Here is a 72,089-nt window from a genome sequence, read left to right as displayed (position 1 = left end):
ATAACGGAACACCTTGTTGTTCATGTTTTTCCCCTAATGTTAAATGTACATTATATAAACTAGTCTAAATAATTTAAAGACTCCAAATTTTAAATTTTGTTTAAAAAATGAATCCCGTCAAGTTTAGCTGAATCCCATCAAATTTAGTTACAGAGCACTGAGCCAAGCTCTTTCTTCAAAAAGTTTTCATAATTTGTGTCTGGGAATGGGATGGTAAGAAACGTTTCTTCCTTTGGAGTTATGAGACATTTGAATCAGAAAGATAATGACGATGATTCTGGACAAAACATATAGAATTCAGTTTCCACAAATACACTTACCTTAAGACTAAATATAAACATCTTGCAAATTCTAGAGTGTAATGAAATATAACCCACAATCATTTGAGTCTGCCAGGGTCTTGGGGCGTTTCTTTGCTTTTGGTTGAGTACATAAATGTTCAATCAAAGTTGACAATTTCTTTAAAAAAACAGCATTTTTACCGAGGTGAATGCCATTCTAGAGTTTTCGTTGGGACCATGATGACCCCTTTGATATAAAACATCTACCCTGATGCTTCCTTTATGTGTAACTGGTATTGGATTTGTAATTGCCAATTAATCACAAATGCCTTCTAGATGATTTACATTCTTTCATCAATACTGCAAATAGCATATTTAGGAAGAAAAAAGTTAATATTTTATCCATGATGGAATACGATAAAATTAGTAGGTACGAAAGAAATAGGTTTATACTTGCATACACATAAAAAAATGTTAGTAGATGTATCAAACGCAGCCTGAAGGTTAAACTGATCGAAGATTTATAAACCGACAGATTCCAGTCTGTGACCTAAAGTGAAATAAATGCAATCTATTTTGTATGGATAATAATGTCTTCCATAGAATTACATTGAGTAAAATTTGCCGATAATGTAATATACATGACCTAGCTTTATAAACATCTGACACTTTGTACCTATACAAAATGATCAGTTACATTTTATTATCTACCACGAATATCGTATACGAATGAAAATGTACCAAGCGCCTAAGGCAATAAAAAGGAAATTTGACACGTCTCCCACATCAAATATTAGCATTTCCGTGAGCAACGCACGAAAATTATGATTTGCATTAAAATTACCTGCGTAAAATGATATTGGATTACTTTGCTAGTGAACACCCGTTAAATATCCAATAATTATGTATCTATACTCAAAACATGACCTACAAAACCTTGCACTGTAATATAGATATATAATTTATCTCAAATACCGGACAAATACAATTTTTGTTAATGTCTAATTTACAACAGTGTATTGCTGTACATTATAAAACGTATAATAGTCACAAAAATGCATTCATATTTAAGTTGATGTTTTTCATTTTCCTCTAACCGTTCTCTGAGCTAATCGCAGTGATAATTTTAAAAGCATTGTTAACAACCTACATTGTTTTAAATCTGGAATCATAATCCTATAATACAACTTCAAATTGTTTTAAAAATATATCTGTCACAAGTGATCGTGTAGCTTAGCGACTCTCTCTCTTTCTCTCTCTTCGATGACAAAAGGCAACTCATCAGTCTTGAAATGAAAGTTAATTTCGGCGTATGTCACTAGAGAGAAAGGAAACGTAGGTGTTTAATAAGTATTCATCCTCGCTGCATGAGCTAACTCCGCACACGTCGTGTAGGGTGTATACCTGGCCCCGTTTGCACGAGTTACTAATCATTAGCAGGCATGATAAGGCTGTACATATGTAGCGTCTAAATGAATATGAACAATTTCAGGAAATGATTTGCTTCTGAATTGTGCTGAACGTTACCGAATACTCTACTCTGCCCCTAATCTTCATGCCGTTTTACACCATGCTGATCCCTCCACGTCATCAAAACCTGTGTTCCTAGTATAAAACGTACTCTCTGAAACTACGGTCTGACTCATTCTTAGACACTTATGAACATTCTCGAACAATAAATATATTTTCGCCTCCCATTAACAAAACGACACGTACATGTACCTAAACATTATAAGCATCTTAAGCAAAATTAACAGAAAAATTTACGTAGGCAAAATATCACAACGCATACAGAGGACTACTTTCCTTGATCTAAATAGTCGTCTACCATTCAAGATAATTAAAGAAAAAGAATAGAGTGTGATTAACAAAGTCGTTTTTCCTAATCTGAAAAACTAACATCTTAAGTTACGTAGCCAACCGCTCCGGTGGCCTAGTGGTTAGAGCGTCCGCCTCGGATGCGGGAGGTCGTGGATTCGTTCTCCTGCCGAGTCATACCAAAGACTTATAAAAATGGTACTAACAGCTGCCTCGCTTGGCGCTCAGCATATATATATATATATATATATATATATATATATATATATATATATATATATATATATATATATATATATATATATATATATCAGAAACATCTGATTATCAACCAAACAGATTTATGAAAACTTGAAACGGTATATTCATGTTTGGTACATACAATAATATCATTACTTTTTACAGTAAATTTAACATGCAAACCGAACGGTAGAGAGGGTGCTGGTATATTTCAGCTAGCAATGGTACGTATGTCGATAGATATTCGGCACCTTTTCTAATATTTTTCTGCTTTCTGCTACCTAATATCTAAAATGTTTTCATAAACATTTACGAAGCCAAACTACATATTTATTAAGTTAATGGGAAAACACTTTTGTAGGTGGACAACAATTGTCAGTCTAATGTATTTTTCAGCGGCACAAGGCTTGGCATTTGAATTACCTCTCATATTATTGTAGTGATAATATATCCACCATAAAAGACCTTATCCATTAATGTTCTCTCTGGCATTGTTCTCTTTTGTCCAGTTTAATTAGAAACTGCATTTAATGATAAATGCTCTAATTACCCCCACCCCCACCCCGCCTTTATGAGGATAATTTAGATAGATTACATTCCCAAGTTTAACTCAGTGGATGTATGGTCAAAAGAACAAATAATGCGTGACAAAGATGGACAATTCATAATACTGGCAAGTCATATAGGGAACATCTGAAAATGCATTGTTAAGAAATATTAGGTACAAAAATCACCTGACAGTTACGATTATCGTAAGACTGCTTCACGTAATTAGAAGAATATTTGGAAATTAAATCAGCTGAAAAAAGGAATGTAAGCCGGCTAGAAATAAATGTACTGCACAAAAAAAATCACTCAAGACCAAACACACCCCAAAGTAAGAATGACATGCTTTAGGCCAGTACAAATTACAAGAAAACAATCAGAAAATTCTTAAACCTCCATAGGAAGAAAACTCAAGATAAACTAAGAAACATGCAAACATCAAAAGCAAAATAATACTAGTCAATAATAAACAATTGACTAAAGCAGGTGATGACATGCCGATCAAAATGAACACATTGTATGATTATATTAGGAACATACACTCATCCGATGAAAATAATAACGAGACATATACGAATGAGGAAATATGAAAAAAAGAACACTATATGATAGTAAATGAAACTGTCTCTTCGGGAGAAATACTCCAAGTACTAAGAAATTTGAAATCTAACATGTCGCCTGGTGAGGATTCCATCTTGAATGAATACTTGAAATGTACAGGAGAAGTTTTTCTTCCAGTTTTTGTATATATAAAAATTAAAAACTGATTTTAAATACAGGCGTTGTTCCATAAACCTATCAGATCCTACCAATTACAGGACAATTACTCTACCGAATGGCTTGGTAAGCTATTTACCGCTGTTCTTAAAAATATAATTTCTTTTTTTTCAAAACGAAAACAATTTACTATTTAGGCCCATGCAGGTTCTTGAAAAGGATACTCCAAAACCGATAAAAAAAATTATCTTGTATTCCTTAATAGAGCTTTTAAACATAACAGAAGACACAAACCATTGTTTTGCACTTTTTTGGATTTTTCAACAGGGTGTGGACAGCTGGGTTATGCAGAAAACTGATTAACTCTGGTATACATGGGAAAATACTCAAGGTGATATTGAATATGTATATTGATGTAATGTCTTGTATATTCCACAATGGAAGGGAATCAGTGCTATTTACTTGTAGTCAAGGAGTTAAACAAGGCGAGAGCATTTCTCTTGTATTATTTGCCTTGTATCTAAATGGCATTGAGAATCACTTTTTGAGCTCGAATTTTAAAGACATTACAGTTGACTTACTGGATCGATATACAGTGAGATTTTGGAACTCTGTGCAGACGATACTGTTGTGTTTTCAGATAATCCAGGAGATATGCAAATTAACCTTGACGTATTATTAAATTAATGCCAGAATTATAAAGTTACCATTAACACAAGCAAAACGAAGATTACGACTTTTTGGAAATATATAAATAGGAAAAGTGTGAAGTTCTAATTAAAGATTCGGAACTTGAAATTGCAAGAAATTATAGATATTTAGGGCTGACCCTAACGAAGAATGGAAGATATTTATTGGGAATTAATTAGTCAAGCCAGGAAAGTTATATACCTTAAGAATAGTAAATCTGAACTTGCCTGTTGACTGTCAGGTTAAACTTTTTGATATGACAATAGTCCCGATTCTCACATACGCGGCAGAGATCTCGGATTTTGAAAGATTACATGTGTTTTAAAGAATTCATTTCTATGTTATATGCTAAAAATTAAACTTTTTACACCCATGTATCTTCTTTATGGTGAGCTTTGTAAAACCTCGCTACCAGTGCCAAATTTAGGCATAGCGAGGCCCTAAGCTATGGGAAGCTGTAAAGGCCATATTTGATATAAAATAAATTTGAGAGGACCCTTCAGTCTGTGATTTCAGACTGTGAGGCCCTAAGCTGTAGCTTGTTTAGGTTATGCCTTAATCCAGCACCGCTCGCTACACTTGGAAATAAAATGGAGAATGATTGGCTATTGGATAAATCTCATTAATGGTAAACAAGCGAAACTATCTTACATCATGCATCTGAGGCTTTTGCAGGATCATAATGATGCTCTAGGCAGAAGCAAATGGGTTGAGAGCATTCAAAACATCCTATCGGTAACTGGGTTTCAATTTATTTATCTTAATCAAAACATTCGCAACAAATGCTGGCTAGATATAATATCTGAGAAAAGACTATCATTATGATCAGCTTAAGCAAACATGGGAATCGTCCATTACTAACTCGACACACGCTGATACATCTTTAACTTTCAATAAATATGTTTAAATTACATCATTATTTGTCCAAAGACCTATAACAATATAAGGCAAATATGATACCATTTCGAACAGGTACTCACTGTTTACCTACAGAGAATGGAATACGGGAAAATTCGTCTAGATATGAACTATTGTGTACTGGGATGCAAACCATTCAGTGTCAACTGTATCTACTGGGATGCAAGATATTCAGTGTCAATTGTATGTACTGGGATGCAAGATATTCAGTGTCAACTGTATCTACTGGGATGCAAGATATTCAGTGTCAACTGTATCTACTGGGATGCAAGCAATTCAGAGACATACCCAATAATGCCAGTATGCACTGGGATACAAGCCATTCAGTGTCATACCCAATAATGTCTGCATGTACTAGGTAGAAAGCCATTCAGTGTCATCTGTATGTACTGGGATACCAGCCATTCAGTGTCATACCCAATTATATATGTATGTACTGGGATGCAAGCCATTCAGTGTCATGCCCAATTATGTATGTATGTACTGTGATGCAAGCCATTCAGTGTCATCTGTATGTACTGGGATGCAAGCCATTCAGTGTCATCTGTACGTACTGTGATGCAAGCCATTCAGTGTCATCTGTATGTACTGGGATATAAGTCATTCAGTGTCATCTGTATGTACTGGGATGCAAGCCATTCAGTGTCATACCCAATGATGACTGTACGTACTGGGATGGAAGCCATTCAGTGGCATCTGTACGTACTGGGATGCAAGCCATTCAGTGTCATCTGTATGTACTGGGATATAAGTCATTCACTGTCATACCCAATGATGTCTGTACGTACTGGAATGGAAGCCAGTTAGTGTCATACCCACTAATATCAGTATGTACCGGGATGCAAGCCATTAAGTGTCATACCCAATGATGACTGTACGTACTGGGATGGAAGCCATTCAGTGTCATCTGTATGTACTGGGATATAAGTCATTCAGTGTCATCTGTATGTACTGGGATGCAAGCCATTCAGTGTCATACCCAATGATGACTGTACGTACTGGGATGCAAGCCATTCAGTGTCATCTGTATGTACTGGGATATAAGTCATTCATTGTCATACCCAATAATGTCTGTACGTACTGGAATGGAAGCCAGTTAGTGTCATACCCACTAATATCAGTATGTACCGGGATGCAAGCCATTAAGTGTCATACCCAATGATGACTGTACGTACTGGGATGGAAGCCATTCAGTGTCATCTGTACGTACTGGGACGCAAGCCATTCAGTGTCATCTGTACGTACTGGGATGCAAGCCATTCAGTGTCATCTGTATGTACTGGAATATAAGTCATTCAGTGTCATCTGTATGTACTGGGATGCAAGCCATTCAGTGTCATACCCAATGATGACTGTACGTACTGGGATGCAAGCCATTCAGTGTCATCTGTATGTACTGGGATATAAGTCATTCACTGTCATACCCAATAATGTCTGTACGTACTGGAATGGAAGCCAGTTAGTGTCATACCCACTAATATCAGCATGTACCGGGATGCAAGCCATTAAGTGTCATACCCAGTGATGACTGTACGTACTGGGATGGAAGCCATTCAGTGTCATCTGTATGTACTGGGATGCACGCCATTCAGTGTCATACCCATTAATGTATGTAAGTACCGGAATGGAAGCCATTCAGTGTCATACCCAATAATGTCAGTATGCACTGGGATGCAAGCCATTCAATGTCATCTGTAAGTACTGGGATGCAAACCATTCAGTGTCATCTTTACGTACTTTTCTTACCTTGATCCCAAAAATCTGTTTTGTATAATCACAGTCTTAGTCCTAATTACGTATTCAAAGGTAAATCACTAAATACCCTTCTATCACATGTATGAATAGTTTCTACGGCTAAGAGATTGCTAATTTTGAATAATATTTCTCACCTGTCAGCCTTTCTTATTCAGTACAACATTTCAGTAATATATGCAATCGTAGAATAAAATAGAATATGATAACATTTTTAAAAAATATATAAATATATATCATCTAATGCCAATAGAAGAAGAAAGGTGTTTTAAAATCTTCAACATTTAGAACATACAGGTGTTACACAAAGACTAATCTCTCTTGCCAGTTGAACAGCTCTAAATTACAGCGTATAAAGCTTATGCGATGAGTAGTATGTTTCATCATTATTTCTTGCACTTCCTCCACCCCCACCCCTACCCCACCAACCCACTGACTTCCAATATTGTATTATTATTATCTACCAGCGCTGCATCAAGATGATCTTATATTGCAATACGAGAGTTTGGCTCATCTGGCTATGAGCATCCAAGGTGGCTCAGTGGTTAGCTTACATATCATTACTTGGTGGCTCATTAGTTAACTTACATATCACTACTTGGGTGGCTCAGTGGTTAGCTTACATATCCCTACTTGGGTTGCTCAGTGGTTAACTTACATATCACTACTTGGGTGGCTCAGTGGTCAGCTTACATATCCCTACTTGGGTGGCTCAGAGGTTAGATTACATATCACTATTTGGGTGGCTCAGTGGTTAGCTTACATATCCCTACTTGGGTTGCTCAGTGGTTAACTTACATATCACTACTTGGGTGGCTCAGTGGTTAGCTTACATATCACTACTTGGGTGACGATGTAATACATATCACTCTTGGAATAGTGTACGGACACTATGGTTCAGTGTACGGATGCTACGGAATAGTGGACGGACGCTAAGGCTTAGTGTACGGATGCTACGGAATTGTGTACGGACACTATGGCTTAGTGTACGGATGCTACGGAACAGTGTACGGACACTATGGCTTAGTGTACAATTGCTACGGAATAGTTCAAGGACACTATGGTTTAGTGTACGGATGCTACGTAATAGTTGACGGACACTAAGGCTTAGTGTACAGATGCTACGGAACAGTGTACAAACACTATGGCTTAGTGTACAGATGCCATGGAATAGTGTACGGACACTAAGGCTTAGTGTACAGATGCTACGGAACAGTATATGGACTTTATGGATTAGTGTACAGATGCTACGGAATAGTGTACGGACACTAAGGCTTAGTGTACGGATACAACCGCTTAGTGTACCGATACTATGGATTAGTGTACTGATATTATGGCTTAATATATGGATACGATGGATTAGTGTATTGATACTGCTGCTTAGTGCAAGGATAAAACGGCTTAGTATCATATACTGCTGCTTAGTGTACGTTTACTACGGATTAGCGTACAAATACTACGGATTAGTGTACAGATACTATGGATTAGTGTACGGATACTACGGATTAGTGTACGGATACTATGGATTACAGTACATATACTACAGATCAGTGTACGGATATTACGGCTTAATATACCGATACTACGGATGAGTATACGGATATTATGGGTCATTATGCAGATATTTACTTACTTCCTTCAATAATTTTGGTCACTAAGTTGTATTTAGTGAGCTTTGGTAGCAATAAATAAGACCAAGGTATTATCAACCTTCATTTATACGTTTGACCTTTATACCAGCGCAACATCTTTATTAGTTAAGGTATTATTTACCTAAGAATCATTCTTTATTCGTTCTTTCAATCAAATTCCTTTCTTAGATAATATCCTTATAATATATTTTATTATAAATATCCTGACATACGAAAGAAAACTTACCAAGACACTTATATTTTGACAAAGCGACTCTGCTTTGATCTTATGATTCTAAAATATATTTTGTTTCTACCAGTCTTCATAAGATTCCCATTTTAGAGTCTCAAATATGAATATTCTCAAAAGTGTGCTTTTTTAAAAATCATTTAAATTATTTGCAATGACCAATGCAAAAATTTAATAATTATTGTATGTGCAGTTGGTCATCTTTGTAATCATCTGTTTGAAAAACGCATGGTCAAAAATACGACATGAAAGACAATGAAAAATCCCAAATTAAGCATAATCTTTTTAAGTTTGGTAGAACAGAATGTGAACTTTAGCATACAAAGTTATCTTCGGTGAACTGTGTGTGAACCTTATTACAGCAAGATATCTTTTGTGGAACTGGGTATGAACCTTATTACATACAAGATATCTTTTGTTGAACTGGGTGTGAACCTTATTACAGCAAGATATCTTTTGTGGAACTGGGTGTGAACCTTATTACATACAAGATATCTTTTGTGGAACTGGGTGTGAACTCTAGATATATCAATATATCATTGGCAGAACTGGGCTGTGAGTTTAGGTAAATCAATGTATCCTTGACGAAACTAGGTTTAATTTTAGGTCTACAAATGTATTTTCGGTGGAACTCGTGTGTGGAATTTAGGTACATCAAAATTATCCTTGATGGAAGTTGAGTGTGCACGTTAAGTATAACAGGGTATCTTTGGAATTTTCATAACAATACCAACAGTTAGCAAAGCACACTAACTTTGATATTTAAACATCAATAATTTACAATTTCACAAATACAGCGATCTCTTTTATTTTATAAATGTCTTACAGTGCGGAATAATAACACACGTAAACAATGTGACTGTAATCATCTAAGTGTCTGCTTAACGATGTCGATAAATACTGTCCTTCGAAACTGCATGATTACCTCGATAATGCAATTATACTTCTTTGCACATTTCGGACGGGGCCCCGAGTGGCCGAGTGGTGTAAAGCGCTCTCCGTTACGGATCGCTGCCATCTCACCTCTGTCTGCGTGGGTTCGAGTCTCGTATTCGGCTAATGTGGGTATGTGAGAAAGCTTGCCAATAGCTTCTGGTGGGTCGGTGGTTCTTTCTGGGGTTTTCCCGGGTTCTTCCTCCACCATTAATACTGGCCGCCATGTATCGTGTGCTGAAAAATGGCGTTAAACCCTACAACAACAACAACAACATTTCCGGACGGTTTTACACCATTGAACAATAAAACAGACTCTGCCTATTACTCAGTCATGTGATTGCAAAAGATCACATTAATTGTATTTACTGAATCCAACCCATTCGGAATACAAATATGGTCTAAATCGATATCAATAAATACATGGTACCTCATAGGCTATTAAAACATCAATACTTCGTGAAAGAATTGGCTAGAAATGTTTTTGTAAGGTGTCCGCAGAATTATCTCTGACAGAAAGATAGTATGTTTAAAACAGATATGCTATTTAATCCAATTCATCTCTGCTCGTTTTTTCGTCGAATGGCCACTAGCTTAACGCTTCTCTGCTGGGTGTGCACAAAAATGGTTTGGAAACTCCGCACATTAAACATTTGTTGAGGTAGACGGCTGTACTACTAATAACATAAGCGTGACTTTTGAGACCTTTTAACAGTTTAACGTGGGTTTAAATTAGATAGTGTCAATATTTGTTAATTTCATTCTCGTACAAAGAATTGATATTTGGACATTCATGAAACAGTAAATGATGGAATAAAATAGGTATAATTTTGATAAATTATGTAATCATACCCAACCCCAAAATGCGCAAAATATTCATATTAAATGCCTATCCCCGAAATGGACGAAAACTCCTAAATCCGCATGTGCTGTCAACCTGAGTCCACCCTGCAATCCTTTCAACCTTTTGGTTCTCATCGAATTAAACCAAAGCAAGATGGAGACCTGATATGGTCAAGTTTTAAACTAAAGTCATGTGCACTTTGCTTATGCTAAATAAAAAGCTTTAGTCTAAAGACACCCCTTATAAAAACACCACCTCATAAATATTCCTGTCGAAACTATGTACCATCTTGTAAAAAGTACAAATCTATAGAGACATTTAATTCGTGTGAGTTCATCATCTTCATTTCCTTCCGTGTAAGATTACCTAGCATGATAATTAAATATAATAAATCCCTTGAGTACAATAAATAAACGCTAGTATATATAGAAATACGAAGGCAAACTTTGCAGCCTGGCCTAAGCCTTAGAAGCGACAGAAATAATTTCGTGCATAGGAATAAGGTACAGATAGTACTACCAACATAACAAAGTCCTATTATGCACAACAAATAATTTTAAACTCATAATGATTATACTACAAACATTATTAAATGGAAGTTGAAAGTTACAAAATCTATATTGGTAGAACTTAAATGTACACTTCCTGACAAAGAATGCTGCATATAGGACAAATATACACTGCCTGGCAAAGTATGCTGCATACAGGACAAATATACACTGCCTGACAAAGTATGCTGCACACATGACACATATAGACTGCCTGGCAAAGTATGCGGCATATAGGACAAATATACACTGCCTGGCAAAGTATGCTGCATATAGGACAAATATACACTGCCTGGCAAAGTATGTTGCATACAGGACAAATATACACTGCCTGACAACGTATGATGCACACAGGACAATTGTTGTTGTTGTTGTTGTTTTATAGTAGTATTTTATTTCTAAGTGGCATATGTGGCCCTGAAGAAAAAAAACATAGTAGTAGTAGTATTTTTTCTAAGTGGCGTGGGTGACCCTGAAAACAACAACAACAACTATAACAACAGTAACAATAACAACAACATTTGCAACAATAACAATAACAACAATAACAAAAACAATAACAAGAACAACAATGATAACAATAACAACAACAAAAACAACAATAACAATAACAACAATAACAATAACAATAATAACAACACTAACAATAACAACAATAATAATAGTATAATAATAATAGTATAATAATAATAATAATAATAATAATAATAATAATAATAATTTGATTTGAGCTCTAATATTCATCTGGTTTATTCTCGTGAGTTTCGCGCAGGTATAGCTAAATGATGTAAAGCAAAGATTATAACAGGAAACTAAGTTACATACATACATACATACATACATACATACATACATACATACATACATACATAAGTTCACGTAGGTACATATATAACCGTAAATTAAAACATAATGCATTGTTCAATATTAAATTACATGTTTCATAAAAATTATTTTTGCCAAAAATATCAGGGTACCTTACAATCTCCCTAATCTAAGCTTGTTTGTTGAAAATTGCATCTAGTCGTTCCCATGCTTCACAGTTTCACCGTACAATATTTTTTGACAACAAAAGAAAAGTCTTTTACAATTTAAGGGGAAAGATATATGTAGTCATGCTTCACATGGGACTGTCTTCTATTTTCATAGCGGAAGCTTTTCCCAAATCTAAAACAGAATGACAGAGATAATGTATGGCTTTGTGATTAATGCTAGTATCTTCAGTGGAAACACTTTTCTTAGGTCCTTGATTTTCAAAAACTAATCCCAGATTCTCTTCTATGGTGTCTCTTGGTTTGATCTGCAGAATAGTTGCTTCGTCTACTTTCACGTCGGGGTTTATTACAGGTTTAGCAGACCTAGAGGGGATAAGATAGCCTTCAATGATGTCACCTATCCCAAACACTTTTGCAGTATTATGACTTATATTGCCGTAAATACTGTTAGCAGGAACAGACGACTTCTGGACTGTGGCGACGTCCTTTACAATCGCAGAATAAGTAGTTGCGTCCTGTGTCGCAGTACGTACCAATGTGTCATAGCCAGATTGCTCCGGTCTTTGTTCTTGTAAAGTCTGTGTAGCTTTCTGCGTCCTTCGCCTAAATAAATACGAAAGGGGTTTTCGTTATTATATCAAAACCTTTCTTTTGATTGCATGTTCTTCGATGACCTGTATTATGAGTGTTGAATAACTACTCCTTTATCAATTCATACAAAATATAATTAAAGGTTTTATATTCAAACACATAAACTACACAATACGCAACACCTTTTTGATTAAAAAAACAATGATTCAGCGTTACTATAGTAAGCAAGCAAACTATTTTCCCCTTGCTCAGTCAAGTAGGAATCAATTCAATCTGGAAGAGGCATGATTTTATTCTGAAAAAAAACAATACTTATCAACAATACCAAGAGCGAAAAAAAGTCTATGCACAATGGCTAAATAATTTCAAAAGGGTCACTGCAAACAGAAGAAACCGAGTAAAATTGTAATAAATGAGGGAGAAAAGCTGACTATATACTGATGCAGAAGTAACAGAAAGAAAAAACGTAAGAATAGGGACATGGTTCGGTGGAATTACAAACACATTGCATTTAAGGAAGATGAACACAAAATAAAATATAGAACAGCAATTATAAGCATGGAACTGGGAAGTAGACAGGAGATAAGGACAGTTCTTGAGAGAGAGAGAGAGAGAGAGAGAGAGAGAGAGAGAGAGAGAGAGAACAAATACCTGGTGAAAAATACAGTGACCCCAATGACAACGAGAACTGAGCAGCTCACGATAGCTATTATTCCAGCGGCAAGCCCTGAATGTAAAATAAAATCTGAGTATACTCCGAATTTGTGTATAATTCCGGCAATCCCTAACTGTAGAATAAAAATTGAGTATACTCCGAAATTGTGCTTACATTCAGTTGATGTACACGTTTCCTCTGGCCATTTAACAGTTTACGAATCGTCATCTTTATTTTCGGATAGGATGTGAAATATTGGCATTCAGTTTTTCTCTGTCTTTTTTGTGGGAGATAATTTTGAAATAGAGATTCTTGAGAAAATACGGAGGTCGGCAGAGAACAGCAAACGAAGAAATCAAACGTGGCAGAAAAACCACTTTCAGGGGTTGATTAGGATCAAATGGTGATATCATACAGTATCCAAACTGCCATAACCTTTCTAGCTGGTTTTACGACTATAGCTGGAAATATTGGAAATTGAATATCTATTAGATTATTTCATATTTTGTTTACTACTGAACTTTCCGAAATAGAATGACTTATTTACCTGCATTGATAGAGCTTATTTCAGAATCTGAATTCCCATCTGACTGCTTGTCAACGTGTGATGTCACATTCGGAAATGTTGCTCCAGACAAGGGGTCCACCACTCTCACACACTCTAAAACGCCACTGAATCCAACTGCTGGTCTATCTGCGCATTAAAATACTGAGTATATCAATAATAGCATAACGTGTAAAACGATTCCCTCTCATAACAAAGTAACAAAGGCCTACTAATATGTTCAATGCATTTATATCTCCTAGGGAAAAACCCATACAAGAATTGAGCTCAAGGCTGATGGTCAAATAACAAGTAAAGAAACGATGAACAAGAACGAAAGTGTTAGACTAATAAAAAAATAACCTTCGTTATGGAATATCGGCATACTCGTCTAAATTAAAAACTGGAAGCCTAGAAGCAGTCATTCTATACAGGAACGAAATTTCCATATTCATCGCCATCGTTGTTATTGTCGTTTTTTTCTGATCAAACAATGCCTTAACTTTCAGCATCATCATCGTCTTCGTTCACAACTTTTTTAAGACCAAAATTTTGGGAAATAAAATATAAAGTTAAAGACAAGAAACTTACTTGATATATTCAAGCGGACGCACTGGTTTTCTGTGACGAACCCGAATAAACGAAAACTTATGGTTATGATTGCATCTCGTCTACCCATTGCTATATGGAATTGTTGATAAGAACACTTCATGACACTCGTGGATGTTTCGTTTGTAGATCTCACACGAACTTTCATACTCCATAAGCACTCGCTGTAACTGTTGTTAGCAAACGTCACATCATACGTGCTATAAACAATCTCTGTCCACTGTTCCGAGGAAAGGGTGAGATAGCAAAGACAGGACACGTCGTTTACTGTTTGGCTTGAAATGTAGTAAAACAAGTCAACAGTGTCTGGCGTAATCATCTTTTTGAAGCCTGAACAAACATTGTACGCTGCACAAAAGAAAAGAAGAAAATAATTCTTTAAACTAGCTAGTCGCTATTTATTGCATGATTACTTAGTACTCCTAAAATCTTAAGCTAAATGTTCAATGTGTACGACTGTAATATTTATGTCAATATCACCGTGATCCTTAGAAACTATTCTCACATGTTTTGCGCGTGTATGACTATATGTATGTATGGTGAGGTGGAGGAGCGGACTCTATCCATAGGTAAACGATATTAAGAGAGAGAGAGAGAGAGAGAGAGAGAGAGAGAGATTATGACCAACTGAGCAGACTACTTTTATGAATATTCTGGCAATTAAGTTAAACTTTAAATTTCCAGCACAGGATAGAAAAGTGATTCATAGATTCACAGCTAAGAAGCAATATACTACCATGAATTATATTTGTCATGAAGCACGATGATTATAAAGCTCATAATCTTTATGGTCAGCGATATATGCATGTACTGAGTTTTCCAAAGAGAGATCAAATATCAGCATAAAAAAATGATGGTGTATTTTCATAAATATTGGTTGTGAAGTATGCAAAGAATAATGTTACCCTTTTCCCATTAAAGCGTAGAATAATGTTATCGTTTTGAAATAAAAGATAAAAATTTTATCTTTTTCCAGTAAAGCAGCATATGAACTACTTTGTGGGCAATGAGAACAAGTTCAGCTTTCCCCCATCGCTTAAATTTCTTGAAATTTTAATTGTTTATACTTCTTTTTTTTTTAATTTTTGGTAATTCTTTGTTATTTAAGATTTTTTATTGAAAGTAAGTTGTCAGGATTTTAAATGTTCCCTTACATCACCGCCTGACCTTGTGTATGTCTCATTACCTTAAATTATTGTCCATCTTGATATTTACATAGTTCTCTTACTTAGATACAACACACATACACCAGCACACACAGACACATACACTCACAAAAACTTTACACAAAGAACCCCTCGCTTGCAACCCAAAGGTGTTTTTAATTGCTTTTTTGTTTATTTGTTGGTGTGAAAATAAAGAAAATATTTATAAAAATCATATACCAAAACTTGACAATAGGGTCAACTTTCTACTCTCAAGATTGACTGCTCTCCAATGATCCAGTAAGTCAAGTTTATTCTTAATGTCTTGGACATCACTTAAGGTCTTGGATAGATACTTATACAAATTTCGTTCCAAAATTTATTGTTTCTAACGGCGTCTTCTATCCATTTATTGACTGTTTAACGCGTTTCTGATTGATACGGTGAACATCATTGGCCAGAGGTAGGATCATGACTGAATTGTCAGATCCGACTGTCTGCAGAACGTGGCATCTTTAAACTAAAGGTTTTAATGATTGCATGTTACCTGTTTCGATTTTGCATATTTTTTGTTATTTCTGTATTAGAAAGTGAATCATGTGGTCTCTACAAAGCTTGCCCTCAAAGTGGTAATATTAATTGCAACCAAATTTCGATAGTTATTTAATTTCGGTTTGCAAACAACTCACCAATCTTTCATATTTCCATTATTTTCAAACAAAGTTACAAGTAAAATGAGCCTTAAAATCGCAAGATATCCAATATTTTTGGTTGTATGTATTGCAGTGTTCCCTAAAACTTTACCTTTTTGTCGTAGTGTATAGTGTATATGTAACATTGGATATCCAATAAAAATGTAAGTTCAATCAATGATAATTTGCACGATTAATGCGAAATTTTATAATAGAAGAATATACAATTAAATATCTATTCTCTGGATATATCGGCAACCACAGATCTCGACCTTATAATCTGTGTTTGGGATGACCGAACTTTGGTTTTAAAAAATAGTAGAATCAAACATTTTATACATGTATGAGTAATTTAAAAATATGATTATTTGCAGAGATTTTACATGTTTTAGATGTACAAAGTAAGAAACAAAAAAATTTATATTAAGATACTTTATTATATACTTCATATATCGATGAGCTACTCCGACCATTCATACTGGAATGATAACATACTTGAAATAAACTGTTATTTTATGTGTGGTCAGTTGAACACACGTGTCAAATGGCTTTGATAAGGGTGAACTCAGCTGACAAGGATTCCACTAACACGTCTGCCGGCTTTTATCACACATACAGTCATCATTTATCGTTGATCAACGCTTAATTACGAAGACTTAAACTAAAGGATGACTTCAATCGGACCGCCATGAATCTTTATTCAAATTAAATATAGTTTTAGCCGCACTCAGTGATTATCAGGTGCAAAAATAAATTGTATCTCATTGAATTTCTCTCACAGGAATAGCAGTGTGTGTGTGTGTGTGTGTGTGTGTGTGTGTGTGTGTGTGTGAGAGAGAGAGAGAGAGAGAGAGAGAGAGAGAGAGAGGGAGAGAGAGACAGAGACAGACAGAGAGAGAGAGCGAGAGAGTAAATAAACCTGGAACATCTCTATCCAATCCTGCACATGACTGTGTAGATCCAACTGGAAATGGAGAGTTTTTTTTAAACAAAGATGATGATAATGATGAAGATGATGATGATTATGATATAATAATAATAATAATAATAATAATAATAATTCGAATTCGAATTCGATGACACGGGCCCAAAAATATTACAACTTAATATGCGGTACACAATTTCTTAGTATATTTATTACCGGCACACGGTATAACTTTTCTGTTTGCATTCATTTTAGACTTCGTAACTCATGAGCCTTCATGCAAGTTGGTATTTGGGTATGACTCGGCCGGGGTGCGAGCCCGCGATCTACTGCATCTGAGGCGGACGCTATAACCACTTAGGCCACCTGAGCAGTTGAAACTTGGAGTTTTCATCACTGTTGACCGATATTGTGGAAAATGATCAGCATCAAATAATTTATTAAATAACTGAGTAAGTAATGAGGTAACATGTTACAACTATCTATTTCATATTGAAAAGCTCAGAAAAAAGGAATACCGCGAAACAGAGGATTCTAGTATTTTACAGTGGGCGCGGACCGCATGAGTAATCGCCAAATTTGATTTATATCATTGAAATATAATGCATGTATGAATGTAACTTTCAGCTCATTTTCATAGTATTTGTTTGTACTTCTGCAAATCGCTTTATCAGCAGTACGATGAAATTTATATTCTTCAAGTAATTCAGATGCTTCGTTCACTCTGGACCATCACCGCGATTTACCGTCCCGTTTTAAATAGTATCCCTACGCCAACCAACTCGAATGGTACGTCTGCATGTTATGAGTACAAAAGTAGTTCCAAACACTTGGCCCCATTATTTATTTTTGGTTTTCATTTCTTCTTAAGGTTAATATAACAAATATGTTGATTGCAATTTAAACAAATCAAAATGCTTAGTTAAAAACATGTTGACATGTAATGTTTGTAAAATGTAAAACTAGCAATGCTTATTTGAGATCTTCCGTTGTAAAATCTTCAGTTTCGGAGGTGCGAAGTTTTGCAGATTGTCAATTTCGTACGTAGGTAAATCTTGCGTGTAGTTCGTAATACCCTAAATCCTAAATAGAAGAGACTGGCTTTGAAAAACACCGGAAGATAGTAAGTTTGATGTTTTGTTAAACCGGAGCATTCCGATCATCTGATAAACTTACAATTTCTATCAAACCATGGATAGGATTTCGAATTTCTACTGATAGCAATAAGATTCTTTTGTCGTCCTGAAACCGACTTTAATTTCTTTTGCCGCGTCATAATATAGGATCATCTTAAACAATTGATTGCTGTATTTTCTGATATTTTGGTACAAATAAGGTTGTAAATGACCCGACAATTGTGGTCCTTTGGAACTTATGTACTTATCCACAGGAGTAAGATTGGAATTATCTGACATGACCATATGATAATATCCTCAAAGTATTTAATAGTCTAGTATTGGCACTTGTATTGATTCTATCTACCTATCATCAAATGAACTAAGTCATTATAAATTGGTTGATCAACTTAAGCATAACCACTCTTAGTAGCTTAATTACACTGGTCAACAGTGAAATCATTACTGACTTGAAAAGGCCCTAATCTGTAGTATTTTGGTGTGCCGAACACGAATATAACCGTGAAAAATTTGTATTGGCTCTCGTTTTGAAGATATTCATATACCTCATTTTCTATGTTTCACTGTGTAAATTTCTCCAGTAGGACTGCAGCAACATCCGGAATAATGATGTAACATTGCATAATACCATCATGCTCACATCATCCACAGTTGATTGCATCATTTTCTGATGCAATGCAATACTAATGCCATGCGGCAGCTGAAGTAAGTTGACGTCAGCAGTGTACTATACATGTGTAGGCCTATTATACTAATGCCAGGCGGCTGCTGAAGCTGACGGAAGCGGTGTACTATATAAAGCCCAATCAGATAGGTTCAGCATTTAAAATATTTTAGACGTTGTGCGAGACAGTTCAAGCTACTGTTACATAAAACTTATTATTTTATCCATTTACGTACAATAAAGAACAGTAATGCCTCGAAAGTGTGTTAATACCGCGGACAATTTTTGCTATATTTGTGGGGAAGTGACATTTGCCAACCAGAAGAAAAGTATCAATTCTCAAGTGAAGAAGGCATATCATCTTTACTTCGGATGCAAGGTTGGTGACCAAGACAAGCCTTGGGCTCCGCATATATGCTGTGCTACATGTACAACACAGCTTTCACAGTGGTTGAATTGCAAAAGGTCATCAATGCCGTTTGCAGTCCCAATGGTGTGGAGAGAGCCAAGCAACCACCTAAATGACTGTTACTTCTGCTTGGTTCCTCCTCTTTCCGGCGGAATAACGAAGCGAAAGAAGTCGAGAATAGTCTACCCAAACATTCCGTCTGCATTGAGACCAGTTCCACATGGTGAGGGACTTCCTATTCCAGAACCTCCAGCAGAATATTCTCTTGATTCATCTGACGAAGACAAAGGTGAGTCGACCTGTTCTTCTCCTGGTCCATCAGCAAGCAGTGATCCAGATTTTCACTGTGGTGCATCATCAACCCCACACAGAATAACACAGGAAGAACTAAATGACCTGATTCGTGATTTGGACTTATCAAAGAACAAGGCAGAATTGCTAGGATCAAGACTCCAACAATGGAATCTTCTAGAAGAAGATGTCACAATTACTGCATATCGAAAGCGCCACCAGCAATTGGAGCCTTTCTTCAGAAAGGAAAGTAATCTGATATTCTGTTCCGATATTGAGGGCCTCATGAATGCTTTAAAAATCACTCATGACCCACAAGAATGGAGACTATTTGTGGACTCTTCGAAACTGAGTCTCAAGGCTGTGCTTTTGCACAATGGAAACATTCTTCCATCTATTCCAGTAGCGTATGCTGTCCACATGAAAGAGACATACGATAACTTAAGGCAGCTACTGAATTCCATTGAGTATAACAAGTACAGCTGTGGTGATTTGAAGGTAGTTGCCCTTTTAATGGGACTGCAGCAAGGATATACAAAATACATGTGTTTCTTATGCGAGTGGGATAGCCGAGCAAGGGAAATGCACTACATGAGGAAGGAATGGACTCACAGGCAGAATGTAGCCATTGGAGAGAAGAATATCCAACACCCAGCTCTGGTTGAGGCTCAGAAAATCTTGCTACCACCCCTTCACATCAAACTAGGTTTGATGAAGAACTTCGTGAAAGCCATTGACCGGACTTTGCCAGCATTCCGATACCTGCATGAAAAATTCCCTCGACTCAGCGAAGCAAAGATTAAAGAGGGAGTTTTTGTGGGTCCTCAGATTCGAGAGCTTTTCAAAGATGACCGGTTCAACAACTTGCTGGAAGGTGACGCGAAACAAGCATGGAATGCTTTTCGCCTAGTTTCTACAAACTTCCTCGGAAATGTTAGGGCAGAAAACTATAAGGAACTAGTAGAAGACATGTTGATGAAGTATAAGAAACTTGGCTGCAATATGTCTCTAAAGATTCACTTCCTTCATTCCCATTTGGATTTCTTTCCTAGCAACTGTGGTATTGTTAGTGATGAACACGGCGAACGTTTTCATCAAGATATCGCAACAATGGAACAAAGATACCAGGGAAAATGGTCCACTACAATGCTGGCTGACTACTGCTGGACACTCCTCAGAGATGCTCCCGAACAGCTGTACAAGAGACAGGCGAAGAAATCTAAGATGTAGTCAATGACTTGATTTTTTATAGGTAGGCTATTACAGTTGACCTTTTACTATTGGAATGCATTTCGTTATGTAAACATTAATTTCTTGCAGATTACAAAAAAACTAGAGCCAATTTTGCAATTTGACTGTCATATTCGTGTTCAGCACATAAAAATTGATAAGAATTGACTAATTTTATTTCAGTAACATGACTTTTGTAAAAATTTGTTGTCCAGTGTTATCTTGATTACATGTATATTCTCCGATGGCTTTGTCTGACCCACATGTGCTATGAAAAGTCCAGTAATTCTATAAAAATTAAGATTTCCTAAACAATTGTTATCTCCCTTTGATCGTAGTTGTCTTATTCTGATTACAGCGTATAATTAAAATAAACGAAATGGGTTAATTATACTATCATCATAATAAAATCCGGCACGGCGTTGCATAAGCCTTAAAATCACCATGAAGTATAAATATATGATCTGTGTATTTCTTGTTTAATATAACTATGTCATTTTCAATAATTACAAAGGTATTTTCCTCAGAGCCAATGACTAAATGTCTACATACCACAAAATAATGTCTACATACCCCAAAATAAAGTCTATATACCCAAAATAATGTCTACATGCCCAAAATAATGTATACATACCCAAAAATAATGTCTACATACCCAAAATAATGTCTACATACCCCAAAATAATGTCTACATGTCCAAAATAATGTCTACATACCCAAAAATAATGTCTACATATCCCAAATAATGTCTACATGCTTAAAATAATGTCTACATACCGCTAAATAATGTCTACATACCCAAAATAATGTCTGCATACCCCAAAATAATGTCTACACCCCAAAATAATGTCTACATACCCCAAAATAATGTATACATGCCCAAAATAATGTCTACATACCCCATTATTTTAATGTCTTCATGCCCAAAATAATGTCTACATATCCCTAAATAATGTATGCATACCAAAATAATGTCTACAGTCCCAAAATAATGCCCAGATTATATCAGAATTAGAAGTGACAACTAGCAAATTAATGTTTTAGAAGTACGCTATTCTCCAAAACATTTTCGTTATGTAAAATGTGACACGCGCACACATGCATCTATTCCTCTAGAGTTTTTCTTCTGTTTGCATTTTTGTTCTAATGCAGTAAAATCATCTTTTTCCTTGACAAGGAAGCTGATCTGTAGAATGTGCCCAAGTCACTACGAATCAAAATTATACAAATTTGAAACAAATTCCAAAATCATTGCATAGTTTTTTGCCACTTAAGCCAGAAACGTTCTTTATAAAACATGTTAGATTATGACTGCATGTGATATCGTATCTCTCTCTCTCTCTCTCTCTCTCTCTCTCTCCTGTCGTATTCAAACCGAGGCCATTCCCTACTGAATATGAGCAAACACGGGTTTGTTTTATGACTTCATGTATCTTTGTATTTTGTAAACTTACTGATGTCCGGGCGTGGTTGTTCTTTTGATTTTCGTATGTCTGTCTGTCTGTCTCTGCCGTATTATCATTATCATTATTATTATTATTGTTATTATTATTATTGATAATGCTGATTACATTCATTATTATCATTAACGTCATTATTATCATAATTTTGATATTATCCATATCTAAGTCATTGTCATCATTAAGAATTATGTATGCATGGTAGTGTGCTATAGAAGCACCCACAGTAGCAGCTATAGTAATATCAATAGCAGTTGTGCTTTATTATAGTAGCTATAGCAACAGGAATAGCGACTTATGTCGTTGTGAAGAATTTAAGTTTTGTGTACATGTTAGTTGTCTCCTAAATTACATTTTGCTTGTGACAAATTTTAAATTAAATCAACTCCAATGATGATAATCAAAATGTAAATATTTTACGTACCTGCAACATTGCCATTGAAAATAAAGATAACACATATATGCAGAGCGATATAAAACGATTTGTCCATTGATCAGAGTTTCTTCATCTGAGTGTATCAATGCCACTGGTCAATTGCCCTTTACCATACGTACGTGACATATCTATTATTCACGTAGATGATTGACGTATTTAATACGGAACCATATACATCATAAGCATATCCCATAAAAGAAGACCCCACTCTAACTTTTTAGTTATATAGCCTTCTCAATTTGTTTGTCAGAATGTGCGAATACATGCATATACGTATACATGTATATATGTATATATTTTAAACGCATGCACCAGTATGTGCAAAGAGCATATTGCTGAGAACGAAAAAAATATAAATACTAACAGACATACTAACAGACAAGAAAGTAAGGAGATACAGGACAGAAAGATGCCAAAAGTCACATAACATATACATAACTGCAGAGAGATGATGATGATACAAATGAAGTTTAAAAGCAAAAATATGTTCATTCAAGCGTCGTAAAGAAACACTGAATAAAACCTTCATATTGCGATCGAAAGATTTCCCGAGTCCAGCAGAACGGCATATACGATTTGCCACTACAGTACACATGATTCATTCGGTTAATAATTACCTTTCTGGTTTAATGTGTTGTTATGGAAAATCATCATATTTATTTGCCCAGAAATACGTCATTTGTTTCCTTCGCTGTTAAGCTCATTGTCTTCTCTAAGGACTTGCACAATAGAAAGAATATAAAACACGGAGAATAGAGAAGGAAAGAACGTATTTCGGTAAATAAGGAAGAATGTTATAAAAGTTAATAATAAAGCAAATATAATTTGATTTATGTATCCAGTATAGAGAAGAGCTAAACTAATCTCAAGTTTTTATCTTGGCCCTTTAATTTTTATTTTGACCTGGTATTATATTTTAACAAATTGCCTTTTGCAAGATTTCTGGTCCAAATATTATTATACATTGGCTTCTTTGGTGCTTTTGTAAGCTATGTTTGTAACGAACAGCAAGTAAAACAACTACCTTCCAACAATCTGATCCGATTTCCTTTGTGTGAGCTGTGTATAGCTGTATACATTTTTTATATTTTGTGTGATAGTTACAATTCCTTGAAATAACAACTCGTTTTTATGTGTTGAAATATCTAAGAATTGTATGTGTTATGTGTATCATATGGCTTGTTTGGTGTAAGAAAACTGTCATGTGTTTTCACGCATTTTCTTCTGCACTTTTCCCCTTGTTTTTGATTCCTTCCTATTACATTTTTGTAAGTAAAACAAGCAACTAGTATTGAGCTGCACCTGACAACTCTCACCTGGATTTTATTATCGAACATTTCCCAAGGTCTTATGGTTATTTAGTTAGTTTCCTTTGGTGCTGCACGGAAAAGCAGTGCAGGTATGTTATTCGGTACCGGGGCAGCTGAAATAAAATGCCTCGCCCAGTGACACACCAGCAAGGATTCCAACGTACACCCTTTAGGTCACGAATCAAGAACACTTACCACAACACGCTTTCTTCATTTCTTGTAAATACACACCCAAAGAATAAAGCCCTTTCATACAGATTTTAAGAAACAAATGTTACCTCTATTGCTAAATTCACTTAATTGTGGCTTTTAACTGATTTACAACACCCAGGCAGAGCCTACATGTCAAGCCGGCGATGAAATCAGCTGTCAAATGTATAACCTTTACCCCATGGTCAAATAGATGAATAAGCTTGTCGCAGGACTAACAATCTGAACTTCATAATGATTTATTCAATGTATGTAAAAGTCCATCGAGGTGTTTAGGAAATATAAGCAAATGAAATTTACTTTGCCAAAAACCGTAAGGCAAATTTTCTTTAACTGACTTTAATGAGGCGATCAAACGGGCGAGAATAAGTCTAGCATATCTGTTTTCTGTTTATAATGGTGTTTCAAAGCATGAAGAAAAGCACTGGAGTGGTTTAATTAATATAAGTAAATGAAAAACCTATACGAAAACCGTAACGCAGGTGTTACCTTGACCCCAAGATAAAAGGGGCAAGAATTCAAATATCGAATAAACGCTCTTCGCAGCATAATAATTCATTCCAAATATTTTTTATAAAAAAAAAACTCAATTAAAAGGTTTAGGAGGTATAATAAAACGAAATTTGCTCCTCTCTCCAAAGCCTTGGCGAACATTTTCTTATGATGAGTATATTAAACTATGAATCCAGCATCCGGGAATTAATTAATATGGACTCGATGATACAAAAAGTGCCGAACCGCGTGTCGTTTCCTCTGACCGTGTCAACGTTGTGTAGATACTGCTAATGAAATGATTTAATATAGGGTCTGAGTCATTGATTTATCTGAACAAGTCGTCAGTATACATTACATTTATTTCACAGTAGCATGATGTTATAGAGATCTGATATATATATATATATATATATATATATATATATATATATATATATATATATATATATATATATATATATATATATATATATATATATATATATATATATATATATATATATATATATATATATATATATTCTTTTTTCTTCTGGATCGTATCGTTTAAATAACAAGAACAATACACCGTACAAACTTAAACAAAAAGGTAAATCAACGTCAAGCTCCTTTGGTTTATCCCCTCAGTCAGCTTAACTCTCATTACTTGTATTCAAAGGATTACTGCCAGCATCGTACCAAAATTGCATGTGTACTGAACCTCAGACCTCACGATGATTGTGTATTTGACGATGATAGTGGGTGGTGGGGTGGTATTCTGGGTTTGGTGATACAATCATGCAATGTGGCATGCAGCTGGGAGCATTTTACCTCTGGCAGATTTTTCATGGGACGGAAATGGCAACCACTTTTCAAGATGGCAGTCATCCTTTTAAATACTGGCCTACATCTGGTAGTCTGTATCCACTTTTAGGTTTGCAAAGTTGATAAGGTTGCATTATTTCAATTATATTTGTATATATTATAATCATACAAGTATCATTTAGGATTATATAACTGATAAATTTATTGTTATGTTTAAACATATTAAATCTTTTTTTCTGATATCTTAAATTTTTTTGAGTGACAATGGCGTATCTCCGCAAGGTAGTGAGTCGGTGGCCGGACAAAATGGTTGAGGACAAAATGGTATGGACAAAATGTTAAGTGGACATAATGGTATTGGACAAATTGGTATGGATAACAGAGTGAGGACAAGATGGTACGGACAAAATGGTATGGGACAAAATGGTACTAGGATTAAATGGTATAGACAAAATGGTATGGATAAAATGTTGCAGACAAAATGGTATGGGACAAAACGGGATAAAATGGTACATATATTAGAATTTCTCTTGCTAATGAAAATAATAATTACCTAAAATCATTATAAAATTTAATTTGTATACACATATTAAAATATTCACGCATCCATAAACAAAATGAAAAAGGTACCAATACAAATGATTTTTATTAAATTCGTGTAACTTCGGAAATGTTAATTGTATCTTTTTTAAAAACTCAAGTAAAACTGCAAATAACTTATGCCGAATCTACAAAATGTAACGATACCAAATAGTAATTCAATGCAATTTTAATGACTGAAAAAATTCGCAACAATTTTGAATCAACAAAATCAGTCTTCCATGACCTAAAAGCAATTTGTGTCAATATACCTGTGCATTCAACCCAGACATAAACTAATGGACAATGGTTATTCATATCATCTGAGAAAGAGTTTATGTTGGTCTCATTTTTAAATCAGACAACTCAAAATAACTTTATGATGACCTTCATCAACCTGGCTTTCTGGCATTGAAATTATGCATTTACCATGAAGCCTAGGAAAGAATAAGAAAACACATGCATCAACAAAGCACTTCACACCCTAGTGGTACATTACAATAACCGAGATCCAGTTACATATCTGGGAGATATTGCTATGATACATTTTATTTGAGTATGCCTTGGATGTGTGACAATTTTTAGTTTATTTTGTCTATTTCTAACATATTTTATAGTAGTCAGAGGTTTTATACTTGTCTTTTGTCATGTAGCTTTATAGTTTGAGCTTTATTGTTCTTGAAGTGCTTTTTTTATTTTAAAATTTAAAAAAAACAATTGTTTTTATAGGTAATTATTATAAATCATCAATGGTCAGTTCACAATAGCAGCCTATTAATGTTATTTATTAAATACTTGTCTGTTTTTTTACATTTTGAATTAATAAAATTGCAGTCGTACCATTTTGTCTGTACCATTTAATCTTAGTACCATTTCGTCCCATACCATTTTGTCCGTACCATTTTATCCGCACCATTTTATCCATACCAATTTGTCAAATATCATTATGTCCACTTAACATTTTGTCCATACCTTTCTATCCGTACCATTTTGTCCGCTACCATTTTGTCCTAGTACCAGTGAGTCATCATCAACCTGAGATGTCAGGTATACAGTGTGATACGGACTGGGAGAACTGAGTTCTGTGTCAGAAGGACACAACCAATTACTCAACTATCCAAAAGATTGATGACGTGGTACAGTTGGAGCAAGCTACACGTCCCAGGGTGATCATCTCATTGGTTTCAACAATGTTGGTTGCTTACCAAGAACAATACAGTTGTCAGCATCGCAAGGTCAAATTACAGGACTCGTGCGGATCGTATTTCAACAAAACTAAACTCCATTGGGCAGTGAAGAGGAATCCGCCTGATGATTCTTTAGTGCCCGAGATTAACGCTTGTCAACACGTGAACAGAGCCCTCCCCCCTTCTGCAACACGCTTATATATTTTTGTGACGGACCTGCAGCTGCTGAGTCACGAAGCATCAGCAATTCAGTTGGATGTGCGTATCAGGCACTGTGTTCTCTCCGACTACAGGATGATAAGCATCTGCTCGCCAAACTCAGTGCCCGTGACTTGATTGCATAAAAGGCCAAGTACAACCATCAATGCTTGGTCTCTCTGTTTAATAAAGAACGAGAAACGAAATCATCCATACAATCAGATTTCGACATTACTATACACGATATCGCATCACCAGACTGAAACAGCTTGTAATCGATGTGATATATTCACTCCACCGACCTATGAAATCTAATCTTAATTTACTTGGCTGAGGGAGGAGCCCCAAAGCAAGGTCGCGACATAGTGCTCGTTACCAGCTGGAATATTTTCAATGCTCTACATAAAGGATGTGAGTATGCTATTGCCAGAGATGCTGTTCTTATTTCTAGGGCTGATAAAATAGTCCGCAGAGACATGTTCAAAATTAAGAACAATATTCAGTGGCCCAGCCGACTCCAAGTGCCAGGATGAGTATGTGCCCAATTTACTTTCGGCGCTGAGGACTTTGATTCTGAATGGCCTATACATAACAATTCAGTCAAAACTACGCGCCATTGCCTCAATCAACTCTAAAACGCTCGCAGCTGTTGAGGTTCAACAAATAAGTACCATGTCGGAAGACGGCTTATGATACGAGTGCTACTAGGCACAGTCAGGAACGAGAAACACTCTGGCTTGTATACATAGGCTTGGTAGTTTACACGCAGACTCGCAAACATGATCTAGTAGACACTCTTTTCGATCTTGTACTGTCCATCCCATACAACCTGGAAACAATATGTTTGAACGCTGTGAGAAATGTGTTGTCTTCCTAAACCCAGAATAGGCCTCTTGACTACGGGTGCAGTAGACAACACTGAATTTAATCTCAGTTCAACAAGTTCACAACGACCCCTTCCACGGAATTGGAATATGCTTATTTCAGTATCCAAGTGATGATGTCAGTGGACTGCATTGGGCTGTAAGAGCCACTCGTGACCAGACTCAGGTTGTTGCCAAGGCCAAAGCCATACACTTGTGCACCACCTGTTGGTTTGTATAGAAAATACTCACTTATGTCAAAGTTAAAAGGTCTGAACACTGCAGACTGTTTGCTGATCCCTGGGGTCATGCAGAAGAAATAATTATGACTGGACCACGTGAGGCTGGTGGTGGCTGCTGAAACATTCCATAAATCTCCTGAACGGCATATCTTGACAGACAGAGCAGCTGACAGAAAAGTGCTTCTCGTTTCTCTGCTCCCACTCTTCGATGACCAGCATAAGTTTGTAATCACGATTTTCCATTCTATGGATATAGTGAAGAGCGCGGTGGAAATTGTGAATCATGAACATATGCCAGTCATCACTGAAGATCAGCCCCTGTAACACTTGCGAAGACCATCCATTGGAGCTGGACAAAAGATGAAAATGGAAGCTCTCCAGGATCTTTACGAGCACAGTGGGTGGAAAAGTGCACCAGTGCATGCTGGCGTTGACACACCCAGAACTACCGAAATCGTTTCAGAAAGCCCCTCATGTGACACATGCTCAGTAAGCTCAAATGATCACATAAAGTGTTTTGTAACTACTATCTACTTTTGCAGAAAGCTTGCGCTCAGCACAGTAGCAAACTGGAAGAGAGAATATGATATCCCTTTGAAGGCTGGTTTACTGACAAAGTTGTATCAGTCCCCAGTTTTGCCCTTATAGCCGGCATTCGGAACTGAATGTGATGATCTATCTTTAACAATTGCCCTGGAAGTCAAACATCCTGATCCATGTAGCTCTGTTGTGGTTGATGGTGTCCGGACTCGAGGTGGCCCAGGTTATTGGAGAGTTTGAAGCCTCAACATAGAAGAGAAAGAAGAAATCTACAGCATCATACAAAACACATCATACTCAGGCGGCTTTTGCACATGATGTCAAATCCCTAATGGGCGTCAAAAAAGATATAGGGAATTCATTCATTGATGACAAACGTGACCTAATCATACTGGACAGTAGAGTCCTTGTCAACACAGCTTCATAATCACTGCATGCCAGATTCAAACGCCTGGACAAGAGCGTTATGGCACCTATGTCCACGAGTACCTTTATCCAAACACGATCAATTATTAATGCCATCAAAAGGAACTACCTCCCCATTTTCATTCGACCCTCGCTCAAAGTAAAGCCAAGAACACAGCCACATCCGTCATCCCTGAAGAACGACTTTCTGTCGCCATTACGACATCGAGACCTGGATGAGTTCTTTGCGCCAAAAAACCAAGCATGTCCACCGACCTTATCATAAATTGGCAAACCAAGAGTCGAACAAATTGAATAGGTTAGTTGCTTGGAGGACCTGGTCCCTGAACAAGATAATGTCCCCAATCCCGTTGCAGAAGTCATTACTAGAAGTGGCTACTATCGTCAACACACTACGACCTGACCATGCAAAAATATTCAGTGATTATGCAATGTAAGTGTTCATGCCATACATTCAGTTAACTGCAGATCGCAAGGCAGGTAGATATTTTGTGTGATTGTACTCCACAGTTTGAAAGCAAGTACACGAACAGGAGGATAAATGGTTTCCTGAGACGCATAGAGCCATCCAGTGCAGTTCCGGGAAACTAACAAGTTTCTTCGAATTGATGACAGCAAGACGTAACAGTTCTACTTAATGGCGACCAGTAAAGCAGCCATGGACAGCGATATACAAGCCATTCAGTCCGACAATGCTTCAGGTCTTTCTTCATGCCAATACACAAATTCTCATACAGGTGAAAGATGTGAAAAAAGGCACACTAAATTTCTAATGTACACAGTTGACACAGCCAAGTGCCTCATCATCCAGAATGATGGGTTACCTTTGAAACTAGGAAGAAATTTCGGTTCTTAGTAGTTTATGAAATTGCCCGAGCACTGAGCCCCAATCGGTTTGATGGTTTGTTACTGTTTCGTGCATTTACTGGGAATGACACGGTGTCATCCTTAAGAGGAAGAGGAAGGACAACACATCGAAAGCCTAAGACGAGGTCATACCAGGATTCTGTTCACTGGGTGTTGCACCAGATCCATCGAGGACTGGTCTTGCTTATGACTGTACCATGCCAGCAGCCAGGATTGTGTAAACTAGACTCGCAAAAGCTCTTCACTGAGAAGGGTAGATCACTTAATGACCTTCCCTCAGGAAAGGTATTAATCATCCAGCATAAAGTATTTTAAAAGGTTTTGTGGCTGCAACAGCCACAACAGAAATATCGGTAATGAATTTTTGACATATTTATGGCAACCAAAAAGGAGAAGTTGGATATTTACATCTCCGAAGAAAAAATCCTGATCTTTTAAGTCCATGATTCTGATACACTATAATGTGAGGGCATATATGAATAATGTAAATGGAAAACTGGACCCAACAGAAAGACCAAGCATGTCCTCATGACTGAGCAGAAGAAGAAAAAAACGTTTCGGAAATGTCCTCCAAGACCTGACTTGGAGTCTAAGCCAAGCTGATAAATTTGTATCAGTTACAAATCTTAGTAGAAAACACTTGTATCTCCTATCTATATCACTGTTTAAGGAGTATGCAGAGCACCGTCATATCACATGATAGTCAAGATGGTATGTATAGGTACACCCTCATGCACGTCTGGTGGTCAGGATGGTAGGTCGAGGTAGAGCGGAACAGTCACTTCCCTAAAAATGTATCAGAAATATCCTCAAAGTCTGTCTTTTAAGTCTCAGCCAAGCTGGGCTTTTCTAGATGGGCAAGGAAACCCGATGCTGCACAGAGAGTTTGTAGAGCAACCTAATACACTCCTGGTAGTCAATATGGCAGGTAGAGATACACCTTAGTACCCTTTTGAATGTCAAAATGGCAGAGAGAAGTGGAAGTGGCAGGGCTGTTGTTCTTGTATGGTTTAACGCCATTTTTCAGCACAAGATAGGCTATACATGGCAGCCAGTATAATTGGTGGAGGAAGAACCCTGGAAAACCCCGGGAAGAACCACCGACCCACGAGAAGCTACTGGCAGGCTTTCTCACGTAAACACGTTAGCCGAGCCTGAGACTCGAACTCACGCAGACAGGTGAGATGGCAGTGATCCGTAACGGTGAGCGCTCTAGACCACTCGGCCCCTCGGGGCCCCCTCGGCAGGGCTGTAGAGTCATTCAAGTACACCATATACCCTTAGTGCATCCATATCTGCGAAGCACTAAACCTGGAAGGATAAGTAAGTACAAGCAGCAAATAATCTTTATGTGACAAGATTATATTTCATATTATTACGTTTTCTTTAAATGTATCTGATTTCTAGTGGCTAAATTGCAGCATATGATTGTCATTGAAATCGTGTTTGGCAGTGACAGTGGCACCTTAAATTCTAAAAGCGAGTGACGTAAACTTAAGTTCAGAGTCATGGCCCTTTTTCACTAAACATCTCAAAATTTTACCATATTGAGATTTGTGATCATCTTTTCTCATTAATTGGTTGGTAACACTGATTCTTTTAAAGAACAGTCAGCAATCACCAGTGATCAAAATGACGTAACAAACTCCAAAGCCCATTACTACACAGGACACTTATCGACGCCATCCCCTATACTGCACAATGAAGTATTTTGATGTTTTCATGACACTACCAATTAAAATGCAACGGCTAACAAAATAAAGATTTACAGTAAAAACTGTCAATTACACTGTTGCCAAAACGACTGTGGAAAGTTATTATAAGGTAAAGTACTATTATAATTGGAGGATTAAAGTTACTACGTGGTTGAATTCACACTCATCGTTTGCAGGCAACCAGATATGTCATCCCCTACCTGCTGAACTAAAGTATACCCAATACATATACATTCTCTACAACAGTTCACAAGCAGTTTCTCACTATAAAGAAAATTAAATTAAACTCGCAAGGGATGCAAAATTGCTGATTTAATGGATAAATCCTGTGTAAATTAGGCAGCTTGACCTTCAAGCTGATGCGTAGCAAAGGATTATAGGAGGCGTTCCTTATCTCTAAAGAAAGTCTGACGATATCCTCAAATTTGATGGATCAAGCAACTCTTTTTTCAAGAATTAAAAGATTTTTATTGCTATATTTTAAAACTAAAAGTCTGTCCACTATGTATATCTCTGACATAATTATTAATACTCTCTGTAATATCATAAGCATGATAATTTAAAAGCTTAATTTGAGAAGACATTTGGAGTATTTTAGTCAAACCGGTCCAGTAAGATCCAGAGTGTTTAAAACAAATCCAAGAGCAAATTTCAGCATATGTAGTTCACAGCTTATGGCACACAAAAATACAGAGTACCATCAATGGTATTACTATCATCTCTACTTAAATAATACTAATGTTAAATATGTAATTGGGGAATGAGTGATATTCTAAAGCATTTGAATGCATATCTGTCTGGCACATGTAACTTTCTTTTTCTTTACTGCATGAGAGCGGCTATATAAAACAATGTATATGTCAGTACATCGAAAACCACTTATAGTTGGTGGTAAACATGTTAATACCTACGTTTTTCTGCGATAATAATGTATACGAGCCATTTGTAATGAACATACCTAAACATCAGCTATTCAATCTTTTCGCAGATAAATGTCGTGGATAAACAAGGCTTGGTAAGACCACAACACGTTTTTTTTTTTTTTTCCTGTACGAGAAAACGACGATGACAGATTACATCCACACGTATACCGCAAGGAGTGTTCTGATTGTCTGTAAGCGCTGTGACGTGGTCTAGACCTCGTAGCAAAACCTCTGAAACGGCCTCCATTTTGGGGCGTGGATCCATGAACAATCTCTGCGAGAATCATTTAGCAAAACTGGATTCTTCTAATTATAGACGCAATCTCCTGTAGCGGTATTTATATTGGAAAATTACTTAGGTTTAAAGTTTGTACCATTTGTTACTAGGCTGGAATTGGGGTTTCGATTAAAATGGATAAACGCCGGTATTGGCTTATCTTGAGCATTTTGTATAATAAATATTTATCTGTGTTGAAAACACACACACCCACACAGATATTACTAATGAATATTAAGCAGCACTGGTCACACATGGGAATAAATGCAAACACGAAAATCTGCACCCTAGTGACGTTTCGCACTGGTTATACAATGCGACATTACTGTCTCAATATATATATATATATATATATATATATATATATATATATATATATATATATATATATATATATATATATATATATATATATATGGAATAGTAATGAAGTTGAGCTCCAAGGAATATAATAATAGTAAGATAACACGCAATACCCTATTCTTGTTACCAAATCGGACACGTTATGCAAATTTTAGTAGCTTCATTTGGAGTCGGGGTTAATTTTCTTTGAAATTTTATTGCTCACCCTCGTTGAAAACAGGTTCTATAGAGCATATTCTGGAAAACTGCACATTTGACTCAGTCAACACTGAAACTAATTTCAAAGTTGCCGTACTGTATTAATTGGATAACCCTAAACCAAGGATTAGTTGATGTTTCTACCGGACAAAAGCCAGACGGAAGAAGTTTAGGCTCGGGCAAGTGCAATTTTTCTAAAAGCGGACAGTTGTACGTGCATTTGCAAGATTGGTAAAGCACTTTATTTCGGTAACAACCTGTTTAGTCCGGATCAGTACGTTTCTCTTACATTTAGCGCACAGGCCGGCTTTTTTTTATAATTGTGGCAATATGATGTCAAACTTGAAATAGATGACACAGACGAATATATTTTTTTAAAATCGAGATTTGAATGTAAACAAATGCTTCACAAAGTTCAGATAAGTCCGCCAAATAAGTGGCGCTTTCTGGGGTATGATTTTTTCTTTTAAAAAAAGTATATAGTAAGCCAGATGGGTAATTAGTTGGTTTATTCAAAACAAGCGAAGGACAAATCCCAAAATTCTCAATTCCTTTATGGTTTTCACCAGTGTATTAAAACCCATTATTGCATTTCATTCATGACTTTTTTATAGTTGTCTAAAGAATGCGAAGTCCCAATGTGATGTGAACCAATGCATAATTAGTAAAACGTGCAGGCAAATAATACATTTTATATTTTAGGAGCAGATGTTGAAGAGGTTTATATGCTGTATTTTTACAAGTAAATTAAAAGCGTCTTTTGCATACGGACTATAACAACTTTAGTATTTTAGGTCGATAGATATTAGCATTTATTACAGATTATAAATATGGATAACTTTTATTTGAAATAAAAGCTGGATTTCTAAATTGTGGCCAAATTTAGTGTACTGTAAGAAGTTTTGGTGTTCTGTATAATTTTTAGAGGACTGGCATAAGATTTTTAAAATTAATAACTTCAATTTACCTTAGATATTGTGAACATTATTAAAGGACCTGTTTTTATTTATAAAAATGGTCCACAAAAATGTATGATACTGCACGTAAGATATGCATCAACACATAAAACATACATCAAAAACATAAACACATTAAAGTACATGAGCTAATTAATATCTAATAATTAGGAGTATAGAGGTCATACCAGTTATGCACACCGTCTAATTATTACTCTGGGTGATTTATCACAATTTGCAGTCAGTCACTCTCGACCTTATTCGTGTTCATATCGAGATTGCCAAAGCCACCGAGTTTAAAACAGACAATATTTTATTCATGTCATTTATATACTAAAATATATTGTTCTGAGTTCAATGGAAATTGTATCATAAAATTTGTATAACAAAATTTATTCTCTGCAACGATGCTGATAACTTAACATTTCCTTTAACAAATGAATTAGCAAAATAATTTCTTTTATCGATTAGCAAAAGAAATATTCATTGATTCCATTTTTTCCTTTTTTTCTTTTTTTCTTTATTTTGTTTTATTTGCATAGGCAAACTTAAAATATTCTATACTTAAAGGATGTCTTTTTAGCCTATATTCACTTCTGTAAGTTTATGTTATCTCGTTCCTCCTCTGAACAGTTTGTTTCAATTTCCTTGTGTTTATATTTTACAAACTTTCAGTCCATCTTCATTGAATCTTTGACGCTTGTAGCATTTCTAGTTTGATTATTTGTTTTGTTTTCTTTTATCTCATTGAAATCATATTTCCATATATCGTTTCCGTCGTCGCTGAATTCACTATAACTGATAATCTTGGATACAGAATCGTAAACACTGTTGAACTGATAAGAGTATACCTAAGTTTTCCACCATGTTTACTATTTCATTGTCAGAATTGTTTCCTCGATAGCTTTTGACAATTTAAATAATCCATCAAATGAACAACTATGTAACTATTCACTTTAAACTCAAATTACCGGCTGAATCAACAACAATTGCCGAAAACGTCTGTCACTTTCTAAACCACCTCCTGCCAGTTTAGTGTTTAATCAACCTGTAATTCGTACCGACACCAGTAATCGGTTACATTGGCCCCGCCGTTAATAGTGGCAGATATTCTGAACAATTTTGATTCATTCCTCTCTCTCTCTCTCTCTCACACACACACACACACACACACATACATACATACATACATACATACATACATACATGCACACATACATTCACACATACTTACACACACACACACATGCATACATACACACACATACATACATACATACATACATACATACATACATACATACAAACATTACATACATACATACATACATACATACATAGACACACATCCATACATACACACACATACACACACACACATACACACATACATACATACACACATACATACATACATACATACACACACATACATTCACACATACATACACACATACATACATGCATACATACACACACATACATACATACATACATACATACATACATACATACATACATACATACATACATGCATACATACATTAAATACATACATACATAGACACACATCCATACATACACACACATACACACATACACACACACATACATACATACACACATACATACATACATACACACACATACATACATACACACATACATACATACATACATACACACACATACATACATACATACATACACACACACATATATATATATATATATATATATATATATATATATATATATATATATATATATATATATATATATATATATATATATATATATATATATATATAAACTCTATTTAATTTATCCGTGACTTCCTTACGTGACACTTGTTCTTGTTCTTAGCAACATCCATTTGTGTAGCAATTCAGTATCTCCCCGTTCATTCGTTCCAGTGAAATGCACATATATGCGATTAGACTGGAACAAAGGTTAGTTGTATAATCGAACCGCAATATATATATATATATATATATATATATATATATATATATATATATATATATATATATATATATATATATATATATATATATATGTGTGTGTGTGTGTGTGTGTGTGTGTGTGTGTGTGTGTGTGTGTGTATCTACCTATATATCTATCTATCTGCTTGTTTGTTTATCAATCAACTATGCATGTGTGTGTGTGCGTATGTATGCATGTATGTACGTGCGAATGTATGTATGTATGTATATATGTGCGTGCGTATGCATGTATGTGCGTGCGTTGTATGTTTGTATATACGTATGTGTATATGTATGTATGTATGTGTGAGTGTATGTGCATGCGTGGGTGCAGGCAGGCAGGTATGTAGGCGTATGTATGTATGTATGTATGTATGTATGTATGCATGCATGTATGTATGTATGTATGTATGTATGTATGTATGTATGTATGTATGTATGTATGTATGTATGTGTATGTGTGTATGTGTTTATGCTTACTTTTGCATGTATATATGAATGCATGCATGTATGTATGTATGCATGAATGTATGTATGTATGTATGTATGTATGTATGTGTGTGTGTATGTGTGTATGTATGTATGTATGTATGTATGTATGTATGTATGTATTTAGTATAGTTGGATACTTTGGCAACAATGGAAATCTAAGTCATAAAGGTCGTGGGAACGTTTGGCGACAAAGGGAATTTAACATGGGGAAATTTAACATTGGTGGGAGTATAAAGCGACAAAAAATATTGGGACAGTATAGCGACATGGGTATGGGACTGTTTAGCGACAAATGGAATTGACGTCATGGTACTGGCCACTGGCAACAATGTAGCAAGGGGCTGACCGCAGTTGGACGAAAGAGCAGGAAAAAAAACCTAGAACGTTTTGGCGGGACATAGACATATATACCACATACATCATACAACTAACTAAAAAAACAAAATTAGGCAAGAAATCAAATCTTTTCGAGGCATATAAGTGACCCTGAGAAGGGCCTTTGGGTTCTTCTTCTATTTTCTCCATTTCCTCAACCATTTTCTCAATTTCTCAATAATTCATTTCTTCTTCTTTCTTTTTTTTTTCCTTCTCTGGCATCCAGTCAGGATGTCCCATCGATCTAAACTTCTCTTGCACCTTTCTCCAGTTTTTATTCAGTCTTTAAAACTCCTCTTTTTTCTTTATGTTGTCTTGTTCCTTTCTTTCTTTAGTCCAGTTATCTTTAATCTTTTTTTTACTACCTCTTTCATTACCTTTTTCGTCATTTTTTAGTTGGCCTAAGCCCTCACTTTACAAATGACCACTCTGTCAAATACAATATCTCTTCTAAACAGCACCTGACTTTGATGACATTATCAATGGCCTCCTTCAAGGTTCCCACTCTCACATACGGAGGTTGAATGAAGCCTGTTCTTTTTTCCACTTCCTCCTATATCATACCTTCTACCTGGTCTCTGGCTACTTTTAGACTGGTCACAAAGCCTAGGCTACCTTGAAACTTCCATTGTTCTGCAAGCATTTCCACCACGTGCGCTACATCCATCACCCAGTACCAACTGTCTTTCAAGTTGTTAAATAAATCGATTTCCACCTTCGTTTATTCAATGTTGAATGTCTATCTATGTTGAATTAAAGAGGTTTACGCTCCTTCGAGCATGTACCTCTGCTTTATACCTACACAGTAGGCTATTTAATTGATCCTAGGGGAAGGAATTGGAGCCACTTCCCCATGGCATTTATGTGCTCAGGGAGCACTTTTTAATTGAAGCCGTCAGGCAGTGGACCTTACTAGAGGTCCTAACTGTCTGAATGGAGGACTTGATGGCGAGTGGGAATAGACCCAGCACACACTAAAACTATTCTAAGGCGCGAATGTTGGTCGGTTGGTTTATTAAATTTACGTCGATTTCGCCCGTTAGGGCATGCTCGACCATTTATTCCAGTACAGCTCGAGTTTTAATTGCTCCTGGGGGAAGTAATTAGTGCGTCATCCCCCTGGCATTTATGTGTTCAAAGAACACTTATTAATTTGGCCATCAGATCGTGGGACTAATTAGTCCCAAACGACCTGAAAATAGGGCCGTCATGAGTGGGAATGAGCCCAACACGCACTCATGATTGAAAATGTTGGAATTCAGTTGCGATTGAATGCATCAGGTGTCAACCCAAACAGTACGTGACGTCCGCTACGATTGGTCGGCAGCGATGACGTCACATTAGGACACCTGGTTTTTTGACGGGTGGAAATGGTTCCACATTCCGTCAAGGGACGCTGTCCGAGCGACGTCAGGAAGCAAGGGACTCGGAAAGCCAGCCATAGATGTTGTGTACTCCCAAAAACGCCAGCCCGTACTTATTTAGAATCTAGTCCAGTTTTTCTAATAGACAGTAAAAAGTACCAATAATGTGTTAGCCACCTGTGCAATTCGATCAAATCCTGGAAGTCTAAAACATTTGAAAAATTATTCATTCTAAAGTTGGAATTTAGTGTACAAAGTGTACATTCGATATACTAATTTAATATCAATCATTAAAGTCGAAATGACTTACAAATAGTTTGTATCACGCTAATTAAAAGTAAGCGCAATCTTTCTTGATCAATTCCGTAATTTTTTTCTGCCAAGTGTTTGGCAAAACAGTAATGTAGCCAGCGTAGGGCTTTGACCGAGCATTGGCGTTTGACAACGTTGGTCTTTTGAGAGCTTATGACAGCCAGGGGGTTTGCAGGCATGAATCGTTGGCTGTACACTGAGGAACGCGCTTTGGCAATGGTGCAGGATTCTTTCAAAAGAATGGTTCCCTCCGTGTTACATGAACAATTCTAGAACTTTTCCACAGCAACGCCGTAAAATGTCCACATCGGAAAGACAGTACTTTAACATTTCTTCCTGAAAGTCGAAGGGATCCAAGGAGTGAGCCTGGTACCAAGTGTAGAAAGCTTCCCGTTGTTCGGTACGCATGTCGTCGGGGTCGTAGTCGTGAGCCTCAGGCAAATGGGGTAGAACGGCGTATTGATTGGCTTCGGTATTGAAAAAATGTGGAACGTGGCCTTTGGTCATTTCTGTCATTCGAAACGTTTGAGGCATTCGACTCAAAGGCATGGCCAAGTAGCTCAATGAATCTTTAAACTGTACTTGTACCACTTGCATGGAAATGATTTTGGCTCCATTCAAAGTCACTTTAGTACGTTCGGTACTTTGGTCCGTATAGTATCTCAAAAGAAACTGTCCATCGTATCCCGAGAAATTGTGAGCCATTACCGTGACATAGCGATAACAATCTCCGTAACGTTCGATGCCCTCTTGGTTCCATGTCTTGTTGATGGGTTCTACGATCCGTTTGGCGAAATCGGCTAGCACGTTCGGTCACCGAAAGATTTTTTCACGTCCTCCAGGAATCTTGCTGCAGTGAGAGAAATGACTAAAGATAGGCTCTTGGGTGTACTTCTCGCGCGCTTGGTGAGCCACGCAGAAATTAGGAATGTGGATGTTGGTCTCTTGCGCACATTCGAAATCGAAAATGATGAAATTGCCTTTCTTCTGGTCATCTTCCTCCTCTTGTTTGGAATGGTAATTTTTAATGTAGCATTCGTGTTCCAAGCCCACGATTTGGCGACAAATGTGACATCGTTTTTTTCCTGACCACACGTGTGCCTTGGCATTATTGGTAGGTATGCATTGTCCACAATTATGGGGGCACAATCTCAGCAGTTGACAAGCATCTTTCTGCTGTGAACCTTGCGTCTTCAAATGTTGTTGGTAACAGGTAGGGCTGACAAAAGTATGCTGTCACACTGGGCAATGCACACGTTCTTGTCCGTCGTCCAGACAGGGTTTAGAGGCCAAACATCCCTCACATTTCGATCCACAATGCTTGTGTTGCTCTCGGTTGTTATAGCCATATTCACATTTCTCACAGTAATAACCTATCCTAGGAATCCGGTGATACTGGTGATGGCATCGAAATGTTCATCGTGATAATAGAAGTGAATGTATTTTCCGCCTTTGAAATCTTTGCCTCGAAACAATAGAGGTCCGCGCACTTCTTCAGGGTGTACTTTCAAGGTGTAGCGTGGAGCTAGGCCAATTTTGCAATTTTTGCATTTCAGGAATAACACAGGGTGTGTCTTTAGACAGGCCAGCTTGTTGTAACAGGAGTTCTGCTTTTCTTTCTTGTTTGGCTCGGTCCGATCGTTTAATAGTTTTCCAGGCTCTTTTCCATTCTATCGTGAAGACGTCCATGAACTTTTTAAAGTCTTGTGTTGTGTTGTGTTGTGTTGTGAACTGGATTGTAAATATTTTGTAAAATTTGTACCAGATTAGACCAGACAGAAAACGTTAGTGATTTTTGGTTTTAACTTTTTTTAGAATATGGATCTACACTAAGGCACTCACTCAAACAATCCCACACGTATATAATGGGTTCAAACATTCATGGGTAAAAAATAAAGTGATTTTGAGGTTTAATTGATTTTGGCAAAATGAATGATATCTCTTTTTGAGAGAAGTTGGTGGCCCTGAAAGGGACCGTTGGGTATTTGTTTGTTAAAAAAACAAACTCAGGGACTCTGCCAAAATGTCTAAAAGTACCGTCACCGTTTGACTTTCACTGTCTTCCTTCTCTCCTAGACCTTGTTTCTTCGCTGCTGCTTCTTCTTCTTCATGTCGTTTCGTCCTTGCTTCTTCTTCTCGCTGTTGCCGTTGAAGGAGAAAAGCTTGTTCTGCTTCTTTCTGCTGTTGTAAATATTTCTCCAGTTCTTTCTGTTTCTGTTTAAAATTCTCGACATTGCTGGGCCCTGGTATGCAAAAGTCCATATGACTTCGTTTTCATAGTGGGAATAATGAGTATACCATTTGTCAGAAGAGTAGTGTAAGTATCTTGCTGGTGTCTACACATGGGTGAGATCGGATAGGTATGTTGGACTAGAGTCCGACAGTAAAACGTAACACAGAGAACAAATTTTGTGTTTGATTCTGGATCGAATAGATAGCCAGTGTAGGGTACAGAGCAGCGGGGATGTGTGCACTGATCGTGATACTCTAAGTATGATCCGAGCAGCTGTGTTTTGAACTGTTTGAAGTTTCTGGAGTAGATATTGAGATGAACCAGACATAAATGAGTTACAATAGTCCAGTCTTGAAAGTACTAATGAACACACAAGTGTTTTAGTGGCATCAGCTGAAAGATATTTGCGAATGAAGCTGATGCGTCTCAGCTCAAGCTATGCAGCCTTGCATATGTTCATCACATGTTGGTGCAATTTGAGAGTACTGTCCAGAGTAACACCTGGGTTTCGTACTGACTGTGTGAATTTAATGTTTCTGTTGCTGATATTTATTGTTTGAGGTAAATGATGTGAATGAGAAAGTCTTTGTGTTGTGATTAAAATGGTTTCAGTTTTATCATCATCCATCTGCAGCTTGTTACATTCATCCATGATTTCTCATCAGAAATACATCTTTCTACACCTTGGATAGTAGCACCAACTTCAGTTGGGTGGCTAGATTTGTATATTTGAGTGTCATCAGCGTACAATTGTTAAGACACTGGATGATCATCTATGACACTTGAGAGCGGTTGAGTACATAGAATGAAGAGACCGGGTCCAAGAACAGACCCCTGTGGAACACCACAACATAGGTTAACTGGGCTGGAGTGTATTCCATTTGCACACACAATTTGTGTCCTGTTGACCAAGTAGGACTTGAACCACAGTAAGGCTGTATCATGAATGCCAAATACATGCTGGAGACGGTGAAGTAATATATCATGGTCTATTGTGTCAAATGCTGCAGACAAATCAAGGAGGGTGAGGACTGTAATCGTTCCGCTATCCAAAGCAGAGAGAATGTCATTAACTACTTTTAGAAGAGTAGTTTCAGTACTGTGGCAAGGGCGATATGCAGATTGTACATTGCTAAAAAAGACTGTTTGAATTCAGATGAGATACAAGCTGGGATGGAAGAACCTTTTCTAAGATTTCTTTTATGAATGGGAAATTAGAAACTGGGCGATAGTTCTTTAAATCGTTATGGTCTAGTGTTGGTTTCTTCAGCAGAGGCTTTACAATGGCAGTTGTGAAAAATGGTGGGAATTCCCCAGATGAGAGAGAGGTATTAATAACATGAGTTAGTGAATGCAATGCTGGATCTAAGCACGCAAGCAGCAGTGATGTTGGAATTGGATCAAGTTCACATGACTTTGGTGCACTCTTCATAAGGATTGTACGTACGAAATCTATAGAGACAGGTTCAAATGCTGCTAATAGTTGCCGCTGAAATTCTATATCCCAACTGAAATTGAAATTGTGGTGTCAAGCTTATCTCTAATGGTTTGTACTTTGTCACGGAAGAAATTTGCAAACATGTCCTTAAGGTCGACTGGAGAGAAGGTAGTTGGAAGTGGTGTAAATTTGTTCCTTGAAATTAGCCTGTCTGTCTGTCAGTATGTCTGTTTGCTCCTTTCTAAACCTCATCATACCTATATATAGTACCGAATTACCAAATAGGCAGTGTAGGCACCGGCCTTGGGGCCCGGCGACAACGGATCCAAATAATATTGATAAAACGTATTATGAGATATACTGCGAGGGGGACCCCAAGATTTCGACTGCCTAAGGGACTCCACAGGGTTTAATCCGGCACTGCCTATATAGTGTTCAATCAGCCTGTAATTCGTACGAAACACTTAATTTTGATTCATTCCTCACACACACACTAACATACACTAACACACACGTGCACACACATACACACGCAAGCACGCACGCACACACACACATACACACACATACATACATACATACATACATACATACATACATACATACATACATACATACATACATGCATGCATGCATGCACGCACGCATACATACATACATACATACATACATACATATCGAATCTTTTTCTTCAGTTTCATCTTAAACTCATCAGTATGAATTTTATAATGCCTATGCAAAGGAACTTTCGTACTCTCATGCCGAGTCCCTTCCTTGGTTTGGACAAAATTACACCGATGTAATTAAAATTGTGCCCGATTCTATAAATGCCTAGGTTATAACAGCATATAACCACTACTTTGTTTACTGCTCAGTATGCTACATTATAAGTAGTCTGTAACAATTATTTTCTTTTCAGTATAATCATTCCTATGTAAGAGACTGCTACCATTCTATCGACACAATTTGGGAATGGGTGACTCAAACATACCAAACTTACAAGGCTTTCCCCAAAAGAACCCCAATATTTTTTTCAGAGCCCCCAAAATACTAACTAAAATGCAAGGCCCCTAAAAGACAAAATTAATATATTATTTACCCCCCCACACACACACACACACATAATATTATGAATTAACGAGCACGAAATTATTTGCACTTGTGGGCAGGGGGTGGGACGGAAAGGGCACGTTCCGTTCCATTGATAAATCATATCGATAGTACATAATGGTCACTGAAAAGGCGAGTTTTCTTTGTTTAGGTAATTTGAGACACCACAACAGTTTTGAGGAATCATGCGAACTAAGCACAGTCTCTGAAGTCTTTTGATGTTACCATGAACACAAATATTCTTAGCTGAATAATGTTTTATTTGTTTCTGTGTTCAAGCATGTGTGTGTGTGTGTGTGTGTGTGTGTGTGTGTGTTGAGATGCATCATGTTGTGTTTGAAATGAATTATCATCTTTACCGTTTCAACCAAAATACATTCCGCGAGGTGACAGTATGCGGAGTCTGGTCATCGTTGTAGAGACATAGATGGATAAGCCAAACGTGGGAATATCTTGCATGATACAAATTACAGTGTTAAGCTTGGGCTATCTTTCAAAATTTGTTTAATTCGTACTTAACATATTTCTGGCACTTGGCATCTGAAAATATCGTGATATGATGGACAAACTGTGGAAAATTACCATGTTAAATTGCCAGCATTTGTGTGACATATTCAATGATTTCCTTATTGAATTTATTAAAATGGGGACTGTCTTCCTGAAATGAAATAAATATAAAGATTTTTTTTTGTTTTGTTAAAGAGATGAGGTCAACGTTTTACCGGTGTAGTTTAAGACACAAAAAGTCTATTTTCCATAGGATCATGCCACCAGATGTAATTTTATTTTACTGCTCTATACATCAGGGACCCCTAGTTTTTCAATCTGCGTGAATGGCTAATCCATTATGATGGAAGAGTGTTACCGCTCACAATGTCACTTGAAGTCCAATCAAACTGTATGCCATCAATGATGACTATTGGGGAAAAACATAATTTCAGAGCTTTCGTCCATTGTAAATCAGAACAGCACAGTACAACTCGGACAGGATTACTCTTGGACGGTAGTTGTCCCCCCATGACCTCTATGATTTCAACACGGCATGACCCTTGGTTCATTGCACACACCCACGCATTTCAAAATTTGCACATAATCATGATTGATTAGGCCGATCGATCATAAATTACACTGGCCTTGAATTAGTGTGGTCGATGTATGCGTCATATCAGTGTTACTCTAACTTGGCTGATAGACATTAATGGAAGTTATTCCTTTATTTTTATTGTAAATCCCTCCTTGACCGTTGACGGCTTCACACGATGACGTGCTGTGCTGTGACGCGCACAGGTTTAACAAAAATAAAATTCAGTATACGTGTATACTACATACAATGTGCAAAGTACGCACGTACCACGACATGAAATCTAAACCAGTGACAAAATTCTCGAAATCTTAAAAATGTCTTGTAAGTAGAGCACATAAATTTTTAAAATCATTTTGCCTTATTATATACTGACGATTCCACAATCATAAAGTGTGGGAAAAAGTGGTTTAAATAAAAACGAAATCATTTTGGTTGTATTTACAATGTTACCGCATTGACTACATTCAGAAATATATTTTAGAGATTATTATTATTATTATTATTATTATTCGGTAGCAGCACAAGTGGCAAATGTACTTTATTGTTTGAAGTCTATACTTAATTGGTTAGGTGAACTGTCTAAATAAACTCTGTTTCAAATATATGAGTCAGAAGTTTGAGATTTTACAAAGCAATTGACATTTAATCTATACATACATGTTTTTGTAAACATATGACTGGTTATATAAAACACACTCGAAACTTTGGTTTTATCTATAATGAGTTAGATAGAATGCCAATCCAAGTAGTAAAATATATACTAATTCTTAAGTAGAGGTTCAAATTGTTAAAGATGACTGATACTAGATTCCCAAAACAAAGCTATAACCTACAGTTGACACGGGGCGGACACTGCGACTGTTCGGTAAGTAATACGGAGTGGGAAACGTTTGGTTTAATCAGGGAGTGGGTGATGGGAAACACTTTCTCATTATAATTAAACAACGTTGTACAGACACAAGAACTAAATGTAGATTTCAATTCAGTGGATAAATTACGAGTATTCACTTGTTCAGAAATAGAACCTTTCCTATAATGGTAAATATAGTCAGATTTACAAATATCGTATATTTTTAAAGACTATGCAGTTTTTGTGCAGATATAAAAGATGAGTTTCGCTTTGCTGTTCAATGTAAAATGCATGTTAATTTGAGATATGCCTATTTATCTTCATATGTTTATTGTAATGCAGATCACATAATGTTTTAGAACTTTCTGCATAGAATAAATAATATACGTAATATCCAACATAATGTTTCCCTTTACCGAGCAAAATCAATGAAAGTCAGAAAGACTGTGTGCTAATCCAAGGTATAAACCCCGCCCCCACTCTTTGTAAAGGGCGTGGGTTGAATGGCGGATTGTACCATCTTTCAAGGTGTCCACTTTATTTGGTTCTCGTTATCTAGGAGATGATCGCCCTCGGTGTTGTTGCCCGGATCGAGTAAACTTATAAATAGAATAAATAGAGATCTGAGCAGATATATAGAACAGAATTACTCGAGCCCCCGTATATAGAAAATCAAAATGTAATCAATGACATAAACAATGGTGATAATACAATACATTAGGAAGATACAATTCTTTTTGCAATAAATATTTCACCGAATTTTAAACCACAGATATATTTAAATAAAATAGCTGATCTGTTTTACTGATAGATTTAGTTCATCATACGATCGAGTGAACAATCGAAGTCGTTGCCCTGTACAATTGCATAACCTGCTTAGCTCTGAATAATGGTTGATAGTTTTATCATAATTAAATAATTACGAAATTTAATCAGGTTTTGAAAACAACAACAAATAATAATAATAATAATAATAATAATAATAATAATATCTAGGTTACGAATTTATTCAGTGTAAGTCTATATTCTTACATTTTCAATACCATCCCACTATGAATTAAACGGATTTATATGGTGATACGTTTAACGGGGTAAATTCAATTCTATGGAAACTGCATTAGTGTGGAAAGTTTGGCTTTAATAAAAGCAAACAAAACAGTACCAAAAACGATAATACTAACAAAGACATGGTAATACAATCTATACTCTACTTAACAGTACAGGACTTTCTAATGATCAGAGGATTTCGTACCGATTATATTTTATTGGTCACTGCCTTACAGTTATACCGTTTTGTTTATATGTTGTTACGTGTTTAGGCTCTCATAAACAGTAACAAAGAAAAAGCGAAAACAACTAGCTTTGTAAAATTGAATAATTTATTTATTTCCCTGGAAAAACAATGGAAAAATGGAAAAAAAGAACTTATGGTTTTAAGAATCAAATCCTAAAATAAAAATCCTAAAAAATAATCCACGAATTAAATTTTAGAAGTCGTAGTAATGAAATGATCTAATGAAGTTTGAGTTCGACGAAAATTCCAAAATGGAAGGCCATGACGTATGTTATAGCTAGTAGTGTGCTGTTGCTTATACAGTTCTTTGTTGTTCCACAGACAATATTCCGGTGTTTGAATTTCCGAATAAAATTTCAAGAAATGTCTTTGTCCAAGAATTCTGTATGAGCACTCAAATATTTCCAGGAAAAAAGAATTAGATTTTTAAAATCCAAATAGTTTGAAGACAATTTAAAATATAACTCAGCTGGTCACAACAGAAGAAAACAAACACATTGCGTCACAGTGTTTAGAAGCCAGACTAGCTAATTTCTCTATAGACAAAGATTATACAGTAACTTGAGACGCAAAACAGATTACCGGATGAGGGTCAACCATCCAGAATTTCGAGAACAGCGTATTTACGTCTAAAGTCCCGTAGTACCAGTCAGCCTCGATTTCACTATTATCATTCGCACATTAAGAATGAATTTAAAAAAAGAAGTTTTGTTTACTTGATTCTTAATCAAGGTCAGGAACTAGGTCAGCAAAAAGATACAAAGTTCTATTTTAGGTGTTTTCAACTAAATAGTCAGATCAAACTAATTTCTGGAAAATATCAAATTCGTTGTAAACAAAATTAAATTACTTTGACATGTAATGAAATTTAGAAAGAAAAAAAACCCACTTACAAACAGTCAATTAAATTCAATCAAATATAAATTAAATCAAATATACATAATTATGTACGCCAAAGTCTGCGTCAGACTCCCGCACTTCATCGTGCACACAAGGCTGATCCCCCTTCCCAAAATAACACGGATTTAACACTGCACATGCCGTTGACGGCTGAATTTTGTCAGCGCTGCAAAAGTTTGCACGAACGGAAGAAGATATGGTGTGAAATTTCTATCGTTTGATAGGTTTAAATAATTCTGAACTAGACTGTAATTGTGAAAGATAAATACTTTAATTGGTTGAATTTAGGGTACTATTCATAATGGCTGGGAATCTGAGTATATGACAGATCTCCAGCTGGCACACTCCCTGCGCGCTCTCTCCCACTAGTTTTCAATTACCCCAAATATAATATTCGCTACCTTCCCGTTTGCTTGTACCACGTGCCAAATTGAAAAACGAAATGCATCAAGGATGTAAAAGCAATGCATACAAATTAGCAATTTCATTCATCAATTTATATTTTCTAACCTGACTGTCATATGGTGGCCCTGAACATTGTCATCCTGTTACGTTTCAAAGCAACGGAAAGTGGTCACTGTAAACTATCAGATCGACTGGTTACTGTCGTCATCTGGTTATGGTCACTGTAAACTATCAGATCGACTGGTTACTGTCGTCATCTGGTTATTAGAACGGTCAAATTTCAGAAGAAAAATACTGTCGTCTGTATTAGCAATGTTTAGCTTTAATGTTTCTAAAAACAAACGGAACAAAATAAAGGATATAACTCAAAGATATATGTGTTCTAAAGTATGTGACTCCCAATGATACGGAAATTTAAGGAACAATTCAGACATTATCGAAGACGGAGAGCAACATTAAATCTGTTGTCTGAAGAAAAAAAAAGTATCGCCCAAACACATTTGGCGTCGTGTTAGTAAATAAAATCCCTCTTGGTTTGAAAAGCGCAGGAGATAACAGTGTTAAAAACCCACTGCTGACAATCATGTTAGAAATTATACATCGATGAATGGAATGACAAAGTTTTGAGCATTTTGTGTTATGTCCTTGATGATTTTCGTTTTGAAAATCAGTACGGGGGTATAAACAAATGAGAAGGTAAGGTCACTTGCTCTGAAAACGTCTTAAGTGCAAACACTGATCATTTTGAACCAACATCATGTCCATCGTGGAAATTACGTCATAATATTGATGACGTCATAACGGTTCAATGATATGTCATCAATATTAGCAACGCTTGCAATAACTTGATGCTATTGGAATCGACTATTTTGCTAAATTGTCTATTCCCTGGTTGTAGGAATGACAACATAAATTAACAGTGCAGATGCTTTCATGGATTGCTGAGTTGTCGTTAAATGTTACGAGGATCCATTCTTCAAGCCGAATGTTCGTCTGCCAGAAACTTATCATTTTGGGAAGCATCACCACCATTACATTGGAGCCATAGCCTCGTTTAACCACACTCTCACGTGACTCCATGCGATTCTCCGCAATATGACGATCTGGTACAATTGTTTAGTGAACTCTGTTTCCGATTGGAAGCGCTTCGGTAAAACTTTGAAGTGAAACTTCAAAGATATCTCTCCCTATCTCCGAATTTGTCTGTACATATTTTCTGCAATTCACGCCAAAGATTATAAAGAAACATTGAAAGAATATAAATTAATACAGATGTCAATGCCAGAGATGCCTCAATCAGCCAATGATATTTCTCCATGTGAACATGTAACATGACATCATTTCATTATTCTCTCATCTGAACAGTCAATGAAATCGCTTTTCCATTTGACTGGAAAGTCTCGTTTTATATCTCTCTCTCTCTCTCTCTCTCTCTCTCTCTCTCTCTCTCTATATATATATATATATATATATATATATATATATATATATATATATATATATATATATATATATATATATATATATATATATATATATATATATATATCACCTCTGTCTGCGTGGGTTCGAGTCTCGGGCTCGGCCAATGTGGATATGTGAGAAAGCTTGCCGGTAGCTTCTCGTGGATCGGTGGCTCTTTCCGGGGTCTTCCCGGATTCTTCCTCCACCATTAATACTGGCCGCCATGTATAGCCTACCTTGTGCTGAAAAATGGCGTCAAACCCTATAACAACAACCTATATATATATATATATATATATATATATATATATATATATATATATATATATATATATATATATATATATACTATAATGCGGAGGTCACATTGATATGCGAAGATCTCACGAATCCACGCGAAAGGGCTGGCTAAATGAGTTTATTCTGAGAAATGGCTATTTAAACGTATTTACTCTGTGCCTTAACCTGGCAGGCATAATATCCTCTGCCTTTTCCGTCAAAACGAGAAGAAACTTTTGATGTAATTCAAGTTCAATATTCAGAACCATATATTGCGTACATGGTACCGTAAGGCGGCGGAAGGTGACAAAGTCACTGTTTGATCAATGTCGGTCTTTTCTGTTGCAACATGTGTGGTGTACTTCGTCTGAGGCGAATCACCAAACTGATCAAATTTATGTTTATTTCAATAAGCACAACATATGTTATTTCTCGATTTTAGGGAGATTTGTGGAACCTGGACACTGTGTGTGCGTGCGTATAAGTGTATGTGCGTGTATGAAAACTAGATCGTCAGTACGATTTAAGCATTAATGATACATGCAAAGATAGTTATGTTGTTCTTTATTAGGTAGGTTGTATTAATGCGAAAGTGGGCTATGCGTGCTCGGTATTTGTCATCAAGGAGTTCGCGTCACAGTCTGAAGATTTGCAAGATTTTCGTGCAGAAGAGAAACTCTGCATTATAGATACTGTTATGTATATTGAATTTATATTGTGTACCTGAGTTTTAGCATGTCCGTGATAGAGGGTAGAGAAAATGGAGGTTTTGCCTACCTGATTTTTGTCACTATTCTAAAAAGTAAACAAGATTTTGACTTGAATTTGAGTTCAAGAGCTGGCTTTCTTACGACTTAGTCAGTTTCTACAGAAAATATACTGCGTTGCAATTCGAGTGAAGTTTGCATATAATGAGATTTGGTAAACAGTAATTCATTCCTGTTTTGTGATCAGTCTCTGGAATCGTTTTGTTTCCAGTTTTGTTCAGATATAATTTGAAAGGAATTATTTACTTAAATTATTCATTTACTTTTTGGACTACAACGCTACTTTTATATTATTGAAGACCTTTAAAAGTCATTAGGAATTGTATCATTATGATACATCAAGACATTCAAGACTATTGGAATTCAATCAGAACATTTTAGTCATTTAAACTTGTGATATAACATTTAGGATTATTTAGGATTTAATTCTCAGTACTGTAAGTGTCTTTGAAGTCTCACTTTGTGTTCTAGGGAAATAAATTATTTGTTGATTTAACTAAACGTGTTGTTTTGTTACTTACTTTACATAGTTTAAGACAGAGCCGTAACAATGCAAATAAAGAATATTGTGAAATTCTTGCTTTTATGTAATTTAAATATATATTAAGTACGCGAACTAACCTGTCAAACGCCGAAGGTCAACTTGATTGATGTGTGACACAATGTAAAACATTTCCATGACTAACATAATAGTGCTGTTGTTTTTACGTGTATCGAAGATAAGCGTTCAGTCAGAAGACAACATATTTCAATCTGTACACACGTCTGCAATTGCGCTTCTTTTTCCCAGGTTTTGTATTTGTAGTGGCGCCATTTATCCCTAATACAATATTGTTATTGTTTTCATATGTCCGAAAAGCGCACAGTAGGTACACAAAGTACAGATCAGCTAGTGCATAGGTATGAAGCAGCGTTTCTTTTCCCCAGGCTTTGTATACCTAATACACTGAATTTTTCAGATATGGGTGTTTTGGGGCCTAAAAGAGTACTTTCTTTATTGATTGTCTTTGTAGCATTCAAATCAGGAATGTGGCCTATAATAGGTAAATAGTGCACTCGACACGCACGGTGTAAATAAAAATGGCGTGTCCAACAATATTTAACTGACTCTGTAAGCCTAATAAAAGAGAAAAACTTGTCATCTTGGAGAATTGCATTACCGGAAGGGACATTATAAAGACAACAGTGGAGTCGACATGATTTTATTTATACAGATGATAGCATGTCCCTTTCCGCTTTCTCTGATAGTGGTGTGAATAGATTAACAGTGAATGAATGAATCAAGCAAACAAGCAGTTTTAAAGCAAAATAACAAAACTTTCCCGCCAATAATTCATCTTATCTCCTTTTTGGACATAAAGCTCAAATTGTGGATGATATAGTGCTTGGGCGAATACATTGGGTACTTTAAAGGTTTGACTTGACATGGGTTCCACCCTAGAGCCAATTTATTGAGATTTTTGTTTTGAATGTTAGCAGGTAAAATCATGGGTGATTCCGCGTGCAAAAGAGATATTGTTATATATTGTAGTGCGAATTATCTATTCATCATAGTATATTGTAATTATCCATTCAGCATAGTAATTTGGCAAAGAACGCCAACAGCTCTTAAGTGAGTAGATATATCGATATTGCGAAATTCCAAGTTACCGTTGATCAGTTTTATCACTTAATCATGTATGTTGTCCTTTGAGGGTACCAACTATGTTATCTATCGAAAACAGCAGGTCATGGTGATGACAAACATGTTCGGTATATACACTCATGAAATGTGATGGATGTATTAACACTGGAAATCACCACAGGCAGAGTGTACATGTAGGTAGAAAAATAGGTTGGGTCCTACTCATCCTCCGTTCACTACTGTATTTTTCATTTACACGTATCAGAGATTGTTTCTTGCATGGTTATGAAAGCAGGTGTGTGTGCATTCATCTTTTTCACTTTAGCACCCATGAAAGTCGTTTGTAGTTGTAACGACTTGCTTTTCTAGCTAAAAGTGCCTATCCCAAATTTTTGCAAGATGTACACAGGAAACAGGTAAAAACTTTAAAATCAGTCTTAGCACAGACCTTGAAACTTTTAGCAATTTTAGGAGAATATTTAATTTTGATTGTTTTCGTGGATTGGAAACAGTAACTACTCTGTTAAAACTGAACTCTGGTTATGACGTAGATCCGATAACACTGATACGAGGTGGACTATACAGATCTCGTTCTCGCTGGCAGAACGAAACTATTATGACCCTTACGCCATATTGGTATTTAAAAGGAAACACTAAATAATACTGGACAGTGTCCTTGTGCCTGAATGAACCATATCGAATGAAAATTCACCGACTGAGATGCATTACTTTGCAATCGTAAAAACGTAAGATTCGTATGCTTTTAAGAGGACAGAGAAACTGTAAATAATACCTTTACATAATACATATTTGTTCAGTTTATCTCACCCATTTAGTTTAAAATCCATCCACCCTCCCAAAGGTGAGTAAAAATAATAAACGCTATATTTTCAACCCCTGGTACAGATGAACACAAAACGAAGGCGAGAGAAAAGACAGCGTTCAATGCCTATCAAGGCAAACTCATATTAAGGGATTTATTTTACTCACATTTCTCAAAGAACATTTATGATTAAAATTAAAATTGCCTATTGTGAATACTGATACAAATTTCAAACAGCAAAACATCCATGGAAAATGTCCTTACCTCAGGACAGAGCGTAAAAAGCATGGTTCGCATTGATAAAGGTCTCTCTTTAAAGGGACAGTGGTTAAAATAGCAATGGTAATTACACTACAAGGATATTTCCAGTGGACCAAGTGGTGAGAGAGTCCTTCTGGGTCGTGGAAGATCGTGGGTTCGATCCTCAGCCGAGTCATACCAAAGACTCATAAAAAATGGTACTAGAGGTTAGTGTTATGACTAGTCAGCCCGGTGTCAGAATAATGTGACGGGATGGGACATGATGCAACGTGTCTCTCCCAGTGCTTGATTTCACTATAAATTACCATACTGCAGACACCGTAGCGATAAGGCTGAAGAATTGTTAAAGCTACGTTAAAAATACACAGACACACAAGCACACGCACACGCACACACAATATAATGCATCAAAGTTGTGTAATACAGATAGTTTGTGCAATGATACATATGCGAATAGACCAAAATTCTTGAAATAGTCATTGATTCAACTTTGGCATAGAACTGGTATTTCACGCAGCAATAATAACGAGAAAATGAATTTGTACAATATGACAAAACAACAACGGTTTTTCGACTGCAAGTTGGACTCACGAAGTCTTACATGTAGCAAATTCAATCATGAAATGGTCGGTTTGCGGATCACTTAACTTGTACCACTGCTCTAATTAGTGCGCGATAATGAAGTCTAGAAGTTTTGCTACTTTGTCTGCGCTTTGCTTGCAGTCGACGGTCAAGTGTCTACGAATTAGCATAAAGGTCGAGTATGAGGCTCCGTCTTAAGCCACGGGCAATAATCCGCTACTCTTTTTATCACTAGAGGCTGCCTGAGCTGAGATTTCCTCTTTTTGCAAAATTAGGTCATCTACAACACATCGTAAGAATCTACTACACATCAATCAAATTGTCCATTTCATCGATAGATAAACGACCGCGCTTCAAAGCGAACCGTTAATTGGCTCATTAAAACAGCATGAAAGGTCATGCTGGGTCACAATGACGAGAAATATTTAGTCGCGTTTGTTAACTGGTAAAGAGGGTTGGTTCATATTCGTGAGAAACGATGAAATCTCTTCACGGCGGAAATGGGTGATAAGGAGCATAGCGGATTATCGCCCGTGGCTTCCGACGATGTGTCAGGCAGAATAGAGCTATCTCGCACCTGTGTCCTAAACTGCAAAACACGATCATATTGCCCATAGGAATGTAAGAATATTCATTTGTTGATATCACAGACGGACAATAATATAACGACCTTTCCGCCATATTGGTTCTTATAAGAAATTCCTAGGTTTAATATTTAACGTCGACCACCAACGTCGTTCACTATTTAAAAGCTCGTTGTGTGACGTATGTGTAAACATTATAACGTTACCCACGAGAACGTTTTGCAAGAAATCCCATCAGAGTAACTATTATTATATGCTCATTTTATTCTCCGTTAACTTTACATTGTCAAAATCGTTCAATATTTTTCGATATTGAATACCTTCATATTTCATTCACGTGAATAAAGGAACTACTTTCTATTGTAAATAAACAATAGACGCATATGCAAGCACTTTTGATTTTAAACCAAATAATGTACACTCGCGCAGTAGGCGCTTTACGTTTTGGTTGATTAAATTTGTTTCTGAATGAAGTGAAGCAGATGTTTCGTGGACTGCCACATCCCAGATGCTTTGGCACATTCCGCGTTATCTTTTTTGATGCAATGTTTCGGATTTAGGTTAGCTATACAGTTGAGGCCAGAAAGGGTCCTTACAAATAACATACAAGTGACAAGGGATAAACTGTCTTCTTTAGCTGTTAATAAGAATGGCAAAAAGTATACTTACAGCTTTACATCCTGAATTTCCTCAAAATGTACTTTCTTAGTTCTGCAAATCCGAATTACATGAGCCATGTCATATGTTCTCAATCTTGATTACACATTTCGAAATTATACTGTAATTTCGAATATAATTGCAATTACATCCTCTTTGCTGCACTCAACATGATAAAAGCATTAAATTCGATAGCGTCTCTTTGATAATTGCAACTGAAAAACAATATTTTTCCCATATTACGATTTCAAACATTCAATGACAGAAACACATTTGCAGATGTAAACACGCTTCTCCCTAGCTTCTTCAATCCGATATATTTCATGTGGAATTGTCACAAATAAATCCAGTCCATAATCACGAAATTTCGTAGACTCGAAAAAAAACCCACCAAAATCTATTCATTCCAGATCAATGGAAAAGTTGTTGCAATGCGCATTCATTCACAATATGACTCCAAATTTCAATTTTAACCAGACACGCCATTTTCTTTCGAAAGTTATGTCGAGCGCGCGACTAAGTTCAAATGTATCTGGGCGGAGTTATGTGCACAGTAATAATGTTGTTGTTGTGTAATGAAGAATCTGCGCTTGTGTATTTAGTTTGGAATACGGCATACATTCAGTTACTTTGTTTCTTGTAGTGTATTTAGTTAATATAATTAAGCCTTAACTAGAATAAGAAAATGAGTATATAATAAAAATGTTACTGCATGGGAAAATATGAACTCGTTTTGTTGGATGGGTATACTGCACTCCCAAGGTCGTGCAGTATTTACATCCTAAAAACTCGTTCATATTTTCCCATACAAATGCGGTAACGTACATACCTATATACATGTAGAGTATGCACATCCCATTCTCTCAGACTGAACTGGTGCGTTACGGCTACATTAGTTTTATACAAGGAATTCTAATTCAAAGAATTCCAATTCCTATAAATTGTTCCAACAAGATTTACTCCCCGTTACTGAATCTTTTTATATAAGAAGAATGCCAGTATTAAAATCTGAGTATTGTCAAAATGTTTGCTTAGATAGGGATATTTATTTTAAGCTAAGCAGTGAATTACTTGATTTTCTAATTAAAATAATATTGATAGTTCACTGTAGTGAAAAAATAACAATATTTTTTCACTACAGGAACTACTTTTTGGGGTCAGAACATACTTACCTCCCTTTGATTTTCTGTCACTGAACTATTTTTTCCTTATTTAGTGGGTTTTTTTCTTATTAATAATCCCTGTCTGTTATCTTTGAAACTTGTAGTTTGTTATTCTGGACATATCAGTTAATTTTTATCAATCTAAGGTGGAACTAATTTGTTCACAGGTACACATAGCACAGCATGTACGGTAAGCAGCTGACATTACCGTAAGAAATCTGCTAATTCACTGTGTCACAAACTTTAGGTAGCCAACGTATGTGAGCACAAAAAAAAAAGAATATTTGCTTGAAACGAGTGAATAACGGACACATTTCATCTCGTGGAAAAACTTTAGTATTTTCACTCGTGGCTTCACCACTCGTGAAAATACTGAGTTTTTCATCCACTCGATGAAATATATCCGTTATTCACTCGTTTCAAGCAAATATCCTCTATACTTTTCGTCTTGTTGATATTTTCATATAATGATTTTAGTTATGTCTTTCAAAATTAATTTAACGTCTGTCACTGTTTTTATGTTGTTGTATGGTGCTAAGCTTTTCCATATCTGTTTAAAGCTCGGAGTCAAAAGTATAGGTAGACATTATGACGTCACAAATGAAAACATTTTTTCATGATCCAGCACGAACAATGTTACATAGATGCATACCGGATGTACTGCGTTTGTCCAGTTCATTCATAACTGCTTCGGCTATTACTGCGAGACATAACGATTCCTCGGATGTATGTCGGCGCAGTAATTTATAGAAAACATTTTCTTTGCTGGAAATTTCTTTGCAAGAAAAAAGAGAAACATAATCGATCAGGAACACCTCAAACATTTCTACGATTGGATTGACTTTATGGCTGACCAAGAAGTTATTAATGATAAACAATATTTCGATCTATCGCAACGTCTCGATCAATCTTTGTTTCGTAAATAGCGGAAGTAGTTTTGAATGGTAGCTATCGGCATACATTGGCGGTATGATCGATAGGATTGACATTGAAGGTGCGAATGTGCCCAGCTATTCACATTCCAACTTCACAACACGCATGCTGATCTTGCCCACAATCGGATCGTATCTACATTTTCTTTCCTTCGCATGCTAGGAGAAATCTCAGATGTGAATAGTGGTCATTTTCCCTCAAACTCGTTGTTGTTAATACGCCATAATAACTTCACTGACGTTGCCAAGACTTGATGACGTGGTCACCCTTGATTGCAAAGTAAGCATATAACTTGAAGCTACTTTGACATAATGATTTTTCAGGTTTGATATTAACAAATTGCAGGAACAGCATTAAAATTTACAGGTCCAGGTATTTCATGGATTGTTGATAGTCCTCCTGCGTTACTTTTAATATCTGTCATTTTAACCGAATGTTCGTCGACCAAAACTTTCTTATTTAGAAAGTATAACTACGATTGCCCACGGCCTAGAGAGCGATCACGGGCCCTGGGGTAAGAAACACTCAGGCCTCTCCAAGTTCTTGTTCAAAACAAAAGTTTTCTGTAATAAAATTCAAAAGTGTTGTTCGGATATATCCCCGGTTGCCCCCCTCCCCCTTGTCGGCTTTGCGATTACCTACGAGTCTCTTAAAGAGATGAAGGTATTCGACTCATATCGGAAAAAGACGATACCGTTCTGATTGTCAGCATTGTGGCTCCAAAGTATCTTTGAATGCATTTCTAACTATGTTATAGACATCCTAAATAAAGGCTGACAAATAACGATATTTGAAGAGAGGTGTGTGTTAAAAATGAAAATAACTCCTTAAATCACCTACACAATACAGTAGGTGGTGTGGGGTGAACTTCAAAGGTATGGCTTCAGTAGGACAATTTCCGAAATAAAACAAACGCAGTGAACAAAAGTGAACAAGCGAAATTCGAACGATCTGCAGCTGAAATTATACGTAGCGGAAAATAAACCTAATTAATATGTTTAATAATGATAATAATTTTTAACAAATGTGCAGATTATGAAATAAACGCCGCATTTAGACTCTCCCAATGGATTAACTTTGGAAATCTGAATTGAATTTACAGTGTTTACTTTTGATTTTCTCGAAAAAGTTAGATTATAGTTGAATATTCCAAAAGGGTATGTATGTCTGTATGTATGAGTTTAACGGCACATCAGCACAGTCCTAGCTATATAATGCCAAGTAAGTAAAGATAACTGGAAAAAAGCGTAAATTAATTTGTTTTTATATTTAATATAAATTGTATTATGTTAAACAGTTCGAGATTCTTTCAGTTGGAATATCACAGGACGCATCCCAGAACAAAAAGTTTGCTTCCTTTCGTTGCCTCTTACTACATTCAGCAGGGCACATCAGCAATATTCTACATCACCTAGCTTACGGTGGGAGAGAAATGCATAACAATCTAAAACGAAGAGTTAATGAGCGAAAATGAGAAAAGATAAACGGGAAGTCTTTAAATAAATTAAAATGAACAAAAGATGAACGAATTGCAACTGAATGGACGTAAAGGGACTGAAAATGAAGTATATAAATTTAGTAAACTATCAAAGTGATTGACTACGAGGATGATTTCTTATATAGTGAACCGGTCAGTTTTTAAGAGCGCGGTTGTTGTGGTGATATTACAGATTATTTTGCAAAATGACGCTGATCACCTCTAGAACGTCGATAATAACTGCATGTCCCCAAGTGTCCAACTAAACTCTATTTAACTATGTTTTCCCACGTTTTAAGGACGACTCAATTCTAAAGAACGTTCCATCTTTACAGATCGTGAAGTGACGTTGCTGATCAAATTACATTTTGACACATTATAACATTTTCGCCGAAATATGAAGTCAATAAACCACCCCCAACACTTGCTAAAAGGAGGACAGTTACAAATTAACGAGTTCCCTGGATATACTAAATTAATGAAAATAATGATTTAAAAATGTAACCATGTAGACGGGTATAAATGTAAGCATGGATAATTTACACGAATTTATTCTAAACTACATAAGTATTGGACGTGGTTAACGTGGTGTGTCTTTGGTCAAGGCACACAACTCCAGTGACTATATAACCTACAAGCGTTGGTAAAACACCAAACCAAACCTGCACGTCATGATTTTTTTGTTGTTGAGTTTAATTATAGTGGCGTGCGCACAATTGTGCATGTACCACTTTTTTCTGACTGCACCGCAGCCTGCTAGTTGTTCCTGGGGAAGGGGATGGTGCCACCTCCCCCAGGCTTTTATGGATTCAAGGAACCCTGATAGTTTGACCTCAATCTGTGGGTCCATAAAGGTCCCTACAGTTGAATGGTTGGCTGTTAGTAGTGAATAGGGGCACCCTACGTACAATGGGAATTAGCATTACAGACCCCCCTGGGCAAATCTACGTACAATGGAAATTTAACATGGCGAAAAATCGTGGGCAAATCTACGTACAAAGGGAATTAATATGGGAATAAATCGTGGGCCACTTTACGTACAAGGGGAATTTAACATGGGGAATAGAGTTTGGGCTTGTTTAGGGACAAGGGGAATTGAATATGGGATTTTTTTTTTTTTTTAAAAATTTTTAAATTTAAATTTAAATTCAGGCAATTGAAAAGTCATTCTCTTTTCGAGAAATATGCGTGGCCCTGAAAAGGGCCTTTGGGTTTATGTTAATGTATTCATTAACATAAAGGGCACCGCATTGGTCTTCTTCTTGTCCTTAGGCTGCGTCTCACTGTTGGCCCGTAAATCAGCACTCTTTTGAGGCAACCTTGTCTTTCTACGTAGATCCTACGTATCCACAGGCTGGTGTTTGTTCTGTGGACAACGGTCCACTTGGATCGGACATACATGAGCATGTCCGTCCTAAACATCATGGAAGACACAAGGGTGGATGACTCAACTGTGGTCCACATCTTGAAGCGACGAGAACAGGTGAATCAATGCAGTGAACTGCGCTTATTTATAGGTAGAGGTAGGATTGAAACGGATTGAGTTCATTCACCAATCCGAACACGCGTTACAAAATTCAGTCAGCCCGCATCCAATCCGAAGAGAGCAGTCTGTGACGTCACGTAGTCTATATAGATTCGCTAGCGCTTGTGTACAGTCAATCTATGCGACAGTGATTCAACATGACGGAAATTCAGAAAACGATCCATTGGGGTGCACCAGCAGGGGAGACTGCCCAAGGGAACCCGGACTTACTTTCAGAAGAGGTGAATTGGGATTTTGTGGATTTTCTCTCCTCGCAAGAATTTGTTCCGGAACCTTCGTTACCTTCTTCATTACCGCAAGTGGAGAATTTTAGACAGAGACAGAAAGAAGAATTGGAGAAATTTATACAACGACAAAAGGAAGCGGAACAAGCTTTTCTCCTACAGCAACAGCAGCAAGAAGAAGAGGTAAGAAAAAAACAACAGCAACAACAGCAAGAAGAAGTAGCAGCAAAGAAACAAGAGGGTGAAAATCAAACGGTCACGGTACTGTTGGACATTTTAGCAGAGTTAAGAAGTCTGAAACAAATGTATCAGACTTTTTTATCACGACCGAAGAGAATACGACCTTCCCGAGCTAAACACGTTAACCCTGTGACTAAGCCTACCGTACCACCCTTAGTGATTTCAACCCAATCATCATCAGCATTACGCAGTCCAGAAGTAGGCCTTGGCCGTGGGAAAGGCTTAAGGCAGTTAAAGTTGATTGCTTAAACTCACCCCTACACCAAATTAAAAAGGCCCTTTTCAGGGCCACCCACGTCTCTCGAAAAGAAATACAATTTCAATTTGCCAATAACTCAAAAAATAAAATAATCAACAGCCGATTTTACCCCCTATAGTACGTGTCTGTGTATGAGTGCGTGAGTGTACGTTCTTATTTTAAAATCATAACTCAAAGACACTTACCTTATATCATTAAGTTATTCTTTTATCCATTTTTTACAATCCAATTCACAATTCACAACATAACACTTTAATTAAAAGTTCATTGACTTCTTCTTTCTCCTTGTTTAGTCTCTCTGTTTTTTGAATTTCTTCACCGTCACAGTCTTTTCCTCCTCTTCCTCTTCGCTTTCTTCCCTTCTTCTTTTCTTCTCCTGTTTCTTTTTCTTCACCTGTCTTCTTTCTTCCTCAGAAGAATCCCTCTCTTCCTCTGAAGAATCCCTCTCTTCTTCTGAAGAATTCCTCTTTTCTTCTGATCCCTCTTGTTTCTTTTTTGGGCAATCTGGAGACCAATGTCCTTTTTCTTTACAATAATAACAGGTATCTTTACTTTTGTCTTTTTTAGCCCCTGTTTTTGTTCTTTTTTGACGGTCTGGACACTCTGAAGACCAATGCCCTTTCTTCTGACAGATATAGCAAGTATCTTGACTTTTATCTCGGAAGGAAGGAGAGTAGTCCGTGGGCTGGTCTGAAGAGAATTTTCTAATGACCCCTCGCAAAGCTCTGACGAAACGTTCGATTTGGTTAGTATCTTCCATCGTTGTGCTCGGCTTGAGAGTGAAATGAATAGTGAAAGGACAAGACACACACCCTTTTATATACGCTGGTTTGCCATGACTATAAATTAGTCTATGGTGTTTGAACTTGAGTCATTTGAAGTTTTTCACTCAAGATGAAACGATCCTATTCATTCGAGAAGAAAGAAGAAGAAAGTAAGAGGCAGAAACGTGATCTATCGCCTCGTACCAGAGCTGAAATCTTGGCACAAATTCATGCCAGTGATTTTGAAGAGGACATGAGTGAACCAGAATCCGAACCCTCTAAACCAAGTTCACCACCCTTAGTCAACCCTGAAAAGTACTATTCCATTCGAGAGACGGAAAAGCGCTCCTCTAGAAAATTTAGAACCACGGCTTACACCTACACAGTGAAGTTTAAAGATTTCAAGGCTGACGTACCATTGGAGAAAGCAGAAGGGTTTATCACCGAGATGTGGGATTTTTGCTCACCGCACTCAAGCGACAATGTCAACCCAAAGAAGACGATCGCTTGACACTATCCATAGATCACGACAGCTTGAAATCCCCTGTTTGGATCGAGTTTAGCAGACCCGCAGAACTAACCCCTTCCAAAGTCATGGACAAGATTCAACACGTACAACAATCTAATGATCAGTTTGACATCACCGATGGAAAAGCCACACTGAAAATGGCCCACGTCTCTCCTCCTCATGGGACTGGACGCAAAAAGGTCTTATTGGTGGACGACCTTCGCAGCACCAAAACAAGTCTCGTCCGAATTAACAACACTCATGACCAGATGTGTTTAGCCCGTGCCATCTTGGTGGGACGAACCTATGCCAACAAGAACGACACGGCAGAATGGAAAAGAACTTGGAACACTATTCAACGTTCCTATCCAGCCAAACAACGAAACGAAGCAGAACTCCTGTTGCAACAAGCCGGCCTGTCCAAAGACACACCCTGTGGCATTCCTGAGATGCAAAAATTGCAAGATGTCCTAGCTCCACGCTACACCTTGAAAGTGCACCCTCAAGAAATGCGCGGACCTCTGTTGTTTCGAGGCCAAAATTTTAAGGACGGAAAATACATTCATGTTTATTATCACGATGACCATTTCGATACCATTACCAGTATCACCGGATTCCTGGGATACAGTTATTATTGTGAGAAATGTGATTATGGTTATAACAATCGAGAGCAACACAAGCATTGTGGATCGAAATGCCCAGGATGTTTGGCCTCTCCACCCTGTCTGAGCGAAGAACCAGTGCCTTGTTCAACTTGTCTGCGCACGTTTGTCAGCCCTACCTGTTACCAACAACATTTGAAGACACAAGGTTCACAGAAGAAATGTGCTTGTCAACTGCTGAGATTGTGCCCTACCTGTGGACAAGGCATATGTACCAATACTGCCAAGGCACACGTATGTCGAGAAAAGAAAAAATGTCACATTTGTCACCACATCGTGGACTTGGAACACCAATGCTACGTGCAAAAATACCAACCCCCACCAGAGAAAGAGGACGGTCACAAGAAGAAAGGCAATTTCATCTTTTTCGATTTCGAATGCATGCAAGAGACCGGCATTCACATTCCTAATTTCTGCGTGGCTCATCGAGCGTGCGAGAAGTGCATTCAAGAACCTATTTTCAGTCATTGCCCTCACTGCAGCAAGATTCCTGGAGGGCGTGAAAAAATCTTTCGGGGACCGAACACGTTAGCCGATTTTGCCCAATGGGTCTTAGACCCCATCGACAAGACGTGGAGCCAAGAGGACATCGAACGTTACGGAGATTGTCATCGTTATGCCACGGTGATGGCTTACAATTTCTCTATATACGATGGACAGTTTCTTTTAAGATACTATACGGAACAAGGCACGGAGCGTCCTAAAGTGACTTTGAACGGAGCCAAAATCATTTTCATGCAAGTGGGACAAGTACAGTTTAAAGATTCGATGAGCTACTTGGCCATGCCTTTGAGCCGAATGCCTAAAACGTTTGGAATGACAGAAATGGCTAAAGGGTACTTTCCACACTTTTTCAATACGGAAGCCAATCAACACGCCGTTCTACCCCATTTACCTGAGGCTCACTATTACGACCCCGACAGCATGCGTACCGAACAACGAGAAGCTTTCTACGCTTGGTACCAGGCTCATCCCTCGGACCCTTTCGACTTTCAGGAAGAAATGCTAAAGTATTGTCGTTCCGACGTGGACATTTTACGGCGTTGCTGTGGAAAATTTCGAGAACTGTTCATGGAACACGGAGGGGTCGATCCTTTGAAAGAAGCTTGCACCATTGCCAAAGCGTATTCCTTAGTGTATCGACAATGATTCATGCCTGAAAACACCGTGACTGTCATCAGTCCTCAAACGACCAACTTTGTCAAACGTCAATACTCGGTCAAAGCCCTACGTTGGTTACATTACTTGTGCGACAAGGAAGACAAGTGGATTCACCATGCTCGCAACGGAGGGGGCGAAAAGACCATCTGAACGTATTCGGTCGATGGCTGGGACTTAGAAAACCCCAAGATCGTGTACGAGTTTAACGGTTGCTTATTTCACGGATGTCCCGTCTGTTACCTTGACCGTAGCACTAAAAATCAGTTTTTGCAACGAACCATGGAAGACTTGTACCAGGACACTTCTCTGCGACGCCTAAAGTTAGAACAGCAAGGATACCAAGTGGTGGAAATGTGGGAACACGAGTACGATCACCGTATGAAAACCGATCCCGAGTTTAAACGTGTCGTTGAAAGTTACCAGTTCATGGACCCGCTGAAACCGAGGGATAGTTTGTACGGAGGAAGGACCAATGCCACCTGTTTGCTGTACCAAGCCGACGAAGAGAAAGGAGAAGAAATCAAATACTTGGACGTGTGTTCGCTGTATCCCTACGTGTGCAAATATTGTCGCTTTCCTGCAGGGCACCTACAATTGCTCACGGAACACATCGACCTGAAAAACATTCGACAATACGAAGGCTTGATCAAGTGTAAAGTTTTGCCTCCCACGAACCTATACCATCCCGTCTTACCTCACCATTGTCAAGGCAAACTGATGTTTCCCTTGTGCCGTACTTGTGCCGAAACGTGCAACCAAGACCAGCCTTGCCATCACACCCAGGAAGAACGGGCCTTGACGGGAACCTGGGTCAGCATAGAATTGTTCAAAGCTCTGGACATGGGATACTAACTGTTAGAAGTGTACGAAATTTGCCACTTTCCCAAGACACAGCAATACCACAAGGGTGACCCACGCAGAAAGGCATTTTCGCTGACTACGTGGTTGCCTTTTTGAAACTGAAACAAGAAGCCAGCGGCTATACTTCCTGGTGTCACACTCCCGAAGACCAAATACAATTCAAAGAGAAATACTATGAACAAGAAGGCATCTTTTTAGACCAATCGAAAGAAACGAAGGCAGGCGATCGTTTGCCAAAGTGATGTTAAATTGCTTGTGGGGTAAAATGGCACAACGACCGTGTTTACCCAAGACGGAATATTTGACAGAACCTTCCCGCTACTTCCAGATGATTCACGACAAAACCAAATACAGGAAATACGTGGACGTCGTTCGAGAGAATTTGATCTTGGTCAATTACGAAGAAGATTTGGACTTTGTACAAGACGACCCTTTTGGAAATGTCATCATTGCGGCTTACGTGACAGCTCATGCTCGCTTAAAATTGTTCGAAGCTTTAGAACTGTTAGGGGAACGCGTCCTGTACTTTGACACGGACAGTTGCATTTACATCCATCATCCGAGTCAACAGCACCCTAACATCGAAGAAGACCGTTTAGGAGCCTGGACAGACGAGCATCCCGACGACAAGATTCTAAGTTTCGTCAGTGGTGGTCCCAAAAATTACGGCTACGAATACCGGGACAAACAAGGAGAAGTGCACACGACGTGCAAAGTGAAAGGACTGACTCTGAATTATCGTACCAGTCGAGTGGTCAATTTTGGGGTATTGAAAGAAGCCTTGCAATCGGGAGAGGATGGAAACTTTAAAGTGACCACCTATCAACCCAACAAGATTGTACGTTTACCAACTCATCACATCGTCAGTCGGCCCTTGGAAAAAGTCTATCAAATCGTGTACCAGAAGCGAGTTCGACTTCCCAATCATTTCACCTTACCGTATGGACACGTTGGTATAAAACATTGGTTGTAAGAGGATAGTTACCCCACCAGAAAGATGACTTCGCCACAGCAAGAATCGAGTGAGAAACCCGATGAGAACTCCAAGTTCAAACCCTACCATTTTCCAGTCTTCTTACCTGACTATTGTGATTGTGCCCGTCGATTGGACACGTTTCAGAAATGGCCTACGGATCGGGAAGGATTACCTTCTTCGCATGTTTTAGCTAGAACAGGATTTGTCTACTTGGGACCTGAGTCAGGATTGGGATACGAGGTACAGTGTTTCGCTTGCGGACTGAAGTTACGAATGGATCTATGTATCTATAAAGATTCAGCTATTCTGGAACATACTCGATGGTCTCCGCTCTGCCCTTACCTTTCTATGGCCTTTCCACCCATCACACTACGGTACAATGTTGACGGTACCTTAGAGACGGTACCTTCCAGAACAGGACATAAAAAACGTAAAAAAGGAAAGATGTACAAGCTGGAGACTGCATTGCGACCAGTATAAAAAGGGGCTATGGTCAAGATCGATAGTTCATTGTGACTACCAAGACCGAGCGAACAAGATGAATACTTTCAGAGAAACACAGAACAAGTTGTTTAGAAAGGCACAATTCAAATGTGAGGCTTCGGAAGTGGAATGCGATTGTGAGCCTTGCGATGGGTACGATGCTGTACGCTGTGACCTTAGCGATGCCGTAAAGCATCATGGGAACTTTAGTGTCACTACCCCTAACATGGAAAGGGATGCTGTGCGTGTCAAACCTGTGGGATGCGAAAGTGATGCCGCTCGTCCTCTTGGACACTTTACTGGGTTTAAAGTTGAATGTTCACCTTCACGTCTACCCCCCTACGGATGTCATCCAGCCCTGAGCAAACTCTTGCCCATGTCACTCAACCCTCATCGAAACGAACCTGTGAAAGACGAATATTCGTTCCCTGTGCGTTTGTCGGAATACTGCGACTTTGAAAATCGTCTTCAATCGTTCAAAGGAAAATGGCCTAAGTATCTGGGAGGACCGACCCCCGAAGAATTAGCCAGAGCCGGATTTTTCTACTTGGGCGAAGGAGATAAAGTCAAGTGCTTCAGTTGCGGTGTGTCACTTCACCATTGGGAACCGCAAGATTCGGCCTACGTAGAACATGCTCGATGGTCACCGAATTGTCATTACTTACCCTTAGTGGGACCGAGACATTGAAGTAACTTACCATAATCTGTTCATGGATACTTTACAAGAGAACATTCGTGCTTTGCCTGTGGAGTTGAGAGAACGCATTTACCGAGAGCTGGTCAAATACAAGTGAAACGTAAAGAACAATTGCATCCGTTACGTCACTGGTGTTTGAACCACTGGTACCTGAAGGCTATACAAGGATTGATTCAATTGAAAGTGTTCCATTGGACAGACATTGATCAACGATCTCCTGGTTTTAAAAAGGATTGGTTTGTTATGGACGATTCTATCTACTACATCATTGTAAACTTACTGCATCGAATTCCAGAGGAAGAGTTAACGAATTACCAACATCTTGAACACAATGTCAACTTAGTGAAAGAGGAAACTTCTGAACGAATTGTAATGTGTAGATTAGTGACTAAACGATTTAAATTCGACACTGAAGTAAAACCATGTTTGTGCAAAGAGTACATTTCTTGTGTCAGACCAAAGAGGATTTAGTATGACCTATTCATGGATATTTTGCTAGAGAACATTCGTGCTTTGCCTGTGGAGTTGAGAGAACGCATTTACCGAGAACTGATCAAAATACAAGTGAAACGCAAACTCAAAGTGATTCATCCATTTTTAAATTATGCTCTGTTCCAAAGTATAAGAAGACTGATTATGAGTGGATATTACATCAGGCACAAAGTTAAACGAGGCTATTGGCCACCACCCAACGATTCCAAAAACAGTGTATATACTTATGGATACTTTACAAGAGAACATTTTGGGCTTGCCTGAGGAGTTGAGAGAAAGGATTTACCGAGAGCTGTATTGCTTCCGAAACAAAGAGACTATAAAATTAGGCTGCCATGCCACGGCTTATGTCACAAGTGATTGAACAAATTCCGTGGAAGGAACTCAATGACCATATTCAAACCGTAGATCATTACCATCGACTATTACAAGAATTTTATCCATTCAATTTGGGACGACAAGTGGTGTGTGTCTTAGTGACTTGTTTTCTGGGATTTCATTTACCAGCCGATTCTTTGTGGACTCTTTACGATCAGTACTTACCACCTCAATGGCCTTAAATGGTCACGAGAAACTCCTTTTGCTCAAAGCCTTGCGTTTTCATCTGGATACTTCTCGACCTCTACGGGAAAAAAAGATTCGTCAACTTTTAGCTACCCAAGACGTGTATGACGATGTGTGTGTGGCTTGTGACTTACATCCCCATTGGACAGATGTCCGTGCCTGGAAAGAATGGGATTTTGAGGCTTGGACCCAAGAAGTGGCCCAGTATGCACGAGAGTTGTTCAAGGAAAAAAGTTACTTTTCAACCCGTGTTAGTGACGGTGCCAGAAGAACCCGTCACCCAGGACGGGACTGTCGTGGACAGGCCTGAAAGACCCTTTCGGGAGGACACTTGTGTGGCCTTACCCCCTACTATAGAACTGGTTAGAACACTACCCAAAACATGTTGTTGTACAGACACTTGTGTTTATTCCACGTTCATGGTTATCATGTGCCTTTTATTCTTGTACTTAAGCCTTTGGCTTTTATGTATTTTTGTCTTTCGTATTCATGTTTGAAAAAAAACATTCAATAAACGTGTTCTGAAAAAGTATATAAACTCTTGTCTTGTTTGTTTTCGTGTCACAAATGACATTTCTCACACAATGGCTACCTCTGCTGTCTCTGCTCCCTCTTCCTCTACTGTCAAAGTCATCGACGAACACTTAGATCGTGCCAGTTGGCAGGCTTTGTATCTTCGTCATCCCTTTAACATGCTCATTGCTGGACCTAGCGGTTCAGGCAAAACCGAATTCGTCAAACGTTTGATCGAACATAAACATCATTTGATCGATCGGCCCCCTCAACGGATAGTGTGGTGTTACAAAGAGTGGCAATCGGCGTACAGCCTCTTGCGAGAAAGTCAAGGCGATTCCATCGTGTTTGTGGAAGGCATTCCTAAAGAAGACGACAGCATCGTCTCTGACTCCCGTCAAACCCATTTGGTCATTTTCGACGACATGTTAGGAGAAGACGAAGAAGAAATTAAATTGTGGTTCACGCGCAAAGGACATCACCGTAATGCCAGTGTCGTTTACATCACCCAAAATTTGTTTCAACAAAGTAAAGCCCATCGCACCATCAGTCTCAATGCGCATTACGTGGTCTTGTTTAAAAACCCTCGAGATAAATCGCAAGTGCAAGTCTTAGCCAAACAGTTAGGAACGCCTTGGTTGACTCAGGCGTACGACGATGCCACTCAAACGTCACACGCCTATTTACTCGTCGATTTGAAACCTACGACCCCCGAGGATTTGCGATTTCGTACTCACTTGTTTCACCATTGGTGTCAAGACGGAGGACCTGTCCTGTACACATCTCCGTCCTCGACTTCATTTCACTCCACATAAAAAAATCTATAAAAACCTCAGACCCTTTTTCGTCTGTCTCACACAGTGTGAACATGACGTCCCTTCAGTCGCATCTTCCCGTCAAATTGATTCGTGCCTTGTATGGCATCAGTCGAGAAAAAAATCCACAAACACGAGCTCGTTTCTTAGAAGCTAGTCTCAAAAAAGTCTTACGATGGTTCACGGTGACGGCACGTCAAATACTCCAAGGAATCATTCAGATTCCTCATCAAACCAAACGCTTTTTCGATCGAAACAAAGTCGCTTTGGTCCAACTGGCCGATCCCCGCATCGACACTCAAACCAAAAAACAAATCATTTTGAAACCTGGAGGGAGCGGTACTCTAGGAGGGGTCATCATTCGCTCTCTCTTAAGATGGGATCCTAATGCCCCCAAAGTTATACCCAAGACAAAAGTCCAACGAAGCCCCAAGAAGAAGAAAAAGACCAGGTCCCCAAGGAGAACTTCTCCAGTGGCAGGACCCTCCTCTTACCAGACACCACCCCGGAAAAAGAAAAGAAGCCCTCAGAAAAAGAAAAGTCCACAGAAGAAAACTAGTCGCAAGAGACGCACCTCGGCCAGGACGCAACCTTACACTCGCAAACCACGACCTGCCACAGCGGTGACTGCGTCTCCGGCAGCCTCACGTTTATCCACTTCTCCGTTAATGACACCCAGAACTGAAGAGAACATGGAAACGTTGATCACACCAAGAACTTCTCCGTTGATGACCCCCAAAAGAACTTCCCCAGTGGCAGGACCCTCCAATTTAGTAGCAGTGGCTGCTGGTCACAAAGTACCTTCTCCCAAAATCAAAGTCCAAGAAAGATCGGGCATGTTACAAAGTTTACTGGATTTGTCCAAGCAAGAACTGGCTCGATTTAGTCCGTTACGTACACCTGCACGACGTGTCATGCCTGTCCTCAAACTGATACGACGTAAAGACAATCAGTGGCGACGCGTTCCAGTATAAAAAAGGCCTGTGACCAAGTAGGGTATCAGTGTTTTTTTTGGTGCTCCTGAAGACTCAAAGATGTCACCCTCCAGAAAACCCCAAGGAAAGAAAAGGAAAGGACTGCCACCACGTTTAGCCAAACATGGGGACATGTTATCTGTCCTGTCCAAAGCTTCTCCACCCCTACGAAAAAAACTCATTCAAACGGCCTCCAAAGAGGTCATCGATACCGTGTGCGAATGTTGTTTGAACGTCTTGAAAGGCACGATCCCTTTGTCCAAACACCAGAAACAATGCTTAGGCAAACATCGTCACGTTCTTCGCCAAATGGTTCAAAAGAAAATTCCCATTCGTCAAAAAAAGAAGATGTTGGTCCAACGTGGAGGTATTTTACCCCTCTTGTTAGGTCCCATACTGAAAGGAGTCTTGGGAACCATGTTGGGAGGACTGGTGGGAGCAAGATAAAAAGGCCCACGGAAGTCCCAAGATCTCAGAATCGACCCCTGACAACCCCATGGAAGGACGAAAACTAGCTTTAGTGCCTTACAAACGATGGATGGAATACCATCGGTGGCAAGAACAACGCACCCCGCATTTACCTCCCAATCCCAATTTGAGCGAGATGTCCCAGTTACAACACGAATTGCAGTCCTTGATGGATCGCCAAGATTTGTCCGAAACAGAAAAATCGCAAAAGTACAGTCAACTCTTGCAACGACTGCAACTCTTTCACCAGAAAGCTTTAGACGAAACAGCTTTACCCACTCTGAAAGATTTTAAGAGCTTGATGAAAAGTTCAGCACCATCAC

At 37.6% G+C, this 72,089-nt stretch overlaps 1 protein-coding gene across 1 annotated transcript; it reads right to left on the bottom strand.

Annotated features, from left to right (window-relative positions):
- Nucleotides 1-11,921: 11,921 nt before the first annotated feature.
- Nucleotides 11,922-38,622, bottom strand: LOC149799066 (uncharacterized). The gene is made up of 4 exons (XM_089958128.1): nucleotides 38,520-38,622; nucleotides 13,957-14,103; nucleotides 13,406-13,481; nucleotides 11,922-12,766 (listed from the first exon to the last, which is right to left on the bottom strand). The coding sequence occupies exons 1-4, from the start codon at nucleotides 38,620-38,622 to the stop codon at nucleotides 12,289-12,291; spliced, it is 804 nt and encodes a 267-aa protein (XP_089814254.1). The 3' UTR covers nucleotides 11,922-12,288.
- Between the last annotated feature and the right edge of the window lie 33,467 nt (nucleotides 38,623-72,089).

This window comes from Sinohyriopsis cumingii, chromosome 5 (assembly GCF_028554795.1).
Source record: "Sinohyriopsis cumingii isolate HCF-2022 chromosome 5, ASM2855479v2, whole genome shotgun sequence".
Classification (NCBI taxonomy): domain Eukaryota; kingdom Metazoa; phylum Mollusca; class Bivalvia; order Unionida; family Unionidae; genus Sinohyriopsis; species Sinohyriopsis cumingii.
The sequence above is the reverse complement of the archived record's forward strand: the minus strand, read 5'-3'. Positions and strand labels throughout refer to the sequence as shown.

What these genes read in the sequence shown, in the direction of transcription:
- LOC149799066 (XM_089958128.1), bottom strand. Translation starts at nt 38,622, where the DNA reads ATGGATGTAGCGCACGTGGTGGAAATGCTTGCAGAACAATGGAAGTTT. An exon ending in AATAAGCTCTATCAATGCAG is followed by an intron (nt 13,482 to 13,956) that starts GTAAATAAGTCA and finishes TTTTACATTCAG; the next exon opens with GGCTTGCCGCTGGAATAATA. An exon ending in GTCACTGTATTTTTCACCAG is followed by an intron (nt 12,767 to 13,405) that starts GTATTTGTTCTC and finishes GTATTTATTTAG; the next exon opens with GCGAAGGACGCAGAAAGCTA.